General features: G+C 44.7%; 4 protein-coding genes across 5 annotated transcripts; 1 reads left to right on the top strand and 3 right to left on the bottom strand.

The window, feature by feature from the left end:
- Nucleotides 1-3117: 3117 nt before the first annotated feature.
- On the bottom strand, nucleotides 3118-21793 carry LOC136467999 (UDP-glucose:glycoprotein glucosyltransferase-like). The gene is made up of 37 exons (XM_066466853.1): nucleotides 21452-21793; nucleotides 19800-20210; nucleotides 19568-19721; nucleotides 18513-18684; nucleotides 18204-18277; nucleotides 17998-18094; nucleotides 17723-17835; nucleotides 17486-17601; nucleotides 15920-15977; nucleotides 15201-15353; nucleotides 14706-14804; nucleotides 14458-14598; nucleotides 14031-14099; nucleotides 12989-13077; nucleotides 12479-12641; nucleotides 12124-12258; nucleotides 11950-12052; nucleotides 11769-11863; nucleotides 11571-11683; nucleotides 11234-11444; nucleotides 10917-10985; nucleotides 10408-10553; nucleotides 9943-10044; nucleotides 8682-8829; nucleotides 8010-8066; nucleotides 7803-7933; nucleotides 7629-7717; nucleotides 7247-7560; nucleotides 7077-7169; nucleotides 6393-6454; nucleotides 5802-5904; nucleotides 5565-5723; nucleotides 5300-5440; nucleotides 5138-5181; nucleotides 4939-5053; nucleotides 3991-4143; nucleotides 3118-3912 (listed from the first exon to the last, which is right to left on the bottom strand). Exons 1-37 carry the CDS (start codon nucleotides 21628-21630, stop codon nucleotides 3742-3744), a joined length of 4842 nt encoding a protein of 1613 aa, XP_066322950.1. The 5' UTR covers nucleotides 21631-21793; the 3' UTR covers nucleotides 3118-3741.
- A 21419-nt stretch (nucleotides 21794-43212) lies between these two features.
- LOC136467998 (clathrin interactor EPSIN 2-like) lies at nucleotides 43213-49100 on the bottom strand. The gene is made up of 14 exons (XM_066466852.1): nucleotides 48882-49100; nucleotides 48391-48487; nucleotides 48217-48268; nucleotides 47981-48060; nucleotides 47809-47887; nucleotides 47349-47432; nucleotides 47082-47227; nucleotides 46622-46972; nucleotides 46426-46467; nucleotides 46240-46338; nucleotides 45983-46167; nucleotides 45573-45772; nucleotides 44201-45188; nucleotides 43213-44109 (listed from the first exon to the last, which is right to left on the bottom strand). Exons 2-14 carry the CDS (start codon nucleotides 48423-48425, stop codon nucleotides 43574-43576), a joined length of 2877 nt encoding a protein of 958 aa, XP_066322949.1. The 5' UTR covers nucleotides 48426-48487; nucleotides 48882-49100; the 3' UTR covers nucleotides 43213-43573.
- Nucleotides 49101-51771: 2671 nt separating this feature from the next.
- LOC136467997 (protein FAR1-RELATED SEQUENCE 5-like) lies at nucleotides 51772-62412 on the top strand. Its single transcript, XM_066466851.1, has 2 exons — nucleotides 51772-52182; nucleotides 58904-62412. The coding sequence occupies exon 2, from the start codon at nucleotides 58908-58910 to the stop codon at nucleotides 61179-61181; it is 2274 nt and encodes a 757-aa protein (XP_066322948.1). The 5' UTR covers nucleotides 51772-52182; nucleotides 58904-58907; the 3' UTR covers nucleotides 61182-62412.
- On the bottom strand, nucleotides 53533-64172 carry LOC136467996 (E3 ubiquitin-protein ligase WAV3-like). Of its 2 annotated transcripts, none has more exons than XM_066466849.1 (2): nucleotides 63163-64172; nucleotides 53533-55873 (listed from the first exon to the last, which is right to left on the bottom strand). In XM_066466849.1, exons 1-2 carry the CDS (start codon nucleotides 63478-63480, stop codon nucleotides 53972-53974), a joined length of 2220 nt encoding a protein of 739 aa, XP_066322946.1. In that variant the 5' UTR covers nucleotides 63481-64172; the 3' UTR covers nucleotides 53533-53971. The 2 variants fall into 2 exon arrangements, with proteins under 2 accessions (XP_066322946.1, XP_066322945.1); XM_066466848.1 differs by lacking the exon at nucleotides 63163-64172 and adding an exon at nucleotides 57053-57508.
- Between the last annotated feature and the right edge of the window lie 6826 nt (nucleotides 64173-70998).

Raw genomic sequence — 70998 nt, 5'->3', positions numbered from 1 at the left:
TATGCCTTGTTTGTATGTTGTGTGTTTTAGGAATCAAGGAACTTTAGCTTTAGAGCAAGATATGAGTAAAGTTATGTTTTTTTAAAAAAAGGTTAAAGTAGAGTTTCTAAAATTTTAAAAAACGAGTTTTAGCAATACCATGGTTTTTATGGTCTTCAAAATCCAGATGTTTCACACAACCACAGATTTTTTTAAAACAAAAAAGTGCATCCAAACAGAACCTCAGATACAACAAACTTTATGGTTTTAAATACAGAAATGCTATACAACACACATGCGTTTTAGCAAAAAAAAATACATGAATTTTTTTTATATCTATGATGTTAGGACCCACATGTCATAACGAACACATAAACAACCTCCCCCTCACCGGTTTCTCTCTCACCCGACTCCTTCCCTCACCTGACTCTCTCTCTCCCTCTCTCTTTCTCACCGGTGACCACCGGCGCCCGCGTCGGCCATGGTAGTGGCGGCGGCGGCGGCGTATCCGGCTCCAAGTAGGCCTCTCCTCCTCCTCCTCTGCGATTTGTATTTCCATAGAAAAAATTGTTTCTTGTGATGTGTGATCTGTTGTTCTGTGATCTTGTGATTTGTGATTGTCTTGATGTAGAAGAAGGCTGGATGCTGGAGGTAGAAGAAGGCTGAAGGCTGGAGGTAGAAGAAGGGTAGAAGCTGTTGGATAATCCTATGGTGAAAAAAAATCATGTGTTGAAACTGACAGACTATAGTGATTTTAGAGTTCTCTAAACTCTACTCTACATTATTATTTTTCCTAAACTATGGTAGTGCACGTCTATGAGTTCTATAAAACTGCAGATTTCGAGGCCTAAAACATCTTGATAAGTGTTGTATAAAAATAACGATGAGAAATTGTTATGAATAAGTTTGTCAACAAAAGTTGGATTTCAAATGTTATGTAGAAAAGTTATCATGATAAGTATTCTATAAAATATTACTAAAAAATATGTTGGTAAAATTATGATTATAAGTTGTGGTAGCAAGTTATGCCTCATGAAATACTATAAACAAAAGTTCTGTAACTTTCTAACTTTCCTGTAAATAGAGAGTTGTAGAAATATTTTCTTCTAATTGCTAAATTCTAATTCAGTGAACGTTCGTTCGCTGATTAGTGCCACAGGACGAGCATCTGACTTTTCAGTGATCATTTGCTAAAGTTCAGAGTAAGCAGCTGCCCCTTTCAGAGCAGAACGGCCGTAGCAGAGAATGCATCGTCGTTTGATGTCCTCCTACGAGTTGTTAAGTTTGAGATCAGGAAAAGACGAACAGGCTGAAAACATGCTTGTACGTACTACTTGATCCAGTCAGTAATCCAGTTATTCTGAACCTCTGAAGCCACGAATGAGCGTGGGAGAGTGAGACAGACCACGCATGAGCCCTAGCTTCTCACAGTGAAAACAAAAGCGCTGGATTGTTTCTGTGGTTTATAAGTGGTCTAATGTTGTTTTGTTGTGAGAGAAAAACACTGTATGATGATTGATACGATCAAACGAACAGGGTGAAACTCGTAGCGTGAACCTAGGTAAACCATGGTACGTACAGTACAATGCAAGGTGGCATGCGAGATGGAATTTCGGAGCTGAGCCGAGGGGAGGGAACGAAGGAAAGCTGGGGAAAGGGCCATGGCTGCTACTGCTGTACGTCGACCACCGGCGATCACGGATCTTGCGACGACGACGTCTAGAGATCATCGCCACTGCCGATGCTCCAAACTAGACTGGAATGTACGCCAACATCTCCATGGAGTTTGCTGCACAGTGGGGGCAAAGATGCTAGCGCTAGGTAGGTCTTGTTTACTTTTTTTCTCTAAAATTTACTCCTTATATCATAGAATATTTGAGCACATGCGTAAAATATTAAATATAGACTAAAAAATAACTAATTGCACAATTTGTGACTAATTTGCGAGATGAATTTTTTAAGCCTAATTAGTTCATGATTTGACAATATGGTGCTACAGTAACACATGTGCTAATGACGGATTAATTAGACTTAATAAATTCGCCTCGCGAATTACTGATAGATTCTGTAATTTATTTTTTTATTAATATTCGAACACCCCATACAACACCCTTACATAACACATAATATGATACCCAAAACTTTACACTGATTTAAATAAGGTCTTAGTGTAATAGTAGCGTGTTAGCTGCTGGATCCTTGGCCGCGGTGCTCTCTTTTTTTTTTCCTGTTCGTTTAGAGAAATTTTAGAAGAATTTAGATGAATTTAAATGAATTTATTCGAGAAAAATACCATTCTAGATAAAAAAACAGATCGAGTCGAGTTTAAAGTCACGCGAACGGACCTTTTGACGAGAAGTAGCACGGTTGCCGCGAGTCGACGCGTCCTGAGGTCAGCGAGCTAAAGGAAACTAGGCCCATGCTTGTACGCTACTAGTACGTTGGCGCCGTATGCAGTAGCCGTACTGGCATTGGATGGCGTTGTGCGCCACTGTGGCATGAGGTTGGCAAACGTGCAAACAGTGGAACGAAGAGCACAGGTCCCGTGATGAACCGAACTCCTCACTGCAGTCAATCCCAATCCCATATTCTCGTACGCAGAAATGCCTGTGGTTAAGCTTCCGACGAAAGCATATTTGTGACTGCGGCAAAGCTCCACCGTGCTCGCTCGAATAAAAATAAAACGTGCCCTCCGTTCTAATAAGGCATGTTTAAATCCAGTACTTGTCGTATCGGGTCACATGAGGATGTTATATAGGGTATTCGGATATTAATAAAAAAATAAATTACACCACGAGATAAATTTATTAAGCCTAATTAATTTATCATGAGCACATATGTTACTGTAGCACCATGTTATCGAATCATAGATTAATTCGGCTTAAAAGATTCGTCTCGCAAATTAGTCGTAAACTATGCAATTAGTTATTTTTTAGTTTATATTTAATACTCCATACATTTGTCCAAGCATTCTATGGAATAGGAAATAAACTTTTGGGAGGAACTAATCAAGACCTAACTAATGCTGTACAATGCATCAAGTCAAACGGGCTGAAAATTCTAAGGGAGCATGTGCGTGCGTGTGCCGATGAGCAATGGGGACTGGGGAGGCGCTTTGCAGTTCTGTGCTTGAGCCTCTCAAGATATTAACACAGTATAACAGTAGATGCCCTGCCACAATGGCCTGCTGTAAGGTAGAAAATTTTGATGGATACAAATTACATGCGACAGGCATTATTGTCTTATTGAGTGTTTCAAACACCCATTTGATGATACACTACAAAATTCTCGGGCATTTTAGCTGCCAGCTTGCTGTTAGCCTTCGACTGGCAGCCAATAAATTCTACAGCGTCTCAAGGAGATCTTAAATATGTGAATTGTTGCCCATTACAGTGTATGTGTATGCAGCAGAGAGCAGACGAGTTCTTTACCCCAGCAGGCTGACTTGTTAACCTATTCTGACAAGGTTTGCCATACTGGACGCAGCATCCCCACCATTCGATTGGGTTAAAGGTCTTGAAACTATTAGGGTAAACAAAATACCTGAATTGCGTTGCATGTCTGATGGCGAAAAACTTCAGGTGCAAAATCAACGTAGGCCAGGATTCCAGGTGTAGTGTTTTTGACAAATTTGTATGGCATGGTACCTGCGTTAAACTATCCCTCTGCATTCCACTAGCTATATGCCTGTGTCCTGAACTGCTGACTGCCGAGTCACCAAACATTCTGTCAGTAAGATGGATCCAGGGAAACAGCTTGCGATCATAGCTCATCGTTCACATCCTGATCAGTGCCTTCATCTTCGGCCTTTGGTGTCTCAGATGGTGGAGGTGTGGCTCCTGGAGACTCGACATCATCGCCCAAAATTCGTGCAGTGAACTGGCGTGCTTCACTGTCAAGACCAGTCCACTCCGGAACTATTCTTCTAGCACCCTGAAAAGAGGCAGTACAAGTTTAGCAAATCAATACAAACAAAAAACAATAAGAAACTCCCACTGGGACATAATTTACCTGAAGCTTTGGCTCCTTTGTCATTGGATTGTTGCATAAATCAATGGTCTTTGCTCTTGCCTTCGTGGCATTTCCACACCAAGATTCACACCACAGCCATTCTTGTGGAAGAGAGAATATAGGCACGGTATGTTGGGCGTAATTCGGGAGATCCTGAATATTAATGTGTTCCAAGTAAGCATTGCAACACCCATTTATACAGAAACAATTATATAACATGAAACAGTACACACAAATACAGAATCTTGAAATGTCAGCCATGTCCAAAATAACAAATCGCACTTGTGTACTTGCTTTGGATTTGGCAAAAATCCTGACACGCCCCCAAAATTAGGAAGTACTCCCTCCGTCCCTAAATAAGTGTATTCTCGCTCCCCAAGGAGTCAAACGCTTTTAACTTTGACCAATTATATACAATAAAACATTAATATTTATAGTATATAATTAGTATCATTAGATAGATCATTGAATCTATTTTCATAATAAACTTATTTGGAGATATAAATGTTGCTAATAGTTTGACTGGCACGAATACCATAGCGACACTTATTTTGGGACGGAGGGAGTAGCTAATACGCTGGACTCATAACTTTAGTTGCAACCTTGCTTCTAAATTTGACATCAAGTTGATCAAAATAATATCTTTATTCTTTTCATCCTCTTGTTTTTTGTGAGTATATTTGGTAGGTACTAGGATATTGTGATCTGGTACTACCATATGTATCCGGCCAGGTGCCTTGCCCAGTTGCCCCCCAAGTTTCTGTACTCTATATATAACGCTTGAGGCTCAATGCAAGACGTCTACGCATTACAATCAATCCAATCATTCAAGAGCCATATCTTGTCTTACATTTTATCAACAATAAAAACCCAGTTTACACCCAGCAATGATAGGCCCATCCATCTATTTTGTGTAAGGTCAAATAGACGCATTAGCAAGTCATTTACCTGATCAAGATTGGAGAGACTATTGGGGTCCTTGCTGAGTTGTTCATAGACGACACGAAGAGTATCCCCAGAAGCAGTTTGCCGAAATTTGGCCAGATCAACAACATAAAGCGCACTGGAATACCACCAAGCACATCGTTTTAAAACAACACTAGAAATAGTTTAATTACAGCATAATTGGACGGAAAACATCACCTACCTGATATGGTATGGTCTTCCTCGCAGATGATCTTTCCAAAAACCCTTCAGAGGATAAAAGAAAGTGTCAGCAAAAAACTTGAGAAAAATGGTCCACTTTTATATTATTACCACGAACAACTGTGTGTGCAGTAACATGATTTATTATAGATCAGTGACTAACTTGCTTCCAAAATCGATAACCATCCATATCCTTGTTGTTATCACAGAATGGAGTATATGCAAGCGGGCGACCCTTCAGGTTCATGTCATACAATTCTCCCATGTCTGCTCTCACAATTTGATCAGCATCAACGAAAATCACCTATACAGAAAGTATCATGGGAAAAGTTATTAGAAATAAACATGCCCAAATTGCTTTAATGTTCTAAAGAAGAGAGTGATGAAATTGCACGGCTCACAAGCTGATCAGAACAGCAGGGGGTTACCTTCCTCAGTGAAAGTGGAAATATGACGTCCAGAAATAAGATCTTATATGCCCATATAATCCTTTGCTTCTCTTTCTGCTTGTGTAACCATGTTGGCCATTTATATGTGATGAGCTCATACTCGAATCCATATTCCTGAGCCATGTGCGGTATGACATCCTGGCAGCAGAATAGTTAGAAAATAGACATGTCCAACCTTTCTTAATTAATTAATCAACTCAAAGTAAGTTCATGTACCTTGAACTGTGGAGATAGATAATTCTTAATGAACCAAAACTTCACTGGCCTCTGTGTCTTTTTTAGAACACTCAAAATCATTATTTTGAGGAAACGCTCATACCTGCAACAAAAGAACTCGCAGCTAAATTACATGTTCTCATTGCTTTTCAGACATGTTCGTTGGGTAGCGAATATAGTATGTTGCAAACTTCAGATGATATAATTAGGACTAAGCTCTAGGCCTCTGGTTACATTAGAGTATTAAACTTCATGCAAATTGGGTTTTGTTACTGTTCAGTATGGGCGAAAAAACCTAGACCAACCTAGAAATCTAGGTGCATTTATATTAAGAAGAAGAAAATAGGCAGTTAGGCACCCAAATTCGCCTCAGGTGGTTAGGGCATACACATCTACACCCTCGACCACCTGAGCTATGCTCTGTTCCATTCAGAACCTGAATCATACCATGTGTTCCTCAATGATGAGAGCAACTAGACCATGTAAGATATTAGTGAGCAATAGCAAGTGACTGAGAACATGCCATGACTACAAAAAATGATATATATAGGTAAGGAAAATAGATAAAACGTGCTAGAAATGGAGACATACAGATGCCCAGAAGCAACAGAGAATATATTTATGGTCTCCCCTTGTCTTGCATCCTTACGGTCCTGAATAAAGAAATAGAAAACCCGTAAGATATTCCTCTATGCACCAAACGTTGAATATAATAACAAGTAAAAAATTATACATGTGTCCAAGGAACTACTCCGTATTTAGTTACTTCTACGGATAGAATAATTGTTTCCCTACAAATAATATTTATGATAGTTATTTTATAGATCAAGTAAAGCAAGGATATAATTATATGTCACCCATGTTTTCTAAGCAAGCGAAGAGTTGAGCTTTCAAACAAAGTTCAGCTTTCCATGCATTCAAGGTTCTTGTATTCTCAAAAGAAAAACGCAATTGCAGTTCACTAAAACTAAATGAGAATCCGTTTTCTGTATGTTGTATTGTGTACCAATTATTCTGTACCTTTTAAGTTGCCAATGTACTTGTAGGCTCGTGTAGATACGCCCCTGCGGAGTTCCAATGGTAAACTACGCTAGACTACTTGAATAATTCTCGTACATTAAATTCATGGAGTTTTGGAAGTATCCAGAATAGAAAATCTTGAATTTTTTTAAAGATCCAAACTTCAGGAACAATACCTAGTTTCGCTGTTATATGCCCTGTTTACAGTATGCGTAGTAAGATGGAACTTAGATAGCTGAAAATATGATTACTTACGGTGATTTTATCAGCTTTGTTTTTCAATGATGCATCACCACTGATAAGACTAGAAGCCCATTTCAAAAGGTTGTTATTCCAGCCTTTGTTATCCTGCATTAAAAAAATATTTTAAAATAAGTGATGCATAGAATTTCAAAGGTATGACAGTAACTAAACAAAAAACAGACCGTCTTTTCCTGGAAGTGGTAGTCATCAGCAGCATTTAGCAACTCCTCGTGCTCCTTGCCTTTCTTCTTTTGTACTTCAATGTGCATTAGTTTGCCTCTCAAGCTATCAATGGCAATGAGTTTTGGAGGTAGCTCATACAGATCGGCACTACGACCAGGAGCCAGTTGTAGGTACCACACACCAGGTGAGACCTTCATCTGCCAGTAACCCAAGTTGGCCATGACAAGTGTGTCTACCAAGTGTGGTCTTTGTTTAGTACCAAGGATAAACTGCAGACCACGGGGAGGGTTCCGGTCCTTTTCCATGCAATGACCTGAAGAAATGGCATTTGTTTGCTAAGCAATTCAGTGGAATCAAACAATGATTATAAAACGACCATACCTGTCAAGAGGAGAGCTTCAAGTTCAAATACTGCCTGCAAAGTTCTGACATCGCCGAGATTCTCTAAAAGAATGTTGTCTAAATCATGGCTGCACATGGAAAATAAGCACAAGAAACTGATGATACTGCAGCATAAAAATCATTTTCTGATGATTGCTCGATATTTGAACTTACATGGCAATAACTGGTTCAACAAGCCATGGTTCTGGAACATCTATGTTCATTGTAAGTGTTTTTGACAGTGGCATATTTGCAAAGAAAGCTTTAGGTCCGTGTACAGAATGATCTGTACTGCTAAAATCATCCTACATATCAAGTGGTTAAGCATTACTGCAGGTAATTAGTGTTACCATACTGATCATTAGATATATGCAGCCTTACCATCGATGGAAGAACAAATCTGTAGAAGTTTTTTAAAGGAAGATCTGCGAGGGAACTCTGAAATCATCAAGAAATGCTTACATCAAATAGAGAAAAGATTATATAGTCATATTTATGACTACACAAGCTTAGACATAACAATTCTTTATGGCTTAAAAAATTTAACAAATAGTATTTTTTTTCAAGATTTCAAACAAATAAACCTCTGCGTCTACAATATATGAGATGGGTAAAGTTGTACTTAGGACAATGATTTGCTCAAGATGCAGATCAAACAGATGAATGAGATATACCATATACATGCAAACCATGGCATGCAATATTACACCAATGTGTAACTTAGCTCTATTACTGACTTATTCAATAATACCATCCACCTTCACTACTCAGTCAAAAGCAAAGGTTGCAGGTAATGAAACAGCATGTGCAACCATAAAATGTTCAGGCTATCAAACTGCATTTTGCATTACTGAGCTTTCATAACAACTGAGTCAGTTAAGCAACCTAATATTCAATAGCCTCTACTAGCAGGAAGAATGTGCACCTATATAATGATTACTTGGTTCATCCTCAGACTAATAATTCAGTTCTTCAAACTACACAGATGTTGTAGGAAAGGATCTGAATTAACTTGACGTAGAATAATAAACTAAGAAGAATAAGATTACATACAATAGGATTAAGTACAATCCTCATGCTCGGCTGAATCTGTTTCCAGAGTATGTGTAGAAGTGGGGCAAGTTTTTGCCCAATGGGACTAAGTGGATCAATGACAGCATCAATGTGAATACTTGAATTTGCATTATTCAATTGGATAGCACTGCATAACAGAGAAATTAATGCAAAACGTAAGTTTTTTTTTCCTCAAAAGCAATGCAAGTGCTAAGTTACCAAGTAAGATTCAAGAATGGTCCAAACTATATGCAGGTTGAAGCACAAACTCAGTGTATGGGACTTAAAGCTAAGTTGAGAAGGAAAGCCCTGCATTTGTGCCCAATTTGTGGATTATTTTGTAACTCTCATCAGTTTCAATGTCTAAAGCTTCTTACTTATATACTCCCTCTATTCCAAATTGTAAGTCGTTCTAGCTTATCTAGGTACATAGATTACATAGCTTCTACTATGTATCTAGAAAAGACAGCCGACTTACAATTTGGAACGGAGGGAGTAGATAGGAACTGAGCCTAGCTCAGTTGGTCCAGCGCATGGCGACAACCCAAGTTCAAGTCCTTGTCAAGGCGAATTTGGGTGTCCATTTCTTCTTAATTATTAAAATACCACCTAGTTCCTCCTTAGGTTGGTCGATTTTTCTTACTTAGTGGCCTAAGAGGCTTAAGGTCCAACAAGCTATATGCAGTTCAACAAAGTTCACTCCCATTAGTATTTCAAAATACATAGCAGCATTTGCTTGGTTGAAGAAAGTCCCAAAATCAAGCGAGACAGGCTGACAGCATAACAATACTTGCCATGATACCAAGCAAGGGATGTTCCAATTAAATAACGGACCAGAAAACATACCATTTGGTGTTTCTAGAATAATTTCATTAATAATACAGAAGTGTCTAATACTAAAATAGAACCGCAGCCATTAGAAATGGACGTGACCCACAGTCATGTTTGAGGACGATTTTATATTATTAGGCCCATTTCTCTAAATTATAATGATTCAGTTTCTACCAAATTTCTTTACTGATTTTGTTGACCTTCTACTTGTCCAATTCTGTAGAGTTTTAAGGGAACCAGTTAGTTTCCGGCCAGGTCGTATGTTCCTCGGTTCCTCCTGAAAGTTGTTTCCTCAGTGATATGCCAGTTACCGGTATGACCAGCATGTGTCAATGGTCTAGTATGGTGATACCGTGTTACAAATAGCAGTCCTTGATAATAACATATATTGCACAGCATGTTTCTCCTTGGAAAACAAATCTAGAAATACCTATGTTCTGCATGTAAAACCTCAAAATGGGCTCTTTCAGATGTCCTTTCACGAACAGACATCGATGATGAGATCAACATGGCAATGTCGCTGTAGAATTGGCTGCAAAGAAGTACATAGATTAGGATTTATCAAAAACAAAAGGATGTGACATCGTATTTTATTCTTATCATTCAAGATAAGTGTTCCTTCGAGACCAAATTATTTCTGTATAGCAAATATAGGGACCGTATTTAACTGTCACCTATAAAAGATAAAAAAAATGAAGAAAGCAAAAATGGCGAAAAAAATCCAGAAACTTGTGAGGTATCCATACCAAATGGTTGACTACAGAGGAACAGAGAGTGTAGTAAAGTCAGGTATGTAGAACTGATACTATTTAAAAATACACCAAATCAGACTAGTCCATGCATGCAGCTATTAAAGGTTTACAAGGCAATGGACCATAGCATGCCTGATACTTACCTTGTCAGGTCATCAGGGTCAACACCAGCAAACTCAACCTCTTCAGTTATTTCAAATATGTATTTTGTTCTCAAATCATACTCGATAGACTCAAGGAGACCTAAGTCATTGGCTAGAAATGATTCTCCTTCATTCATAATAAAAACCTGAAAGTTATGACATAACGTAAGTACCTAACTTCATGAGCTGCTTTAGAAATCAGTTAATATGAACCTTGTGACTAAATTAATTATTATCTTGAGCACAAAAGTCAAGATAATCAAATATGTATCACTAGTAGACTGAACCAAGACTTTTTTTTTCTTTTTTTTTTTCCCACGAAGACACGAGAACTGAACTGCACCAAGAATTATGAGCCATTAAGCTGATTTAGACAAGAACCATAAAGCTTACCCGTCCATTGGTGATCACAGCATTACTAGCAATACTAATAATAAATAATGGCATATTGCTAGTCACCATGAATTATGGGCCATTAAGCTGATTTAGACAAGAACCATAAAGCTTACCCGTCCATTGGTGATCACAGCATTACTACCAAACACAAGCCCCAGATGCCCAAATAAGAAGTCAGATAACTGCACGAATAAAGAAACAAATGTTACAGTTCTGAGAAAAAATGACAAGAAACCGAGGGAAAATTAGGAAAACACTAGGAAAAAAAGCTGAAACATTAGGCAAACTGTCTGGTGAGTGAGAACAAGTTGGTCTTCCGTAATGGCAATATTAATTTGGTTAATACAGCTAATATATGAATTCACATAGTTACGCTTACTTAAGAGAGAACTTGCAAAGAGAGGGAAAACTCAAACACAGAACTACAGACCTTATCGATCCCTTTGAGAACTGTATCAGCAGAGAAACTTTTGAACCATGCTTTGTAGTCATCAACAGGCAAAGCAGTTTCAGCAGCTAAGGTATAGACCTTTTCCATCATATTTCTAGTCCAATCGTCAGCAACGGATGAGGCAGGCAAAGGTTGGGCTTCATAAAATTTCAAGAGCCCATGCAGGAAGACCAATACCTTTTCTTTATAGCTATCACAAGAAAACTACTAGATTAGATTATAAAAACTAAGTATGAAATGTTAAGACTTAAGAACATAAACAATTGTCTGTAAAGTGCAGCCTTTCCCCTGGGGGGCAAGTGTACGAGGATCAAACCTGAAAGAAGAAATAGTTCTATCGAAGATATCTTTCAGAAGTAAAATAGGTGATGAACCACCAGTGCGGACATAAAGTAGCAGACCAACACGAGCTCTATCAGATCCGTCCATCTGTATGGCAAAAAGCAAGACAATGTCAACAGAAACATCATGAATAGCACATTAAATAGGTACGGAAGACATCTGCTGCATCTACCAGATAACGTATGGCCTCAGAAAGCAATTTTGTTCCAACTTTTGATGAAAGATCAATAGCAAGTAGATGAGTAACAGGTTTTGCATCATCTGTAGCTGCAGACAAATTTAACAGCTATATGTGAACAGCAATAATTTTTACGACGGATGACATAATACAAAAAGAGTTATAAGAAGCATACTTCCAGGAGACTGTAAGTACTTCATGTCATTAAATACAGAGCTGTCCTGATGATACGATGCAAAGAGCGAAACAAATTTCTTCTCTGCACTCTTGCCAGTAATCTGAAGGAAAATAACATCATTATTGGAGTGAAAATAAGTGGACTGCACTTTTGAGAAATGTTTGTACTTACTGATGGGTTGTACCGCTTGTAGCTATTTTCTGACAAAAACTTCTCTAAAACATCTGTATGGGACTGGATATGCCCATAATAAACTTGTTCTTGAATCCTAGGAAGCTCATCATTCATAGCATTCATGGTCGCTTCCTTTGAGGAGTATAAATGATAGAAAAAAAATGGCACATATCAGTAATTTCTTCAAAAGATCTTATGTACTTTCCTTATTGATACCAAGAAAACCAATCAGTTGCTATTTTAAATTTAAACATTCATAAGCCTGATGCTTCTTGATTTTTTAAACTTGAATTTGGATGAGTAATTCTACCTCATTGATTTATTAAACTTGAATTTGGATAAGTAATTATACCTCACTTGCTTCATGGACGAATCCATTCATCAATAGACAACATTGGAGTTTATACAACCCAAGCTTGTGAACAAAACGAGAACTTTCTTCAGCTTCCTGCTTGTACACGTTCTCTTTTTGCAACTTCAGCAGCACATCTTGTGGATGAGATTTAGCGTTTGACCTGAATGTTGCCGAAAACAAGAATGAAAAAATAATAATAACATGCTAGATCAGTAATCTCCAACAACATGCTTCCTCTGTTATGAATTATAGGTCACTTCATCTTTTTCCTAAGTCAAACTTCTCTAACTTTGACTAAGTTTTTATAAAAATATGTTAACATCTACAGGTTCACATAAATGCACTATCAAGACATATTTCATAGAGAATTTAATGAAACTAATTTGATGTTGTAGATGATGGTGCATTTTTCTAAAAACCTTGCAAAGTTATAAAAGTGACTTACAACAAAGCTAAAGTGACCTATACTTAGGAACACAAGCAGTATAGTTCAGTAAACATGCTTACAATAGTGAATCAACAAATGCCCCTTCAACTTGATGAGATTCCACAAGCTCTTCATTGTAGTCATCGTCACCATTCCTTGATTTATGTATCTGTGGAAGATAGCAATAATACAAAGTTTCAGAACAAAAACAGGCAGTGACTAATAACTAATGTGGCGCATAGTTAATCTCTCCAAAACTCGCGCGGGCACGAAAGGCTAACAACATAATGCAAAGAACTGGATTGTTTTTTTATTATGAAAGAACGATAACATGGTTCCACGACCAAAATGACACTATTCTAATTTGAAGTCTACAGCACAAGTTTTCATTTATTGTCAAAATTGCTAAACAAACAGATCTGTATTTTTGCCAAATTTCTAAACTAACCTGGTACTCTCAACCAACAAACACATAGCTAGTTAATTAGCTGTTTAGTTGGATTCATAGATCAACAAAATATCCACCAATAATATTTCAAAACAAATAAATCAAGGAAATAAAATAGGGCGTGATTAGGCATATTAAGGGTTAGCTAGGAAAGTTCAGCTAAAAATGGTGAATTGCCAATAATTTGGGCAAAAAATAGTCCCAAGCTGCCAAACAATCATGGCAGCATTTATGGAACAACTATCAAGTTTTTTTTTATTTTCATTTTTCAGTGAAAAATAAATGAGAAAGGTGCCAGTTCATCAGCAGTGCATGCTGGCACCTCATGTACATGAGAACATTTTTTTGACCCGTCAGTTAAGCTGAAAGAGATGAGTGAATATGCAGTAACTTGTTTAGTCCTTCTATTCAGGGTAAAACTGAATGCCTCACACATGTCATTTAATATTCAGAAGGGAAAAATACTACCGCAAAGATAAGAATCTTATGCTAAAACCAAGCTTACTTCTATGTAAAAATCAATTTTACAGGCAACAAATTCATATAGAATACAGAACTATTGAGCACAGAAACAATCAAAATAACCAACCACGCAAAATCTTATCAGCAGCTAGAAATTATCTTTAAGGACTGGCTCTTTATCTCAATTATAACTGGAAACTTGGTTCACTCACATTGCTGAGAAATTGGAATGCCAACTGTGTTGAGTATGTTTCTTTGATGTACAAGAAAAGCCTTGTTATCTGGACATATAGAGGAAAAGTTAGCAAAGATAGCACATAAGTATCTTTATAATAACACAAAAGTATCTAATCGATTTTATGTTGGTCCAATTTCGTACAATAAAACCTAGTATGTTAGAGGGCATGATTCCTAAAAAATAAAAACGGACATCTTGATGATGACATGGAGGAAATGTGGATGTACACTCTGATCATTATTTCATATACCTAAAACACATTAGTAGGCACGGAAAGAAGGTAAACAATCAACCGCAACATAAGGTGGTTTTATATGATATAATATAGAGCAAGTTACCTGTTTCATTTATCAAAGCAAAGAACTCAAGAAATTGCAGTAAAAAATATTAGAAATGATTACCAAAATGGAAGTGTCTTCTCCATTATTTGTAAGAGTGCCATCACTTTCTTCAATGACATTGATGAATCTTGAAGAATACATTATGATACCAAACCTTATAGGGACACCATCTTGATATAGAGATAGGATCATGTCAATGGTCTGTATAGTTTTAAGAGAAAACCGAAATAGATACTGGATGTCAGTAAACAGTAGTAGTGCAGGCAAACAAAGAGCTGGAACTTAAAAACTGTAAGCAAGAGACTAGCCTCTGCACCGCAGGCTGAAGCAGGATCAAGCACATAAACAGAGTGGAATAGATTTTTACGGATGTACCGCATCTGACCAGGGAAGACCGGCATCAAGAGCTACAAAGGAAAAGGGGGGGGAGACCATCATTGAAATTACACAAGGTAAAACTGGTTGTAGTTGTGTGATACAACATGACCAGGGAATACAGAAAAAGAAAAACCAGTAGCCAAGTAGATTGAGTATATGACCATGCAAACTAAAAGAACTGATATTAGAGTGAAACAATATCATATCAATAATACAAGTCAAATTTATATATGCAAGCCTATCAAGAACAAATATACAGAGAAATCAATTTACACTTCTTGTTAATAGAAAGGTGAAGATATAATACTTAATTCGATACGGGCCTAAAGGCAACATATATTGCAATTCCTTATTTTCTTGGCAAAGCAAAGCAAAATTCAAATGATAATTTCCGCTGAATGACACCAAGAAATTGAGAACAAAACCTCCTGGATGTTGCTTCTCCATCTTCTATACATGTCATCTTCCTCCAAGTTATTAAGGTAATGCACATGAGAAGACCGGAAGTCCACACGGAAAGAATTAGATTCTGCTGGTGGAGGAGCTGACAGGATCTTGTGGGCAGCACTTTGAGGCAACTTGTAAACATTAGACATCATTTAGAAAATAACTCACAGCAAGAAAGTGAAATACATATCAAATACTAGAAAGAATGATAAAATTTCAGAAAAATCAGGAGCAATGCAATCTCATGCTCAGATGACAAAATATGCTACATGCAATTTTTTACCAAAACCATGCATGTTGTATATCAATATGATTTGACTTAAGAGAGTTTATTGTTATTTTTACAGGACTTGATCCTGCACTTCTGTGTTTTTTATCATTAAAAACAAATATGATAGCCAATGGCACCATTTGGAAAAGGACAAATAAACATTTCAAATCCTAACTACAGAACAGAAATGCTGTTTAGCCTTTTACAAATAAAATGTACTTAGTCCTATTAATATTTAAAGGCACCAAGGCAGAGTTCATATGGCAAAAAAGCTATAAGATGACAAAAGGCATATTATTAAAGTTTTAAACATGTAAGCTAAATAGTAGCATCAGAACATAGAGCTCTGGAAGAAGCATTGATGCATTAAAAAAGAAGCTGGAGTGAGACAAAAATGGTCCTCCAAACATATTTCTTGAACTTCACCTTTAACCGGACGAACTGATCAGCAAGGGATAATTCTCCATGGACCATATCCATTAACCTGTCGAATAAACCATAACAAAATGTCTACTTTAGTTATCACATGATTGTACAGTAAAATTTATGTTCATTTTTAGTGAATCAGCCACTGAAGTCTCAAAACTCAAAAGAAGATGAAAACACAACATATCAGCAAATACAGAAACTGTGTGCCTGGTAGAATATCTTATCAGGACAGAGGTACAAGGACGGTGGAAGGGGGTTCGGCACCTGCTGCTTTCTTACGTCTTTGCAAGGCAATTATGGTTCACTTTCCTCCTCTCGGTTGGACTGCATGATCTAGCACCACAGGTGGGAGAAATCTCCTTTGATGATTGGCAGGCAAGGATAAGCAATGAGGTAGATGGTATGGCCAGAAAGGGACTTAGGGGCTTGGTCCATTTGGAACCAGAGGAACCGCTGTGTTTTCGATGGAGCATCGCTCAACTTAGCTAGAGCAATCCTGCTCGCTAAGAAGGAAATGCATCTTTGGGATCTGGCCAGGGCCTGGGGTATTTCTTACCTCGTGGCCAATAAGATGGAGTCCTAGGTGTGTTTTTTTTTTGAAGGAAAAGGCAGGAGCTCTGCCGCTCAATTAAGTAGGAAAAAAGAGGTTTATGTACAACGGCACCCTAGGTGCCAAACACACTGGTCATAGGACCAAAAAGAGAAAGCAGCAGCACAGAAAAATTCATAGCCCTTTGTCTTTGCACTATGTCCTCTTTGGTCAAGGAGGCGACCTGCTCCGCCGGCTTGAACGTGTTTTCGAAGATTCTCCTATTTCTCTCCTTCCAGTTCTAGGTGTTTGTGTGGTAGAGGTTGTTGTCTTTCTAGGAAAAAGTAAAATTGTAAGGTTTTCTTGAGTGGGTGTGGGTAGGTGTGTGTGTTGTAAGGGCTCTTACCCCTTTTTCTTCTTATATAATAATACACAGCTCTGCTGAATGTTCGAGAGATATAGACAAAGACGATGGTGAAGAGTACCTTGACAATGAGCAAAGGGTACAGAGCTAAAGAAATGTGAAAAGCTGGTGGAGAGAAAAGGTGAACAAATTGACAAGAGCTATCATACATACTTTACTAACAAAATCAACAAATCCTCTTGAATGAGTTAACAGAAATTTGGAGAAAATTATAAGGAATTTTTGTTCCATAGTTTCTCAACAACAGTTCTGAGTAATCAGCTGGTTGGGTGTATGTTATTTCCATTTGGTTTGGCTGTGAACTTGTGGGTGGAGGTTTGGGTATGTGGCATTTCCCTTTAAAAGAGACAATATAATATTATTGTCCAATATTCTTCTTACATTATAAGACTGGAATCGTCAGAATTGTGATAATTCATTAGTGGCCGCATAGCCTCTAACGGAAAGCAGCGTGGAATCACTAGCCAGGTGTTTAAGGGTGCACTGACTTGAGTCTATTTTGGTATGCCCAAGGCAAGAAGTAAATAGCTAAGGTGCTCTTGCTAAGCAAAGGTAAAACAAAGAGTAAAAATAAGAAACAACACTATCCAGGAAGTAAGGTAGAACATACAGGTAAAGATCAAGATCCTCAATATTGATCAAAGCACCATTCAAAGCCATCAATGACTTGCCAGGTGGAACCATCCGCTGATTTGCAATAATTTCATCTTTGATGGAATTGTCAAGCTGTACGAGCATGATATTGTTGTAAGTAACAGCCGAATCCACTTCATAATTTGGATGAATGCATTGGAAATAAAGTAGAGAAACAAAGGCATGTTTTAAAGTGAGAAAGATGTAACTGTACCTTCATTCGTGATAGAGAAGAAACTATACTTGGGAAATTTTGATTGATTTCCTGCATTGACTGTAAAGGGTCGGATGCTTGAACGATCCGCTGTGCTGTCTGATGACCCAGATCTGTGGTGTGGAGCATACCATAAATGAAAAAGGTGCTTCAATAATACAAAAATGCACTCACAGTTTTCCCATACAAAAAATGATGCATTGCTGTTGGACAAAACAAAATATGATATAAATCTGAGGAACACCTATAGATGTATGGAAAGTAGGCAACAATACCTTTGAGTTCCCAGACTTCAAGTGTATCAGACACTGTCGAGGACAATAGATAATCTCTGAAGGCCATAATCTCAGCATTTAGCTCTGGCTTGCGTTCCTAGAAATCAATAGAACATAGAAATAATATTAACACTTCTTTATTTATGCATCACAGAGCTTGTGTTCCAGGACTCAATAGAACATAGAAATCTCTGAATTGAACGAACCAAAATCTTGGAAAATATAAACCCTCTGACTTCTTGACTGAGGTCCTCTGTCTTAGGATCTTCTAGAGGAACACCTGGAAAGGAAAGAAATAACAGGGCTTAATCATCAGCCAGAGAAATAATCTTTTCTACTTAAATAAACTATTTCACAGAAAGGAGTAGGCTGTAGGGGTTTTTCCCTTTCTGCTTGCTGCATTTCCACGCAATATATATTTACTTGTTAATTCCATATTGATTTTTCATTTTCAGAAAGAACTAAGCAGAAACCAATGTGCTGTCTGGTGCAAAGAAAACAGCTAGAGGAATTACCCTTCTTTATAGCAGTGTCATCCATAGCTTTGTATTCCATGTTTTTTAGGGCAAGCTCCACCCCATAACCACTCAAGGTGACTACATCTACAGCACCAACTGAACCACAAAAGGTGGATGTAGTCCCACATCCAGATGGTAGGACAGGACGCAGAGCATACCTGACTTTTCCCTATGAACAGCACATAAAGTAAAATTAGGCAAGCAAAACATGAAGTGGGACCAAAGGAAACACACAGTAGATACTCATAGCAAATAGCCAAATAAAATTTGCACGCAAAATCTAGGAGAGATATTCATGATTGACTTTGGAGATCAAACAGTATCACTATTAGAAATGGCAACCTGAAGAAAAATGGGATGGTCATCTACACGCTATGGAACATATGGAAGGAAAGGAACAGGAGAATTTTTAACAACGCCCACGAGTCGGCAATGCAAGTGGCATTAAGGGTAAAAGAGGATATCGAGCAAAGAAAGAGGGCTTTAGCTTGGGGAGGGGGCAATATTGCAGGAGGCATCGTGTAATCCTATTGGGGGCAATGCCCCTCTTGCTCTGTGCATAAACCTCTTTACCCTTCTTAATTGAAAGGCAGAGCTCCTGCCATTACGTTAAAAAAAAAGTGTTGGGCCCTCAACAGATTATCATGATTGTTCATAAACCCATATATGTTTCCTTCTGGTCAATACATGTAGAAAGAGAAAAGATCTTAAGCAAAAACAAGATACCACACTGTCATAAGGGTATGGCATAATTAATAGAAGTATAAACAATAAAATCTTCGCATCAATTACTGCTAATGTGACAAATTAATTAAGTTCCCTTGCCATGTGTGAAAGGTGAAATCTAACGAGGCATAGGCTATCAGTGTTTGCACGTTGAAGAAATGGTAGAAACACCTCTATACCATTATATGTTAAAGGATAGTTCACAAACAAACAATGACCTTGTACTAGACCAAATGGCTCAATTTTTCTTGTGTTTATTATTTCCTCACGAAGTTATGATCTCATATGCCCTGAAGTACACCACAAAACCGGCAAGTGTATGTTACCTGCTTTGATGCTTCTGCTAGTTGAACATGCATCTCTTTGAAGCATTTTGTCCCAACAGCCCCATAAAACATAGCAACCGGAGCAGTAATATTTGTGCGAGGATATATATGGTCAAAGTCAAAGAGTTCAGGCTGTTCAGTGGAATCCATAGCTCTGTTCAACAAATCTTCTGAGTTGTCATCTTACAGCTTGAGAAAAGGGGAAGTTTTAAGAAAAAGGGAAGGCACTTACAGCTTGCCCAATCCCCCAAGCCATTCATGTAGATCGGCTGAACTGAACAATAGAACATTCCCGGTGTCTACCCAGCAGCAAGTTCCTCCAGAAGAGCTTGGATCCACAGCCCCATCAAAAGTTTTTCCAGTGCATTGACCAGAAATTTGCTCTGGTGAATCATCAATAGGAAATGAAGATAATGACTCCTTTGCAAGTTGCCTGTACAGCACTAATCTTGGCGATGCTGATCGAAGGGTAAGAGAAAACTCAAAAATTGAAGAGAGTGGTTCATTGAGTAGTGTGCGGGCATCCTCAACAATCTTCTGGGTACAGCATTTTGCCGTTAAACATTCAGAGCCTTTCTCCAGTTCCTTCCAGTGGTCAATAAAATCCCAAAATAGATCCTTCCATTCTTTCGAAAGCAATTCACTAACAAACGTAGTAAACAAAAGGCTCATTAGGTGTCGCTTGGAACATAACAAGTAAAGTCGACCGACCAACACCAATGCTGAAAATGTCAATTAACAAGTACTACACTACTTTTATGTTTCCTCCAGCCCGCAAAGCAAAATCAGAAGCATACAAGAGTCAACTGCCTTCCTTATTTGGTTTCTCCATTGTAAAAATAATTAAAAAAGCATATGCCATCGTTAGTTATATTTAGATTATATAAATGTGAATATTTTGTAGAGTTTTGGGCCAATCCACTGTTCTCCAGAGCATAAAATAGAATCTGTTGCATACATCAGTGCAAACGGGGTACTCCAATATCTAGGATCTGACCGAGTATCTCAACTCAATGTCAGATAGGCTGCAAGGCTGGATAGCATAATTTGACTACAGAATACTTATTAAATATGAATGAGTTATGGCTGCCAAAATTTTATATTAAATAAACAATCTTAATTTCGTCCAGGTTTAAATCATCTTTCAAGATTTAAACAAAGCATCTGAATATACCCTGTTACCTATATGAATCGTAGTGGTGATTATTGTTTCTACTACTTGGTGTACCCAGTGCAGAGAGCTCCCGCTCTGTGCGGGGTCTGGGGAAGGGTGTCAGTGGCAAGCCTTACCCTCGCCTGTGCAATGCGAGAAGACCGCGACTCGAACCCGGGACCTTCCGATCACAGGCGGTAAGACTCTACCGCTTGCACCAAGCCCGCCTTTCTTATTGCTTCTACTACTATGCTTAAGAAATACTCTCACAACACACATGTAATGTCTACCAGTCTGTAGGATTTAATAGTTTTACAGCACTGAAAATAAAATAAAATAGATCACATAAACCACCAATGTGGCCTTCGTTAAGCTTTCTAATAAAGCCGGGTGGAAGCCTTTGATATAAAAAATAAACCACCAATGTTGTAATCTAGTATGATTCAGTTCTGAAAGGATCACTGAAGCTGACCCCAGGGAAGGTTTTCTACTAAACCATGAGTCTGTTATTGGCGCCCGTCAATCACCACCCATAAGTGTCACATAGTCCAGAAATCAAGGAACCGAGCAGCTGTGAATTCCACTGCCATCAGCTATTCAACTCACTCAATGCTAATCCCTAGTGACTAGTAAACTTACTAAACCCAAAAAAAATGTGAAGTCAGATTGGCATGCCACTATCAAGCATAGTGGCCCAGACTACCAGTGAACAAAGCCAAAAGCAAACTCACCTGGCTTCGAGAAGCAGCGGCGTGCCAGCCCACTTGGCCCGTAGCGCAGCCTGCACGTTTTTCTGGCGGCGGATCTCGGCCCCCTGGCCGCCCGCGACGAGGCAACCCACGAGCAGAACCGAGACCAGCGCCGCCGCGGCAGCCGAGCCCCCAGATCGGACCCCTCGCGCCGGCGCCATGAGAGAGAGGCGCGCGCCGACCCGAAGCGCTTGTAGCTCTTCGATCCGACTGGTGCTACACCGTGGAGGCGGCTAGACCCCGCATCAAGAGGATTTGTGAGGGTTTTCCGTTCGTCGTCGACGAGATGCGGAGCGCGGTCGGGAGGAGACTTCGCCGGAGACCTGTGTGATTTATTAGGGGGAGAATGGTGAACTGGGAGACGGGTTTTGAAGAGCGAGGTGCCGGCCGTTGGATTGGTTCTGAACGGCCGATTATTTTTCTTAGTTATTTCCGCTTTTGTATTTGGATGGAAGTGGGCTTCTTTTTGGAACAGTGCCAAGGTTTTTGCATCCCCTCAACCATCTTTTCTTGTATGTGCAAGGCTGTACCAAAAAGTTTTGTGGCTATACAAGGAAAAAAAAAACACTATACTGACTATCAGAAATAGAAGTATATCTAGATTTGTCTTAAGTTGAGTAAGTAATTTTATCTTTTACCAGCAATATGCCAATATCCACCCAAAATATATATTATCTTGAAATAAAAGGGTTTAAATTAATTTTTTAATAAAACTATGAATCTCACACCTGTGTTATTAATCTATATAACTTTTTTAGATATCAACAGTCAAAATTAAAGAGATTAACTTAGAACAAAGCCAGATGGACTTACATATCTGATCGGGAGTGTTAAAAACTTTTTGTTTTTTGGTTTTCAGTTTTCAAATATTTTTTAGTTGCCACTATGAAAGGTCGTGACGCAAAATCTGACAAGAAAAAATAGAAGAGAGTCTGATGGCTAGACATCGAAAAAGGAAACTTTCGTAAGGAGTTTCGTATGGTCGGTGAAAGCTGGTGGTAGCTAGTTCACCCAAATCAAGGATCTATCTCGTACATCTTTTCACATCCTTGTTCGTTTGAATTTATCAATCACAGTACAGTTAGTTTATCAGCCGTAGAAACCATCAGCCGAATATCCGAATAACCGATGGTCATAAACAGTACTCCCTCTGTTCTAAGGGTCTGTTTGAAACACGGAAAAAAATTCATGTTCCTATGTTTTTATGTGAAATTAAACTGATTCCTCTATGTGATTAGTTTACGAAAAATTTCTCTGTGTGATTTATATGAAATTCTTGCATGCCTTAATCTATAAGTTGTTTTGACTTTTTTTGGATACATAATTTTTCTATGCACTTAGATATATATTTAGATGCATAGCAAAAATTATACATCTCAAGAAACAAAACGATTTACAATTTGAAACGATGAAATAATGGGTATAACAACGGTGGGTCTGTTTGGATTGTAGGTTTTTCAAAGGAATTTTAAAGGATCAGCAATTCTGTATTTTTTTCACAGAACTATGAGGTATCAACCCCACGGACATTATCAGCCTGTTCGGGAGGCCATATCGTATCGTGGATTATTTACTGTTGGCTGGTTTGGTGTGAGAGAAAAACACTGTTCCCAGCTGAAAATTTACGATCGTTTACGAGCAAGCGAACAGGCTGAAAAAAGAACCCAAAAGGGGTTCAAGGACTAACAAGAAGTTAGCCAAGAGTTACCAGAAAAAAAACAAGAGAAAGTACAAAACCAGAAAACAAGATTACAAGCTATCAAGCCACGGCCGCATAGAAGAGTGAAAAACAGGCTTGATTCTATACAGGTGAACTTCAACCTCTGTATTTTGCTGACATCATGTACGGCGTCCTTTGGATTAAAGGTTTTGTGAAGGATTTTTGTAGGAATAATGTTTATAAAGGATTTGTTCTTATCCTATCATTTGGTTTGCAGGAAATATGAATAGTGTTCCATAGAAATTTACTCATTTGCATACTGATTCCAGAGAATTTGTAGCATCCAATCAGAGATCTTGATAAAATTCCTATGCACGATGAACGCTACTAGATAATGGTAGTTCTTGTACATAGAAGAGATGTTTTAGTCATGTCTGATCAGTTAGTGAAAATAAAATAACTGCATTATGCCTAAAAATACTTTAGGACCCCTATGATTTTCCTATGACCTATGCAAACGGCCATTCATCAAAATTTCTGCAGGTTCCAATCCTTTATTTTCCCTCTACAATCCTACAATATTCCTATATTTTTTCTATTTCCATGTTTTTCTTTCCTATGATCCAAAGGAGCTATACCGTTTGGAACAAAAGATTAGAGCTCACCGTTCCTTTGGAAAGGTTTCCTTTGCTTAACAAAACACATGAATTTTTACATCCACTCAGATCCAAAGTTTGTGTGGAAGCTTGAGGCGCTCTCTCGTGCACTGGCTTTGTCTGGGCGTGCCTAAGCATGCTTCTGGAGAGGATTAGGTAGAAGAGAGAAGCATATGGGGAGAGAACGAGTAGACAAAAGGCTAGTTGGGCTCCACTCAGAAATATAGGGCATTTTTGGTTCCCTGCCTTCACCTCGGTCAGGCTCCAAGGGGCTAAGTTGGACATGTTTGGTTGCCTGGACTTGTCTCATAGCCTGGCCCTCATAATGAAAGTACATCTATCCCTTTAGTGGGTTTTAGATGATTGAATGACAACGTGATTAAAGGTCTAACCTATATGCTAAGTGTTGAGCAGGAAATGGGTTATCTCACAAGTACTTGATGAAAGCCAAAATGATGTGTTGTTGTATAAACAATCTAGTTCAAACACAAGATAATAATACAAAAGATATTCATGCAAGGCTTACTCATTGTGGGATTTCTACAAATAATGTGAAAGCAAGCGCATTGATGATTTTGATTAACGAGACATGAGGGATTGCATATGGAATGGTCTCATATTCTAGAGCTTGCTAGATTGAAAGACAATTATAATTGAACTTAATGGATGATTCAACATAAGGTGTGGCTTGACGGCTTGAGATGGCAAAGATAGCAAGGAAAAGGCTTCGAGGTACTAAGCAAAGGTGAAAGGCAAGCGCCCGCTTAGCGATCGAGGAACCTAGCTAGGGTGAAGAAGGAAGTACTTGCATTTAGTAGAGGTACTAATCAAACCGTTATGGTCATATTAAAGTGGAGGATCAAATCTTGGATGAATTGTTGAAGTGACTTGATACATTTGAAGTCAACTCACATTTGTAGTTTGAAATCAAGTCACATGCTCAAGATGACTTTGCTTAAGGAGAAAATCAAAGTTAACATGATTGACACCCTCACTTGTCGAAGATCGGAAGCTATGGCATTTGGTTTGAAAGAAATCAACTCAAGCGACTTATTTACGTTTTCATTTGATCTTGAGTTAATAGGTATGTCGTACTATTAAGATGATGTATCATGTGGATAGATGATTATTCATAAGTGCTCAAGCCAACCCATATGAGGTTTGAGTGAGAGAGACATAAGTGCTAACTCGCTTTGCTGCGGCTGGAAATACCAGACGTGTTGTAGAGTCGAGATGGCGGACTAGAAGGGGGTGAATAGTCCTTTCTAAAATTAATTGTGCCGGCTAACCAAAACAAATATAAAATTAAAACTATCGGTCTAGTCAAGACTACACTTCTCTATCTAAGTTCACTAGCACCTTATAAAGATCCTAATTAAGTAACAAAGGTGCTGGGCTAGTTAGAGCTCACCTAATTAATTCTAGAAGCAAGGTCACACAACCTTATGCAACTAGTACTTTGCCAACCGGGAGAGCTCCTACATAATCTAGTAAGCAAAAGCACAATACTCCTAAACTCACTAGCAATGCTCAATAACAAAGCTACACAAAGCCAAATTAGATAACGTAAATTACTTAGCTACATAAACTAAGCAATGTGACTAACAAGGTTACTCAAACCAAATTAGTCACACAAGGGAGCTACTTCTATACTACATAAGCAAGAAGGTAACTAGCAAGCTACACAAGCCAACTGTAACACCTCTGATGTTACAAGCTCGCTAAGCACTGAGATTATGGCCTGAGAAATAGATCTATAAGTATAGTGAGTTAGTTTAATCAAATGCGATAATAAAAATCCTAACAAGAAAATAAGAAAAGTAGTTTTAATTGTTTGGCACGAAAAGTGATTTCTATAAACTATAATAAAACATAACTTGTATTTAGTACTTAAATAAAAATTAAAGTACAAGAGATGGAAATGCAACATTAACCTTTGGGAAGTAAAGGTTGTTAATTAGTGTTCTTGGAAGCTCAAAATCAAATTGGAAATTAAAATTAGCCCTTTTCGTTGAATCGGCAAAAATTTGAAGTTGTGTTGAAAGTACACTTTTTGGCACTTTATAAAATGCAAAATAGTTAAATAATGTCCTGATGTTTTGGTTCACTTGTTTGGTATAAAGTGTGTGCTATGCCGTGAAATGGTTGTTGGTGAAACTTGGTAAAGTTTTGACCGTTTAAAAATTCAACCAAAAGTGCTAGGGAGTGTTAGTTCTAACTGGAATTTTGAATTCCTTTAAGTTTGAAAAGATGATAGACAATGCTATTTCGACATTTAATTATCCACAAAATTTCCTAAGCACCAATTTCAAGTTTTTGCACCGTCAGTTACGTCAAAATGAGTACTTGAGAACGGTGTAGGTCGGGGCACGGCACTCTTGTAGAAATCGCCTAACTTCAATGAACACGCTGCGAATTCAATCTGGTGCTCGTTCATGAACCAGCATTCAGCATCATTCACAGTCGTTCATTTCACCTACCACAGCCTGCTTGGTCCTTGCGTCCACTGCCGAGGGGAGCACATGGCTCTCCTCCTGCCCGCGTCCTTGCCATGTTGCCTGTGCTGCTGCCTCGTGCGCCATTAAGCCAAGACCGAGATGCTATCCTTGACTCTGCTCTCTCTCTCACTCTCTCGGCCCCTCTCTCTACTTGCCTCTGCCAAGTCAAGTGCATGCCATGGCCATCGCAGCAAGTTGCTGCTCTCGCCTTCCCTGCTACCACTCGGCCTACCCTGCTGGAGCCGTGGTCGCGGCCTCTACACGCCGCCGTGCGTGTGGCCGGCCCGCTGCAAGCACCTACGGCCGCTCCCATCGCCCAGCAACTGCGCGCGGGAGCGTGCCCGAGCCCCGCATTGCCCCGCGCCGATCCACCTCTGTTGCCGAGCTCCCAAGCATCTCCTCCGTCATCCACGCCACTACCGTGCTGGCGCGCCGCGTCTCCCATCCGGCCACGTCTGTGACCTGCTGCTCTAGGTGACCTCCAGCCAGGCCGCGGTTGGCTGCTAACCAGTGCCTAAGCCCCGCGTTGCCCCACGCCGCTCCATCTCTACGGGCGCGCCCCTCAACGCTACCCTTCCGTGCTCCTTCCCTGGCCCCGCCGTAGCAGCAACCGTGGGCGCCTGTGGCCAGGCTTTAGCGGGCCCTCCCTAGTGAGGCTGAGCGCTCCCTCAGGTCCACATGGGCCCTGGTCCGCCCCTGCACCACCTCCTCGCCGCTAGTGTGCCCCCACCGTAGAGCCGCCCGGTCTCGAGCACCGACGCACATGGCTGGGGCTCCACGCTCTAGCTCTGGCCGAGCGCGTCCACCAGTGGGTGCGACCGACAGCGGGCAAGCCGTGATGTCGCCTCCCCACCACCATCGGTGACCTCATGGCTAGATTCGGACCACTGGCCGCCCCCTGCTCATGCTCCGCTTGTGAGGAGGGAGAGAAGGTGAGAAAATGAAATAGAAGCTTTTCCAGGGATCCCTATGTAAATCTGTCACTCATGTAAATAGTGTTGCATAGTGTGTAATGTCCTACGGGTTGATTAAGTAAAAGTTCAGAGGTCTTCATGCAAGATTGCCGCTGCACCTGGGCTCACCCGTGCTGGGCCGACTTGCCGCCATCGCGCCTGGGCCACTCACGTCCACATCGCGTTGGGCCACGCTCACTGCGCCTTGGGCCACGGCCTATGGCCGCACGCGTGCCCTACCCCCGCCTGGGCTGCCTTGCCCGCTAGACCAGGCTGAGCTAGGCCGTTTTGGGCCTAAGGACCCCTTTTTCCTTTTTTTGATGTTTTGTTAATTTTAGTAATCGGCTGAATGCTTGGAAATTGATAATACAATGTAGAAAAATCATAAAAATGATAAAGCAATTTTGTTAATGTCGATGAAATATGGTCGGCAGTCTACCTAGGGGTATGCCCAAGGTAGTAGATTGTCGGCAGACAGATGCGTAAGCCACAAACAAGATGGTGACGCAAGACAAACATGAGGTTTTATCTAGGTTCGACCGCCGTAAAGGCGTAATACCTACGTCCTACGTCTGATTGTATTGTTGTATGTCAATGAGAGATGTTTTTTAGAGGGGTCCCCTGCCTGCCTTATATAGTCCGGGGGGCAGGGTTACAGATCTGGAAACTAATCCTACCCAGTTACAATTGCCATAGGTGGCCGGATAAGGATTCCTATTCTAACCGACCAGGATCTTGCTTGATCTCTAAATCTGCCTTGACTCCTTGCGCAGGATTCTGAACAGGTTGCCCGGGCCGCGCATCGTCTTCTAGTAGACCGGACTCCCTAATCCGGGCCGGTCCAAGCCTAGCCATAAGGGTATAGGGGTTAATACCCCCACAGCTAGTCCCCGAGCACTATGTATTATGCCGTGACACGTTGTTCGATCTCCTTCGACTAATGCGATCCATCTTCATGTCATCTCTAACTGATTAAAACATTGACCAACCGAATGTGCCAGCATTTTGGTCAGAACAAAGAGTAGTAGACCACGATTATAGCCGAAGATTCCGGTTGTTCGAAGAATACATGGTGCTCTTAAAGAAAAAAGAAAAAGATTTCTTTCCTTATCAAGTGTGCCCACTTGTATTTCTGAAAAGAAATGTAAGTGACCCTTGGACAATAGTAATTCTAGCAATCAGTCAAAGCGTAAGGGTTGATAAGATAAACACATTCACCGCAAGGTGAAGTGTGCTCACTTAGTCCCTGAGCCTGGTAGTAGGTGACGTAGGCACGTGGTGCCAAGGTCTAAAAAGAATTTCCACTGAAGTTAAGAATCTAATTGTCGTACAAGCAATACGAGATGCACCGGTAGGTGCATCGTACCGATATAGTCCCCGAGCTTGCTGGAAGGTGAAGTATAAGCCTTGTAGCAAGGTCCAAATAAATGCCTCTCGACTGTATGTAAGTACAAATCATATGTAGCCGAGGAGAGTGGTCTCCGAGCAGTGGTCGGAACAACATCCGAGCACGGTAGTGGTCGAAGTAGTCCCCGAGCACGGTTGTGGTCTAGACAGTCCTCGAGCACGGTAGTGGTCTGGGCAGCCCCCGAGCACGATAGTGGTCTGGACAGTTCCCGAGCACGGTAGTGGTCCTGGCAGTCCTTGAGCATGGTAGTGGTCTGGGAAGTCCCCGAACACGATAGTGGTCTGGGCAATCCCTGAGCATGAGACGTGCGGCGAAGAACCAAATGCCACTTGTATTATTATTTGGTGTATTTATTTATCTTCTTGCTCTGTCCAGTCCAATCTGACACGTCTGGTCAAAAAAGTAGATGGGTATAACACGTCATACTGCCTTCTTGTCCTTTCAAGCAAACAGTCACTTGGCACTTGTAAGGAGGTGTGTTAGTGTGGGCCCTCTCACACTGGTAACAAAGAGGCGCATACACTGATAACGAAGAGGCGCATATATTGGCATAGATCTCGAGGTTGTGAAAACAACCGTCTACGGCGTGTGCGTACGTCTCCCAAGAATCTCGAGCAAATGAAATGGCAGAACTCTTGGTTAAATATAGTATAGAATTGGTAAGTTACTTTTTACTGAACCCCATTACTATTCGCTACCATAGCCTTCTTCTTCCTCTTGCCAACCCTAATACCTCTAAAATCATCACCAATCACTCCTCTACCGTATCCGCTTTTATCAGCAAGGCCGGATTCATGGCGAAAAGTGACGCCCAGAAGAAAGCCGCAGTCATGGCGAAGGAGTGGTGGAAGTCGAGAAGCAATGAGCAGACCATCGAAGACCTCGTCATCATGGGAGTACTCCACAACAAGGAACTCACAGGATGGCACATGCCGAAGGGCGAGGGGTACCCCGATCCACAACCAGGCGAGATTGTGGTTTTCGAAGATTTCTTCAAGCGGGGTTTTGGGGTTCCAGTGCACCCTTTCCTTCAGGGGCTCTGTCTGTATTACGAGATTAGGATTTGCAATCTACATCCCAACTTGATTCTTCTTGTCTCCACCTTCATTCATCTTTGTGAAGTAAATGGTAGCTTCCAGCCCCATTTCGACTTCTTTCGCCATCTTTTCTGTCTACGGAAGAAAGGAAGCAGCGGCTCGAAGATAGCCAGAGGTGTGTACCTCAACCTTCGTGATGGGATGAAGGCCCAGTACCTATACTGCCCTTGGAACACATCGCTTCATGACTAGTACAAGAAGTGGTTCTACATCCGCGAAGCGTCGAACATGATCACACTGTGCAACGTGGGGTTCATTCCGGAGAAGAGGACCGGCTGGTCGGAGAAGCCCGAGCACCTAGAATAGATCCCAGAACTACTTGGGATGATCCCATAGAAGAAACTAGATGGTCCAAGTGTGGTCGAGAACTTCATCAGCCGAAGGGTCTAGCCCTGCTAGAGGAGGGTACATCCCGACTATGAGTACCAAGGTAGCTCAGACCCAACAAGGACAAGGCAAGAGGCGCTTGACAAGATCGAAGTCAGAGCCAGAATTGGAGAGCTATTTAACTTAGCTGATCCAAATTATGTCAGATTGAGCGACATCGAGCACACTTTTAAGCTTGCCCGACCTCCCCCAAAGGTAAATCATCCTGCCTTGCACCCGTAGTTTTATGTTATAAGAGAAACTTACTGTGTTATCTCCTTTGTGTTTCCTAGATTAATGATCAGGATAGAGCAACAATGTTCGTGTCTCCACCCCCTGGTGTAGATTGGCCGCAAGTTGCTGGCCCAATAGCCCAGACCAGCGTCGGGATCAAAGACGTCGACTGGGCCATGCTCGGAGTTGGGGAGGAGGCAGCAGCCAAAGCTACTGGTAAGCGGCCGATGGCCAGCAAGCATCATCAGGCGATCTTTACTCTATCGGACGATGACATAGAGAATGCAGACATCTTTTGACTCGTCCCTCGAAAGAGAAGGAGGCAACTGGAGTCGACGGAGCAAGGTGGCTCCTCCGTGCCGGCGGGACCTGCATCACCGACCACTATAGCGTGGAGGACAAGCGACGAAGGGGTCGAGCACCAAGCCCCAGCGTCAGTGCTGGATGTAGAGGGAGACCAGGTGTCACTCGCATAGCATGTGGAGCAAGCATGGTCGAAGAGACGTGCCTTTGCCACATCATTCCGCGCTTCCAACATGTAAGTATTTGTAACTTTGATGTAAGCTTGCAATTTTTATTGACTATGGTTGCCTTCTGAACTTATCTTGGATGTACTAGGTCGGCGTCCATCGAAAATCCAGATCAACTAACCGGAAGCAGCGTGGCTCTGGCAGCAATTGCAGAGAAGACTATGCAACAGACGTCCATGGAGGTACCCATAGCAGAAAAACCATCAAAGCCTTAGCCCACCAGCAGTCAGACAACAGTCCCCGAGCAGGGGGTCGAGGGAATAGCTGAGCCAAACACAAATGCTCCGAGCACGAACCCCACAGGGGGCAATACCTCAGCACCAAGGGTAACAGGTCAGACCGGGGAGCAGCGGACAGAGGTGAGAGCATAGAGCACGTTTGTCAATGCTACAACCCGTGGGAAGGCCATAGTGATCGCAGAAGCTGCTAACTCCGGACCAGCACCGATACCCGAAGAAGAGGCCGAAGAGGAGGAAGTAGAAGAGGTCCTAGGCCATCCACAGGACAGACGACAATATGTATATGTGTCACACTGGCGGAACAACCAATGGGTTGTTCATGAGGAAATCCCAAAGGTCGAAGAGACCATGAAAGTTGAACTGGCGGCAAAATGACTGGTGATAGAAGTCTAGGTATGCTTTGCTTGACCACCTGATCTTGCCATCTAGTCATACTGTCTTACTTAGCTTTTTGCATGCAGGACTTAATGAAGACCGCAAGGTACCGCAAGAAATGCTTCGACTAGATTGAGGGGATTGCAGCAAGCAATAAAGAACTGGCGGTCGAAGTGGAATGCTTGCGCCATCAACTTGAAGCCGCCAACCATGAGAGGATGGAGCAAGAGGCGTAGAACCAGAACCTAGTCGTCCAGCTCAGTAACAAAGAGCAGGAAAGAACAAGTAAGTAGTTACTTTATCATAATGATTGCATGACAAGTGTTGTTGTGTTGTTGGTAGTAACAGCCATAGTGCAAGCTTAGAAGCCAAAGTAGTCCGTCTCCGAGAGGAGAATAGTCGTGTGGTCGTAGAGTGTGATCGCCTGAAGGAGGACAACAGGAAACTAGCGCATGACCAGTCGCAGCTCCAGGACCACATGACCAAGATGAAAGAGAAACTAAAAAGTAAGTGTTCTAGACCCCTTTGCTCACTTTTGTTGCCCACCTTATCTTGTCGTGGTATGATGTTTTAATGTCTTGTGCGGTTTGCAATTTTAAAAGTCAATGCCAAGAAGCATCTGGAGGCCGTGATAAAAGATCATGATGGCTAGAAGGCGCAGTGCCAAAAGATCACCAAGGATCGGGACACATGGAAAAAACGATGCCATGAAGTGGCAACGAGCATTTTGCCGGTCCTCAACCTTATTGATCCGACGCTTACAGAGGATGTGCCAAGGACGCCACAGCTCGGACTGGTCGATAGATGCCGAAAGGCATGGGGATGGTTCCAAGAGTTCATGAAGGAGGCGGGTGAGTACACAGGCGCACATGTGCTAAGCATGGTGCGTGCTCACTACCCCTTGATCGATCTCAAGCTGTTATATGCAATTTTGATTACCTCACGCAAGCTCCGACATTACTTCAAATACTACAAGATCGCCGTGGTCACAGAGTTCCCTCTGGGGGATATTCTGTGCAATAAAGAGGCCAATGGTCGTATCATCAAGTGGGCCATGGAGCTCGGCACTTACTCCATTGATTTTAGAAGCAGACCAACAGTTAAGTCACAGGCACTTGCTGATTTCATCGCCAAGTGGACCGAGATCCAAGAACCCATTGCCGCCACTTGCCCCAAGCACTGGGTGATGTACTTCGATGGCACCCTTAACATCAATGGTGCTGGTGCGGGCATTCTGTTCATCACGCCAACAAAGGACAAACTTCGATATGTTCTCCGCATACATTTTCTGGTCTCCAACAACGCCACGGAGTATGAAGCATGTCTCCATGGTCTCCGTATAGCCATCGAGCTTGGCGTCAAACGCCTCATGGTATATGGGGATTCCACGCAGGTTATCAACCAACTCAATAAGGATTGGTCCTGTTCCAGTGAAAAAATGGACGCATACTGCGCCAAAATTAGAAAAATTGAAGGGAAATTCTATGGTATCGAGTACCACCACGTGCTACGGGATCAAAACCAGCCAGCCGACCAGCTATCAAAGATAGGATCTTCTCGAGCCACGGCTCCGCTAGGGGTTTTTGTCCAAGACCTCCTGGCACCATCTATAAAAGAAGATAAGAAAGTTGTAGAAGTACCCCTAGCCGAGCAGTTGGTACTCGCGGTACCTTTGTCGGTCGCCGATTGGAGGGAACAGTTCATCAAATACCTCTCCAGCGACAAAACACCCGCCGATAAAATCGAATCCGAACGACTAATTCGCCGAAGTAAGCATTACGTGCTGGTAGACGGTAGCCTGATGAGGAAAAGTGCCAAGGAAGGAATACTGCAAAAGTGCATCATCCAAGACGACGGTGTGAAGCTACTTTCCGAAATTCACTTCGGTTCCTGTGGCAATCACGCGGCTTCAAGAACACTAGTCGGCAAAGCTTTCCGGGCAGGTTTTTACTGGCCCACGGCCATTACCGATGTAGAAGATCTCGTTCGACGATGTGAGGGGTGTCAGTTCTTCGCCAAGAAAATACATGTGCTGGCACAAGAATTACAGACCATTCTAGCTTCCTGGCCATTCGCATGCTGGGGACTGGATATGATCGGGCCTTTCAGCACCAGGAGATTTCCGATATGTGTACGTCGCCATTGATAAGTTCTCCAAGTGGATCGAGTACAAACCACTCGTCGCAGCAACTGCTAAGAAAGCAGTCGAGCTCTTTGAAGACATCGTACATAGATTCGGTCTCCTGAACAGCATCATCACCGACCTCGGGACAACTTTTACTGGCCATCATTTTTGGGACTTCTGCGAAGACAGGTGCATCTTTGTTAAATACGTTTCCGTTGCTCATCCTAGAGCTAACGGTCAGGTCGAGCGGGCTAACGGTATGATCCTCGACGCCCTCAAGAAAAGGCTCTATCAAAGAGAAGAAAAGCATCCGGGCAGATGGCTCAAAGAACTACCAGCTGTGGTCTGGGGACTGCACACTCAAGCTAGTCGCAGTACCGACGTATCTCCATATTTTATGGTCTATGGCTCACAGGCCATACTCCCAGTGGATATTACATTCCGAGCACCTAGAGTGGAAAATTATGAAGAAGAGTAGGCCACAGCTATTCGAACAGAAGACATTGATCGGGCTGAGGAAGAACGTCTGATTACTTGCGTTCGCACAGCCAAGTACCACGAAGGTCTGTGGAGGTATTACAACCGAAACGTCAAAGGTCGTTCGTTCGCGATCGGCGACCTTGTCTTACGTCGAAAACAAAAAACCGAAGGGCTTCACAAGCTGTCTTCGCCCTAGGAGGGCCCTTATGTCGTCAAAGGTGTTACTCGGCTAGGGTCTTATCGCTTATGTGACTTAGATGGAATCGATGTTTCCAACTCCTGGCACATAGAGCACCTTATACGCTTCTACCCCTGAAATAACACATATATGTATTCTTTAATTTCATATTAATAAAGTTCTGGTCTCCATAATTTTCCTCCATTTTTTCATCTATTATAAGTTTCACTTATCGCCATCGGGCTATACGCCACGACATGGCGATCTCCAACACGTTAGCCAAGCACGCCCAATTCGCCGAACACGTTAACTCCTGATCACCGAACATGATTCCTCCAATACGCCGAACACGTTGACTCCAAAAATCGCCAAAAACGATTACTCCAAAGATCGTCGAACACGATTCCTCCTATTTGCCGAACACGTTGACTCCAAAAATCACCAAAAACGATTACTCCCGATCGCCGAACACGATTCCTCCAATTCGTCGAACACGTTGACTCCAAAAATCGCCAAAAACGATTACTCCCGATCGCCGAACACGATTCCTCCAATTCGCTGAACACGTTGACTCCAAAAATCACCAAAAACGATTACTCCAAAAATCACCGAACACGATTTCTCCAATTCGCCGAACACGTTAACTCCCAATCACCGAACACGATTTTTCCAAAAATCGCCTACTATGTTTCCTCCGGGTCACATAGGTTTTTCTACTAAAACAACGATGATCTTGCGTTCCAAATTTCGCAACATAGCCCGCCGATCGTCAAGCAGCACACTTTTTTCCTTCTGTTTTCTATGGAGAAGACCCAGTCTCTGACTACATCCTACACGTGCTTAGGGGCTCCGCCCTCTGCGTTACGGTTGGTCGGCTGTAGTTCCTTGGCCATGCCTGTTCGTCCTACACATGTCAGGGCCTCTGCGCTCGACGTTATGGACTATGGGCTAGTCAAGGCCTAGATTTCAAGCATGAACTAACTGCTCAGACGCCGCTTTAGCCATTTCTCTCGCCAAGTTACTCAAGTTGGCTACTGGGCAGCACGTTTTTTTGCACTGGTAACTCTGAAGGACGCCAAGGCTCTAACACCCCACCAAACGTACTATGAGCTCGGTGCTCTGCGTGTTGGGCGGTAGGCCACGGTCTTATGATAACGCTTGCTTTTCCAACATACGCATGGGCTCCGCGTAACGCTTTACGGATTACGGCCTAGCTAAGGCATCAAGTTTAGTAAAAACTAACTGATCAAACACTGCTTAAATTATGCATAACTGCATCAAGTTGATAATACAACGATTCTTCATCGCTAGATAAATCAAGTATTATAGGCAGTAATATCCGGGCAGTTTGCTAAGCTTCGCCAATAGTTTCTGTTTCGCCAAAAAGGTCTATATCGCCGACAAGCATTTTTGCTACCTCTTCAACATCATCCTCCAGCTGCTGGGTTTGCGCGTCGCTCAGCCCATCGGTGAACCCACTACATATCGACTGGATGTCGACAGACGGATAATGGGACCGAACCACTGCAAGGGCATGAGTAGCGGCGGTCAAAACGGCGTCGCGGTTGAAGTTTTTAAAGTTCTCCCATGCTGCCTTGCATCTCTAGATGATGGTGTCTGGCCCTTGCTGCCTACTGTCAGGATGGGGCACCGGTTCAACGTCGATGCAGTTGAGTACTGGTTTTATTGCGATGGTTATAGTGTTAAAGTTGTCCTTCTAGACTTTGGTTTCTTGCACCAGCACATCGAACTGCGCCTTGGTTTTATGTCGATAATCTACAAGAATTACAATGGTTCGTCAAGACAAGAAAGTATTACGACATCACTTCTGATCAGGGGGTACCTACCTTTCAATTCTTTGGCCAGTTTATCTACTCGCTCCGATTCTCTCGCTTTCTCTTGTCGGACTTGCTCGATGGTCTGGTGAAGCTGGTTGAGTTCTGCATCTTGCTCTGCAAGCACAATGGTAAAAAAACGACCAAAATCTGCAAAGTGCATTATGTGAAAAAGAATACTGGATTTTAGCTTGGATACATCCTCCAACTGCTGGCACTTCCGGTCGAGCTGCTCGGTTTTACTATCGAGTTCTCTGTTTTTCTTGCCCAACTGCTCGGACATATTTTTAAGTTCCTCAGATACAGTCGCTAGCTGCTCGGATGTCTTCTTTAGCTACTCGGACGCAACCGTTAGTTGCTCAGATAGAACCCCCTTCTGATGTTCAAGGTCCTGCGAGTTCGACTCCGCAAGGTCCCACTCGCGCTGGGCCCTCTGAATATTTTTCTCCAAAAGACTTAACGCCTCCCAGAGTATCTTATTTTCCTCGATGAGGGGCTCCATCCTCTTCATCAGTTGGTGCCGTTGGTTGACTGTCCGAGCTATCCCCTGTGGATTAACAATGCAAGAGATAAACCTTGATCTTCGACAACATATATCGGTGTTATAGGCGCGGTACTCACCTCGATTTGAGCCATAACTCCAGCAACGGTGGATTTCAATCTCTTTATTTCCCTGGTGGTGTTTTCTTCCTCGATGACTACCACCTCTTCCCCGCGTTTTTAGAGGATCCGAACGGACTGGGGTTTAGGTGTGGCACGCTCGATCTCCATGACCTTGTCCTCCTCTACCGTCGCTTGAGGCACCACTGGGGGGCTCTGTGGTCAGACTGCTACTCCGACCACTCCTGGCATCCCTATGGGTGACGACGTTTGCTCCTCGGCCATTGAGGAAGTTGCATCCTTAGCCTCCGGTGCATCAACAACAGCTGCAGTTTCTGCTTCCAAGGTATCAACTCTTTCGGTCGTAGCCTCGGTGGCGGTCGCCAATGGGCCTATCGTGTGTGCCAACGATTCACCATCGCCAGGATTGCTGGCAGCGGCGGCTGGCCCGTCCTTTGTTCGTCGAGCACTCGAGGACTCCTAGATGGTAGCAGTCGTCATTTTTTCTTCCGAGGACACGGGCCTCGGCGTCGCACTACGTAGTAACGGCTTCTCAGTAACCAAGAGAAATCAAGGAACAATATTATTACTACAAGGCAAATATACTTACGGTTTGGTCTTCCGATTGATTTTCTTGAATCGGCGATGCCTGCCTGACCCCCTAGGCGCGGCTACTTGGTCGGCTTTAAGGGAGGACTCCTGCGCCTCTATAGCGGGCCGCCGCTCTTCTTGGTGCCCGGGGGCCCCCCTACTGTGCGTTGTTCTGCGGTTATCCCCTCTTGTTGCTCGGGGACTTCGGTAGTTTGCATCACCGGGACTTCCGCCGTTGCTCGACCATAACTTTCCTATGCTTGCTGCTTGGGAGCGTCAGCATCCACCGGTGCCTCCGTTGTGCTCGGTGGAAGCGCTGACTGGTCCTCGTCATTGTCTGACCACTCCAGCATAGTCGTTCGTCGTGGCCGAACTGTTCAGTCCTCTCCAAGAGAGATGCCGCCTGGTTTGTGTGCATGAGAGCTTGCGGTTTTTCTCCTTTTTTGGACCGTCTCATCTACTGACGGTCTTTTCCCATGGACCTTCTCTAACACTGGGGATGGACTATCCGACGAGGAGCTCGGCTCATCCTCTTCGGGCTGCGGCGGCCGCCGAATGTCTACTCCTTTAGGCCAATCGGCTCTCGGCACATTTGAAAAGTATATTACCCTATCCTGTGAATGGATCTTTTCATAAGTAAGTCAGTCCTATGCTCGACAATTGATGCCTGGTTGATGCGAAGTGAAAGGGTTACCTGAGGAGGTGGATTGCCGTAGTTGAAAGCCTTCGTTCCTTTTGGCCAGCTGAATAAGACATTAGAAGTAAATAGATCCATGGCATGATCTATTACTTCTTTCTTCGTCAGGCGGTCCGTGCTTTCACGGGTACCGTCGTTATCACCTTTAAAGTCAAACGCCAGGTGGGCCCTCTCTTTGTAGGGCTAGACGCGCCGCACTATGAAGCTAGCCGCCACCAGTTCACCCCTAAGCTCCATGCCCTTAATCAAGTCCAGAAGTTCCATTACCTACTCCATGTCAGCATTGTTGGGTCTCTCTGACTAGTTACTATGATTAACCGGGATGTGGTGGACGTCGCATCGAATCATTGGGTGACTTTGTTTGATATAGAACCATCTGGCATTCCAACCTTTAAGGGAGGTATTTAGTGGTACACTGATATATTCGCTAGCCATCCCATCCCTGAGTTGCAGGTACACACCGCCGACCACCTTGGAACCACTGCCCCCCTTCTTCTTCAGACAGAACAGGTGCCTGAAGAGGTTGAAGTGCGGAAGAACATCGAGAAATGCCTCGCAGAAATGGATAAAGATAAACACATGCAGAATGGTGTTGGGATGCAGATTACAGAGGCTAATCGCCCAAAACTCCATAAGATCCCTCAAAAAGGGGTGGACAGGAAACCCTAATCCTCGCCAGAAATAATCTTCAAATACTACAGCCTCATCAGTATGTGGTGTCGGGAAGGGCTCACCACTAGCCGGTTGCCATCCAACAGTGAGGCGGTCTGGGAGAACGCCCACCGCCACCATCCTATCGAGATCCGCCACCGACATCTTCGACGGCACCCACTCCTCATCGCGGCTGGCTCTGGTGGCCACTTTCTTCGGCTTTGCGGCTCCTTTTTTCGGCGCCATTTTCTCCGGATTGGAACTGGGTTGGAGGCGAGTGCTCTCGATGGTGCGGAATGTGGAGCATAGGGTTTGCGAAGGAAGGAAGAAAGGCAAATTGAGTGAGGTACGAGGCGAAGTGTGTGGCGGCGCGGTTATAAAGCACTTTCCCCACTTTCCATTCAATCTGAGGGTTTTTGGGAAATCGTTCCCGCGATCAGCGCTACTTCGACTCCTCAAAAATGGTTTAATGGGCCGCAACTTGGGCTATTACGTAACAGTAGCCCACGCCCCTCATTTATCGCCGCCACCTATTCTCCAATTTCTCCACAATTTAATGAGGCTCAATAACCGATATTGCACAGCCATTACTCTGATTTTTTCAAAAAGGCTTGTTTATCCGATATCTACACCAGAAACACGGGGACTGGCTATTTGCTCGGACGACTTACTAATTTCTGAGCCTGGCACCATGTGACTATGTCATCTACTGTCAGGCTCAGGGACTAAGTGGGCACACTTCACCTTGCGGTGAATGTGTTCGTTTTTTATCTCGAGGCTACGCTTGGGGACTGGCTACCTGCTCGGTTGTTTCACTATTTTCTGAGCCTGGCACCACATGACTACGTCACCTACTGACAGGCTCGGGGACTAAGTGGGCACACTTCACCTTGCGGTGAATGTGTTTGTTTCTTCTAAAAGACTCCGAGCTTCTAAGAGATAAAACCAGGTATCTTTACCCTCGATGTCGGACTCTAAGTGGGCACACTTCATTTTACCATGCAGGAATTTTCAATTTTGGACTTGAGCTCCTTACACCCTTATGACAAGTCGTGCTCGGAACACACTGCTCGGTGATGCTGCACGCTGCTCGGCAGCTGCTCTCAACTGCTCGGTGACTGGTTATGGTGGTCGGACCATAATTTGGACAGCTCAGTTTTGGTTCACACCTGCTTGGAAAAGCTCAAGACGGCGTTGCACAACGGGTACAAGGTACTCGGGGACTAGCTGTGGGGGTACGACCCTGGATACCCATGGCAGGCCACATAGGCTACGCCTCCAGAGGCGGCCCAGCCCACGAGAAGGAGCCTTGCGGGGCACGATACTGCTCGGTGACTCCTGCAAGGCACGGGGAGGATATCCTGAAGATGTTACGAGATCTGATAGGATACGTACGATCCCATGTTTCTTGTAATCTGTTATTACTCTTCGGTTATCTCTCAGATCTAACCGACTTATAACCTTACCCCTCGGACTATATAAGGCGGGTAGGGATCCCCTATGAAATGACGGCAAATCATACGATAGCTAATACAAACCAACAGACCACAGGAGTAAGGTATTACGTCATACTGACGGTCTGAACCTGTATAACTCGTGTGTCTTTGTTGCCTTCTTGTTCTTGATTACACGCTCCTCTACCGATCAATCTACCATCGCGGGATACCCCTCGGTGGACTACTGACGATATTCTGTCGACATTTGTAGATGGAAATGCTCGTGTGTACCCTCTAGCAAAGAGATCCAATGGGCCTGACTCGATCGTAGCTTCTGCCTGGGGCTCGGGGGCTTCCTCGAGCCTTGGGCTCCTGATCTACGGCACGACCAAGCCTAGTCCTTTGCTCCTACCCGGCTCACGACGTTAGCCAAGGCCTAGGCATAAGAAGACAGGCCCTGAGCTATCGATGCTTGGGGGCTCCTTGGCATCGCTCCCTAGGCATGGCCCTGCTAACTGCTCCTTCGACAGGGTCATGTCCGGGGCGTGACACAAGAAGACAAAGCTTCCCACGACCTCCCGAGGGCTTGCGGGCTTCCGGGCCCACGCGTCAGCCCCTAGAGCCGACCTCCTCCGCCACCAAGAAGGCTCCAGAAGGTCTCAACCAGGGGAGACCGGTCCAAGCTGACACCGCCTTACACGCAGAGTGTCAGAACAGAGCAGCCAGACGATGCCCAAGGCTTCTTCGGCTCCAAGACACCACGACGGTCCACGGCACACCGCTGCAAGACCCTCCTAGACCATAGACTAAACCCCCAAACCACTATATACCTGATCTATCTCGTTATATAAGGGATAAGGTCGGACCTAAAGGGGGAGGATCCCATTTCGATCACCAAACACTCCATTCCATCGGCCTCCGCTAGGCATAGAGGGCAAGGCAACCCGGAGAGGGGCACTGAGAGCCTCTCCTCCACCACATCACGTCGTCTTCATCCTCTCTGACGAGGGGGAAGGTTCCACCGACGGCGAGGCAACCTTAGGATTAGCACCGAGCTAACCTCCCTACCAAATCTTCTTTCTTTACACTCTGTTGTAACCCTCCGATTTTGGGTGCTCTTGAGTATAAGGATCATCAGCTGTTGGACGTAGTGACTGAATTGACCCGAACCAAGATAAACCGTTGCGTCTCCTCTATATGATTCTTGTGTTCCTGAGTCCACTTGAGCCATCAGAGACCCGTACTCTGACATCGACTCGAACAACATGCTTGTCGTGGTTTCGACCATGTGACACCAGGCTCAAGAAGCAGACCAAGGCTGACAAGCAGCTGCAGCAGCAAAGTGCCACAGAGTTCGCCGTGCCTAATGCCAAGGAGTTTACCGTGCCAAATGCCAAGTCTCTCGAGGACATTCTTGCCTGATAAGGTGACTGATCCATGTCCCTGTCGTCGCCGATCGAGCAAGAGCACTTCCACATGTCGCCCGCGCCCACTTCTCCTATGCCGGCCACGGTGGTCCCGCTTGGGTGCCTATCCCTCCTCCAACACGGACTGAGGCTGAGGCAGATTTTGACTCGGCTGCAGCCGCTGGACGGCGGAGGGTGCCTTCGGTTGCCGTCGGGTGCCACGAGTCCCTTCCTCTTGTGCGCACCGCCCATCCTTGCCACCGGCCGCATGCCCCACCGGCCGGAATCGGGCGCGTCGGCCATTTCCCATGCTGAGAAATGACGCTTACCACGTGTTCGACGAATTGTCTTAAAGGTGGTGAAGTTACCTAAAAAAAAAAGAGGTGATTCTATCCCAGCAAACCAATCAATCAAACACACTAGTTGCTAACCAGACTTAGATAGTATAGGCAATCAAACAAGTCCATCCTAGCTCGCTGAAGATAATCTTAAGCTATCATTCGCCTGTTCTTTTTATCCGTTCAGGCGATGTTTCAGGCCATCAACAGTGCGTTCCCTGGTGCCAAAAGTCGTACGTGACTTCCTGCTATCAGCGTTTGTGGCATGTCGCTGGTCGTGACGTGACGCCAGCTCATAGTGCCGTGGAGTACCGTAGCTGTACCACATACTCGTTGTCTTTGAGACAGACGCTGTGATTTGTTTAATTGTTGTTGTGTCGTAAAATATCAAATCTTTGTCATTGTCTAACTATAGAAATATCTGTCAATTGTCTTTATGCTAACATTAATAAAATTTTGTCGTTGTAAATTGTTAATTGCATTTATGCCAACACCGATAAAATTTTGTCGAGCTTGTGGTTTTGTCTAACGGATTTTTTATTCTCATATTCGAAAATTACAGATTATGCCTATAGAAATTGCAATAAACAAAAGCTATAATTTTAACATAAAAGATATGCAATAACCATTGTCTGAAAAGATTCTAAAATTCAGGCACCTGAATTTTAGCAAGTCTCTTCCTAGTCAGGCTAAAACGAAGTTAGGTAAACAAACACATCCATACTCCGTATGTACGCGTGCAATGGTGGACAGGCCCGTTCTATGGGCCAATGGTCCCCCTTTAAGAGAGTCATAGACAAAATGTGCAACTTACAGATTTATCATTAAGCATTAATAATGACTCTTTATTAATCTTCATATAACCATGTCTTGTATTTCCCACGTTATGGATTCATGTGTTCCAAACACCTCTTTATAGCTATTTCGTGTGTTTTTCCTTTCCTCGGTTTTACTACTACATACCCATCATATTCCTACATTTTTTTTCTTTTCTCTGTTTTGCATTCCTTTGTTCCAAACAATCTCTAAATGAACATTGTAGCCTTCTCCCAGTAAAAGATTATGGAAGCATTGATGTGCCTCCAAGATTGGTTTCGCGAAGAGACTTAGTATAGATAATCAAACATGCAGTTCATACATGTCTAGTTTCCTAGTGTATTCATTCTAGCTTGTCCTCTTCCAAAAATGTAAGCTGTTCATCCCAATCTTCAGCAGCCAAATTGATTACTTTTGACTGGTGGTTGTTCCTTCAGAGTGATGACTGTCCGTCCAGCTAGCTCCAAGCCATTGTAGTTAGTTCCTTCATAGTGATCGATATACAAGAATAATTACGTGAACAAAGCATGTCAAATTTCACATGCAAACTAACGTCAATGCAAAAACGTGAGAATTCAACCAAATGGTACAGCCATTTATTATCCATCCAGCAAGAATGCTGAAACAAATAAGGAAGCAGCCTATAGCAAAGTATACAACAACATGGGAGCTCTGATATATCAAGGCTTTGCATCCAACACAACAGTTGTAGCACCGCCCTTGTTCACATGTTTGCTATTTGCTATTTAGTAGGTACAGTATCCAACATGGATTGTAAAAGAATAGTGACGAAAATTATACCCTTCTCACCCGCCCCCAAAAGAAACAAGAAATCATACACAAAGCAAAACCAGGTGAGCAAAATACACATGCCTCCTAAACTGTTTCTCAACACCTCGCCCCGTAATCTGTGGTGTGGGAGACTGTATAGCCCCTCACCTGTATCCTCCATATGGCTGCTGACCACCGTATGCTGCGCCCATCTGATTGTAGCCAGCACCGGGTATTCCTCCAGGAGCCATCCCCATAGGAGGACGCATCGGCATCCCCTGGTTCATCCCCATCCCCATGTTCATTCCTCCCATCTGTTGTTGGTTCATCCCCATCCCCATCCCCATTCCCATCGGCTGTTGGTTCATCCCCATCCTCATCTGTTGTTGATTCATTCCCATTCCCATGCCCATGCCCATGCCCATGCCCATTGGCCGGTTCATTCCCATTCCACCACCATAACCAGCACCGGCACCAGGACCCATACCCATGCCCCTGCCAGCACCCATTGGGTTGGGAGGAGGTGCCATTGCACCTGCACCTGCACCAGCCCGACCAATGCCGGAACCAGCTCCCATGGCTTTGCCCATGGTGACTGTAGACACAACAGATGCTTGGTTGATTTTCTTTTCCTGCCTTTTCTCCTTGCGATTAATTGAATCAAAGTCAACTCCAATATCAGCATGAGGATTCGCTTTTGCTGTAAAAAACAAACACAATGAGGTCAGCCAACACAAAGGTAAGCTGTTGGCATTGCGGGAAAAAAAAAGAAACCATGACAGGCCACTTACGTCCAGAAATGTCCAGATTGACTAGACCTCGGCTCAAAGTATCAGACCACAGTTTAGATTTGGGCTCAAACTTCTTCACTGGCTCAGTCTGATTAACTTGCAAAGCAGAAATGATTGTTTCTGGGGGAGCTGATGAACTTGACTGCAACGAGAAGCTGCCACCAGTAGGCACTGAATTTGGCACACTAACGGGTTGGGATGCCCCCCGAGAGATCAAGGTGGGCTGGAGAGCTGGTGTGCTAGTTTGTGAGAGGAAGTTTGGCTGAGATGGTTGTTGATTTGCCGGAGCAGCGAACTGAGAAGTCTGTGGAGGAATGTAGGACGGTGCTCCATTCGGTGTAGGAACCCCAGACAAGCTGTCAATACCAGACCCTGAAGCTGGTTGCATAAAGAAGTCTGATTGGCCTGATGGCAGATTGGGTGCTACAGATTGAGGCACCTGCGAAGGAGGAAATGCTGGCGCGGCAGTCTGGGTAAACTGAGACAGGTTGGCAGCACCAGGATGAGGTGCTTGTGAATAAGCAAACGCAGGGGCAGCCTCAGGTGCCTGAGAAGGAGCAAATGATGTGGGAGCTGACTGAGAAGGAGCAAATAATGTGGGAGCAGCCTGAGAAGGAGCAAATGCTGTGGGAGCAGCATGCAATGGGCCAGCAACTGGCTGAGGTGCCTGAGAGGGGAAATTAGTAGGAACTGGCTGCTGGAGAACCACAGACGGGTTTGCTGGTGCTACCTCTGAAGGGAAGGAGGCTGTGTTTGCAAACATATCTTGCTGCTCAGGTGCAGCGTTTGATGCAAAAGTGAGATCACCAAGAGTGTCTCCAAAACCAAGGCTTGCGGCTGAAGCAGGCTGGAAAGGGTTCACATCCGCACCAGGTCCAGTGGACTGGAAAGAACCAGCTGGTGCAGCATGTGTCTGAGGTAGTGCTGGACTTTCATCAAGAACTGCCTTGAAAGGTGTAGGATCCCCAAAAGGATTTGAGGCATCAATCTGTTGCAAAATTAAAAGTCAATAAAAAGAATTCTTAGATTAGCTATTATGACTAGATAGATTATAAGAAAACACTAACAAACAATATAACCAAACGAAGTTACTTGATGTTTGATTTAAAACATGCCTACTGACAGAAATTCTGCTGTTACTACTCCTTGTGCTTCATTTAAGTGTAGTTTTAATAGAAAGCTATATTATGTTAACAAGGCATTTCCCTTACAGCATTTAGCTTATCTAATACATCAAACTCCACAAAGTTGTGAAAACCTCTTGCAATGTTTTAGAACAGTTGCAAGCCAGTTTAAGAACCCATGCATTGTAAAATAGCATCACAAACCCAACAAGAACAAATATATGAATGACAGTAAGTTATGCATATACCTCGCCAAATCCAGTGGAAGCAGGAGGCATGCCCACAAAACTATTTGTCTCAAAACCTGAATTTGCCGGTGCTTCAACATTTGATGTGGTCATTGGTTGAGGCACAGACACCAAAGCCAACGAACTAATAGGATCTGATCCAAACAAATCCGTCTCCAAGCTATTCGCTACCGGTGCAGGGTTTACAGGAGGGGAAGAATCTGAAAAGGGATATAGATCACCAAACATAATATCAGCACATATTTACCAAACAAAGATGTTGATACTAGCAACATGCCAGGTTAGGTACCATTCCCCTGTACATTGATCTCGTATATGAAAAAACACCAAATATCCCTTCCATACTGATGTTTTCATTACTTCCATTTACACAAGTGGTGTATTTATCGCTGAAACAGAACAAACTATACCTGGTACAGATCCACGTGGATCAAACTCATCAAATCCATTAGGCTCAGCATGAGCAGTTGGTGGTGCAGGTACATCTTCAACAGTAGTCTCATGAACCCCATTCACCTGTCCTGCAGGAACAGTTGTTGCAGGAACTGAAGGAGAGGACACCCTTGGTACAGCAGCAGGAACACTTCCTCCAATTCTGAGATTTGAGAGTTTCAGTAAGGGACCATTGCTCAGCCAGAAAATTAAGCATCCAAAATAGAATACTGACCTGTCATCGTGAAGATTGTCCTGGCCATCTCTTGTAACATCTTCATAGTTCGGTGGTGGTGAAGCTATTTGCTGGTTAGAAAGCTTCCGCTCTATAGGTCTGTCATCGCAGGTAACAGAACTTAGAAGGATTACTCCAACAAATAAGCTAAGAAGTTAATGTACATGACCACTCTCCATTATTTACCTATTATCCTGAGTAGGGGCATCAGCATTGCTGCCACGGCCACTGCAAGGGAAGAAGGGTGTTAAGATCCACTAAGAGCCCTAAAATCCGAAGGATGGTATATTACTAATTTAAGAAACTAACTATTCCGTACATTAGTTGCTGACAACAACTATGGACAATAAGTAATAATTTCAAGTTGAAACAGAAAACAGACCGGGATGAATAAGCTTCGTCATCCCCATATGAATCCCTTTCCCTGCCATAGCTCCTGCGACCTGCTCCTTCAGCATATTCATGGTTGCTATGACTTCCTTTGTATTCATCTTCTCTATAATCTCTGCCATAGCGTTCATTAGAATCTCTGGAATAACGATCTCCTTCCCTATTGGGCATATCTCCAGGTCCACCATATCTGTCATCGTCCCTGTATCCATAGTCTCTCTCCCTCCCATTTCCATTTCTGTTGTCATATCTACTGCCATAGCTGCCTTCATAGCGGTCATTATCATAACCACCACCATATCCACCTGGGCTCCTGCCACCAGGGGCAAACGCACTCCTGTACCTAAAGATGATCAGATAAAAGTAATCAGTTCAACAACAGGAACTTAAGCGCCTGCAAGACAGTATGCACTAATCAATATGAAGCAAGCATGGCATAAAGCTATACTTACTTGTCCCTGGTAGCGAGTGCTTTCTGTCTAACTTCCTGTATCCTTTCTTTATCATTAACTAAACTGACAAGGCTCTGGGATTTCCTTCGTACATTGCTACCTTGATCTCTCCCAGAAGAATCAATGTACTGGAAGTCAGCTAGTGCCTGGAATTTCAAGCATAATGTTAGCGCACCAAACAAGCAAGATACAAGAATCCCCAATGCGAGAACCAAACTTCAAGATGGTATTAAAAATATAATGCAGGAAAATGGCGGTTAGCATTACTGATATCTGATAAGCATGCTCTCTTATGTCATCAATAACTCGTTCAGTACCATGCGCCACCAGGTAATCCAAGACAATCAATCCCTAAAGCACGGGAGAGAGAAAAATCAGTTTTAGGTCTTCAAAATATTAATGTAATAACATACTCCCTCTGTCCATAAAAGAATGCAACTACGGGTTGGGTGCCAACAAAAGTGGTTCACGTTTGACCAAATTTCTAGTGAATACTATTCACATTTACAACTCCAAAATAATTTATTATGAAAATACATTTCGTAATTAATCTAATGATGTTTATTTGATATTATAAATATTGATACTTTTTTATCTATAATTGATCGAACTTAAGCTACTGAACCATGACACTGTGCTAGAATTGCATTCTTTTCTGGACTAAGGGAGTATTTCCCAAAAAAATAAACAATGTTTGAATATTCGTGGTGCCAGGACAATTTCTTACCTTGTAAACGTGACGCCAATTTTTACCAGTGTCACTGACCCTCTTCCACACAATGTTCATGATCATCTGGTACTCATGACTGCAAACGGACATGCAAACCACATTAGCACCAGCAAAACAGGTTTCTGTTCAACAACTAGCCAATCAGAAAACAGGGGGAGAAATATCATACTAGTTATGCGTTGCTTGAGCAATGTCTGCCAGGAGAGATCCATGTGGGCCCCACGGCTCGTTGCTTGTGGCATCAAGGATCTGTACATAAATTAGAGCAAGAACGGAGATACCACGTCAAAACAATTCCTTTTTGTAACAACTGGCAAGGGAAAGTAATAATAAGAGAAAACAAACAAAAGCCCCCCAAGAACATGCTTGTGGATGAAAGGGCGGGAGAGCGCACAGATCCCTCACCTTTTGTTCTATTCCAGGCACCTTGAGGACCTTCTTGTTCACCTCTCTTTTTCTGCAAAAGCAAGACAGTGAAAACAAATTCCTATATCAATTCATGCCGCCAGAGCTAGCAAACAAACGCGGCTCGAAATCACACGCAGTAAACGACAGGAATACAGCAGGCAATTCACGTACAAGTCCCGGACCGTCTGATCGAACACTTTCTTCATGGCTCCCCTTTTGAAATCTAGCTCGTTATACGCCCAGCTCTATGTCCTCCTCGGCAGGACACCTGCAACAGTCAATTCATTCACCCCGTAAGATCCAACAGCGATCGAGATCCCATCGCAAGCATTCCCGCTTGCACTCCCGTTTCGGCCTCGGGTCGAAGCTCAGAGCACGAATCCGGGCGCTCCGAAAGCATGCTGAAACCCAGCAATTTGGACGGCCTGGCAGCAGAAAATTCGAAACAGCTCCAGCAGCCAAAAAGGGGTGGAGGAGCTAGATCTACGAGGGGCGCGCCGTCGACAACCTTGCGGCCGCGACCGTGCCACGCGCAACAGATCTAGCAGCCACCGACACCGCCGCGTCCACGGAGGAGATCCGGCGCCCGGGCCATTCTCGGCCCAACCGGAGGAGGAGACACGGCAGCGACGGAAAAAGCGTCAGGCCAGGCAGAAGCGCACCTGAGGAGGCGGGCGGGGCGGCGGAGCAGATCGGCCCGGCCCGGCGCGCCGCGGCGACGCGCGGGGGATGGGGGCGGGGACGGGAGTCCACGGGGATTCCACTCGGCAGGAGGCGGGCGACGAATGGGGGAGGGTGGCGGTGGTCGCGCCCGCTTCCCTTGGCTTTCCTGCCCTTTTCTTCCTCCTCCCTCCTCCCTCCTCCCTCCTCCCTCCCTCTCTGTCTTCCTGAGCTGTCGCCCGCTCGCCGCGACGCGCTGCGGTGCGGTGCGAATGGGTTGTTGTGCCGTGCGCTGGGTTGGCGAGCAGAGAAGGCAAAGGAGACTTCATGGTTCACCACGGCTATAAACTATTTTGTCCTTCACGTCACTTCTGTCAAATTTGACTCTAACGATATCAAACTATGGGTATGAAAAGTCAAAATACTCCAAGTCTAAATATGCAATTAATTTTTTAAACATCTTAACGAGCTCAAATAAAAAAATTCAAAACTAGAAAGTTGTAGACCTCAACAATATCTTTAATTTTTGTATAAAAATTATCTTCATTTAATTCCGTACAAAAAAATATATATATATGATTTGATATGATTAATATGTCTTAGAAAAATTATATTTTCGGTACGGAATTAATTGAAGATAATTTTTATATAAATATTGTAGATCTCGACGAGATCTATACCTTTCTAGTTTTGAGTTTTTTAATTTGAGATGGTTAAGATGCTAAAAAAATAATTACATATTTAGACCTGAGGGTATTTTTGACTTTTTACACCCACAGTTTGACACCGTTTGAGCCAAATCTAACGGAAGTGACGCAAAGGGCAAAAAAAAAAAGTTTAGAGCAATGACACATATAAGAACTTAACTTTTTTTAATAATTTATAGGTAATTATCAACTTTTACAATGACACGTGTAAATGCCTAGAGGGAAAGAGGAGGAGGCGGAGGTGCGTGACGAATATTTTGTGCGTGCGTGTTTTCTTTTTCTTTTTCACGCTTTGGTGTGGTGCGCGATTGCGCGAACGAACAATGATTGAATCAGACGGTTAGCAGGGAAATAGAATAATTAATCAACGGTGATTAGCTAACGACGGGACGGGGAAATGTTTCTCTTTTTTTTGTATACATTCTCGCGTTGATTAAAATTTTGTGTGGTATTATTTAAAACGAGCTGGAGCTTTTTTTATATATAGGAAAACGAGCTGGAGCTGGGAAGGGGAAAGCACAGGTACCGTCACCGATGACTCTGTTTGAAAATTCAATTGGGGAGGTTTACTTCAATCTGGTAATTGTGACGCGATTACTGGCTGGCTGGGTGGCTAGTAGGTGGGCCAGGCTGGAAGGACGGGAGGCCCTCCTTTTACGACGGCGTCAATCGTCAAACCCTCCTCGTTTCTTCTAGAGCTTAGCAAACTCGCAATCGCAAGACTAGTGCATCCTTTTCTTTTCTTTTGTTTTCATTTTCTTGGGTAGTAAGAACTGCAGCAGATTTTTGGACTCGGAATTTCTTGCCAGGAAATCAGTGCCATGCTTACACCACACCACGTGTGCTGCTAGGCTCGCACTAGTTCGTTCGCCTAACCCCATGTGAGGTGTGAGCTCCCCAATTTCATTCTCTTTTTTCTGGCTTTTTTTTTATATCAGAATGGGCATTAGCGCATCTGATTACCCGCGCAGATCCAATGCGGAAAGCAACATCCTTTGCTCCCCTCGATGAAAAGAAATGGGAACCGGAGCAAACATGGCTGCCGGTGCCAGATGACAACCGACAGGCGACCATCTTCTCCTCATGGCCCGTGCCTGGCTGCCATCATCAGGCACTGCTAGACTGCTGGTACACGGAGTACACCCTCATTGATCTCAGTGACCACCACAGGTCTGTTTGGTGACACTGGCAGACACCCCAGATGCCACCCAAAAATGCGCCCAAAACCGGGGATTGAGAGATGAAATCTGGCTGCCGATCTGGGGTTGGACCTCGAATGATTATAAACACAAATAAACTCCCCCGAAAAGGCCTGGAACTGAGCACTTCAGCTTTCTTTCTTGGTACCATCAGCTGTGCACCGACGCAGACACCATGATTAATAAAGCTTATTAGTTAAAGAAGCAGAGGGAGGTAGACTAGATCCAGCTCGTTTTATTAGGGCACCCGAGTCAGTTGCTAGCTCTAAGCCAATCTCTCTAATAGTGTTAGCTTTTAGTAATAACTTATAGTATGATTAGATCCATATAACACTCTCACATGTTTCTGGAATGTGTATAAGCCTAGCTCTTGAATTAAGAGTTACTTTTCTCTTTCATCTATTAAAATATGAAAGAAATGCTTAGAGCTAGCTTATGGACCAATCATTGCATGTGCCCTTAGTGGTGATGATGGAAACTCTAGCTATAAAGGCCATGTTCACTTCTTTTATAATTCGTCTTTTTTATAATAGTATTTTTCTCTCACAACAAATCAGCCGGAACAAACAGTGTTTCAGTTTGTTTTTTCAGCGAAGCAAACAGGACCAAAGCACAGGAGAGTATCAACGTACGAGTTCACTGGAAGCTCCCGGTGGATACCAAATTGTTAGGAGGAGGAGGGACCGGTGGTATCCGGAAGGAAATACGTACCGGTGGTATCCGGAAGGAAATACGTACAAGTCAGCGTAGAATATCCGGGTGTCAGGGCTTGCGTATGTATGCGCCAGCGCACGTACGAATCGCTTTCGGAGTCGGGCGGTAGGAGGAACAGGTCAGTCCGGAGCTCCTGACCCGACCGTTGCAGTTGAAGCGTCCGCGTCGCGTACTCGCGTCAGCCCACACGCCAATTCACCAACCGCTTGTTCAACTTCAAGCGTCGCCGTCCACCGATCCAACGGGGCCTCCTTTTTCATTCTAAACGGGCCATACCGGGTGGGGTCATCCTCACCTGGCCTGTAACTGTAACGGGCCACGCATTGCGAAATAGGAAAAAGGAAGGAAAGAGGAGCCCATCGCACGAGATGTCTTCTCTCGCCGGGGCGCTCTAGCCTGCTACCCGCCGTCACGGAAAAACGCAACCGGCCCAGCCCAAGCAGCCGCTGAGTCGCCACTTCTCCTTCTCGTTTCCTCTGGGACTCCGGCCGGTTCCCCATCGCCGCGTTCCGCGGTGCGCCGCTGCCGACCGGGGCGGGGCGGGGCGGGGCGTCGGCGGCGAGCGCAGGCTTACCCTCCTCGGCAGCTTGCGTGAATCCCCGACATGGCGTCAGGATCTCTGCATATTCCGCGTCATAGCGAAACCGACCGGGCCTCACGACGACCCCGCCTCTTACAATCAGGTTAGATGATCACTGCAATTTCTCGGCATGGCGTCAGGATCTCTACATATTCCGCGTCCTTTGATCTCGCCGAGCTGATTTAAGTTTAGGGACCGTTTTTATCTTCCGATGAGGTTAGTTGACACTCTCTCTCTCTGTGAATTTAGCACCATTGTAAAACATCAAATTGTTTGAGTTAGGACCATTGTAAAACATCAAATTGTAGCTCTGGGAACTCACGGAGGGCATCCAGCTCTCTGACCAACCCGACAGAACAATCTGGCGCTGGACACCGAGTGGCTCTTACACGACCAAGTCTGCATACAACATGTTGCACACAGGCGCCATAAAATTCCGTGGGCACAGACTCATTTGGAAGACCTGGGCGCCGCTCAGAGTAAAGATCTTCCTATGGCTGGCCTTCCGACGCAGACACTGGACTGGGGATCGTCGTTTGCGCCATGGACTGGACGCAAGGGAGCAATGCTATCTCTGTGACCAAGCTCGGGAAACGATTGACCATATCGTCGCATCATGTCCATATACCAGGGAGGTCTGGACAATCATCCTCCATGCCTTCGGTCGACTGCTCCCGCCGGCAACTCAATCCATCATGTCCTGGTGGCGACGGCTGCGCACAGACTGGAATGGTGTGCAACGTTCCGGTATTGACTCCCTCTTTGCGCTAGTATCATGGGAAGTATGGAAAGAACGGAATGCGCGCTGCTTCAGAGCGGCAGCTGTCGCACCTATCGACCTCTTTTCGGCCATCAGAGCAGAAGCGGGTCGCTGGGCAAAAGCCGGAGCTTCAGGATTTCACAGCTTGGCGATGCCAGGAGCAAGTTAGAACGCGGCGACAAACCGTGTCCGCAGATAGTTCTTAACGCCTATGTAACCCCCCTTTAAATTTCTGTTGTCGGGCCGGCGTAGGCCATTTGTAATTTAAACTCTCTTCCTTCTTAATACAAATGATACGCAATGCTCTTGCGTATTCGAGAAAAAAAAAATTTAGAACGGAGGTAGTAGTATTTTATTCCCATGTACCGTGTTGTTGCTCTGGACAGACATTCACTGTCAAACGAGGATCAACAAAAAATTGTAAGGAGTGTTCATTGTAAGCGAAGCATTTCCAAGATGCAGGCAGTAATCTATCAAGTAGCAGTGCCTCCAAAAAATTCCTTGCAAGATGGAACACAACAGCCCCGTTCGATTCACTGGAAAAAAGCCGAAACACTATTCCAACTGATTTGCTGTGAGAGAAAAACACGATTCCGGCTGAAAAAACAAATTGAAAAAGACGGATTATAAGAGAAGCGTACAGAGCAACATGATCATTGATCAAGTAACCAGATTTCTAGGCACAAGGAAAAATACCCAGCAGGATCATTAATTCCATTTCCAGGAAGAGGCAACAAACCTTTTCCATTTCCAGGTTGAAGAAACAAACCTTGCAAGGATCGGGATCAGGATTAGGTATCCATCCCTCCTCAAAGAGTCCACAAATGTATACCCTTCCCTTATGTACGTCACCACACAAAGGCGCTAGTACAATACTAGAGTATACAAGTCACCACCAACGGTAAAAAAAAATAACCCACCCTCCTGCCCATTTCTCCCAGGACGTATACCATCCCCTACCCCCAATTATAAAATACCTTACCTCTCTCACCATTTACCTCCACCACCCCAAATCAAATTTACACCGTTACATCCCCTTATACCCACACAAACTATACCCTGGTCCCGTCCTCCCGACACAAAACTAAGAATTTAGAGGACGCTAATCCTTCTTGGCAATGCCGATGTGCAGTTACCTTGGCTGCGGGCGTGCTGGGAATGATTTCGCGTGCCTCATCTGTGGAGTTGGTCGAGGGGTCGATGAGCGGCTCATTGTCTGCGAGCGCAGCAGCATGTCCACCATGGATGAAGTCTGGTAGGCCTGGATTAGGCTCTTGCTGTCCATCGAGTCCCCGCGTGCGGTTGCCCTCTGCCATGAGTGGGAGCTCAAGCCTGAGAGGACGTATGCCCGACCAGATGCCTCGTACCTTTGCCGATTGGCCATCCGATCTTGCATCTCCTTCAGCTCAGCATCCAATGCTTGGCACAGACGGTCACCGGACTGTCCTGATGCCGATCCCATGATCATTCTCCGGCAGTCTTCGAGTAGAGAAACAGCGTTGGTCAGGTCACCGCGCTCTGCAGAAAACCTTGCTTCGGCCATCACCTCGGCTGCATGAAGACGGTTCTTCTGGCAGTCCACCTCGATTGACACGCTTTGTACCGAGACGAATGCTGGCCTGGAGATCTTCACTTGCACATCAGCCATATTCACTGTCTCCTTCATGAGTGGATCTTTGTAGACGCAGCCAACCTTGAGAAGTGTTGTTTCCCCATAGCCTGGTGGAACGTTTACAGACACAAGAAAATCCCTTTCCTCTTCAGCATACAGGTCCCCGACATCTATGGAGCCATTCCTCTTATCATCTGAAACTCTGCTAGAATAGCTGCCTGATTTGATGGAGCCAAAGTGCACGTCAGGGTGGAGGCTCTCCACCTTAACATGCAGACCTTGTGCAACTACACTCAAAAGCCCACCAATGCACTGCGCAAATGCATCTTGAATAGCAGCCTCTGTCTCAATGAATGAAAAGGTCCCACCAGAAGTTTGTGAGATGGAGTGCAGGGAGACGGAGTCATGGTCAGCACCAAATCCAAAGACATGAACAGGTATCTGCTGGTTACCATTAGTGGATGGCAAGAGCGCACAATACTCTGGTGCTCCTTTGTGTACACCAGCAGTTGGTGAGACTGTATAGGTATCTTGACCGTCTGATAAAAGGATGATGCTGCAGACTGGATTCTTGGCCTGGCGTTCTTCGATCACCTTGGAGCCTTTCCTGAGGCCCTCTGCAATATTGGTCCCTCCATTTGACGTCAGTGAATTAACAGCCAGCAAGCTTTGCTGACGACCAGACTCAGTCATCCTACGAAGCGGGAAGAGCCTACGTGCAGATGATGAGAAGGCGATGACAGAAAGCCGATCAGAGGATCCAAGGTTCTGAATGACAAATCCCATAGCCCTCTTCAACAATGCAAGTTTGGTACCCGCCATACTTCCACTGACATCAAGAACTGTGATGAGATCAACAGGGGCACGAGTTGTACTTAGTCCGTTGCCATCTCCGAGATTGCTGGATGACTGCAGATGCTGAGCAAGGGGTGCCTTAAGGTGAATTAGAACAGTGAAGTTTCTTTCTGATGTATTTTCAGGTACTTCAGTGAACTCTGGATATGTTTTTATCTCTACTGTTCTCAAACAGCCCTGCTGAGTGTCATTAACCTCTTCACACAACAAATCCAAGGGTTCATCATCGTTGAAAGTACTAGGGTCTGTGTCAGGCAGCAATGTGGCCAGATGATGAAGCCGGCCAGAAGAGCGCGCACGGGGAAGTGGTCGCAATATGTTCATATGGCCTCCATTTTGGTACCCATTAACTGGATTGATCCTTACATTTCCTTGGGGTAATTCAGCAGGCAGGGGACCTCGGAATGGGAGCTCCTTCCATTTGATACGGCAGACTGGGCAGCTGCTGCTTCCGTGCTTAACATTTGCCGAAATACAATGGAAGTGGAAGGTGTGTGAGCACTCTGCTGTGAAGAGAGCATGGCCCTGACCAGGCTTCATTGTAGTCAAGCATATGGCACATGTTTTCTGGAAAAAGAAGCGGTGAAAAGTATAAGAATAAGAAATAGACATCTAATCTAAGAATGGTAAAAGCATGTAAAGAAGAAATAGACATCAAACCTACCACACATCTTTCATAGATAAATTTACAGTGAGGAAGTCGATAAATTGTTTGATAATTTGGTCCTAAAGAAGTACTCTATATTTGAAGTGCTGTCATGGCTGATCCCAAACGGTGGTCATATGCTGTAGTTTCAGACTTGCAGACAGAAAGCAGCCGTTCTGAAATTATATTGAAGTAACATGGTTTTTGAAGAAAAACTGCCTCTACAATCAGTCATGTAGCCATAAGCAGCCCATGGTCAAACTAATCTTAATATTATCCATCGAATTAGATGCCTTAATCTGAATTAGTTATTGCTGACTAGTTAATACACCTCAGTCCAGAAGAAAAAGAAGAATAAAGGGGCGATGAGGCAAGCAGTTTGGAAACCAAACTAGCAGCGTGTCCGAAACAAGTAGCTGCAGACGTTGCAATTAATAATAAGGGCCAATTGCATTTCTGCCCTTTTTTTCAACTCTAACTGCATGTTTGCCCCTGTTTTTTGAATCTGAAGCTTCCACTGATTCCTATTCCGTGAAGAAGACTTAACGGTGTTAAGTGAGAGCTAAAAAGACAAATGCCCTTGATATGAATGATCCAATAATCAATGACTTTTTATGTACCAACTTATTGTGGATGTATTTTGGACAAATGACATCACATATTTTGTACAGACAGGAATATCATCATTGTCATCTCCGTCAACTATTCCATCATCAGGCTCAATCCGTTGTTTGTTTTTTTGAATGGGGCCCACAGCTTTATTAAAAGGGTGTACCCAGTGCAGAGAGCTCCCGCTCTGTGCGGGGTCTGGGAAAGGGTGTTAGTGGAATGCCTTACCCTCGCCTGTGCAATGCGAGGAGACCGCGATTCGAACCCGGAACCTTCCGGTCAAAGGCGGTAAGACTCTACCGCTTGCACCAGACCCGCCCTTCGTCCAACAGCTTTATTAGTAATTAAAAAACAAAGAAAAAAATGGAGAACGCTCATTCAGATTCAGGCCGCACTCCGGCTTATCCATTCAGATGCCCAGTCCATCACGGCTTCAGGCTTCACCAATCACCGAGCACCCAAGGAGGTACACTGTGGCATAAGCAAGGGACCTGAGCGGATGGCGCGACACCGTGAGCGGAGACCAGCAGCGTGGGCGCGGCAGCGGGATGAGCTCCGCACCTGGTAGGCGCGTCGCCGGTCCTCCAAGCCGCCTGCGCCGCCGTGCCGCCAGCCAGTCGTGCCACGCCGGGCGCGGCAGCGGGATGAGCTCCGCGCCTGGTAGGCGCGTCGCCGGTACTCCAAGCCGCCTGCGCCGCCGTGCCGCCAGCCAGTCGTGCCACGCTGCCGCCCGTGCGCAGACGGCCCGCAGCCGCCACGCCCCCGCCCGCGCGCAGCCGGCCTGCCGCGCAGCTTGGAGCGCGCCCCGCCACCGACCCTAGCGACCGCACTTCTCTCATCACGTGATGAGACAAGGGGAAAAGAGGAGGCTCGTGTGTTTTAGACAAGGGATGGGCATCATAGTCTTTTCCCTTTCCTTTTTTTTCCAAACAATTTTTTTGACCCATTATTAAATAGCAAGTCACGGAGTTGGGAAGCAAGGGCAGACGGCAACTTCAGGTTCAAAAAATGAGGGTAAATATGCAAACTTAAACAAACAGGGGTAAACGTGCAGTTAGAATAAAAAACAAGGGCAGTAATGCAATTGTCCCTGATAAGTATTGCAGGTTTGCAACTGGGCCATGGTCGGAATACTTTCTTTTGCAATTCTGTCATCAGGGCGCCCCAAGGCGAGGGAACCAGCTCCTCTAACGTACTGAACTGCTACGTCCTGGGACGTAGCGACGTCCGATGCCTTCCATTTCTGATCCAGCGGCGGAATCCGATTCTAATCTAGCACCAGGAAACAAGCAGGAGGCCACACACACCCCTCAGCCCATGTACACGATGCGGCCCAACTCGAAGGAACGCTCCAGTCTCAAGCAGTCGCCTCCGCCGCAGCGCCCTGAAGATGGCCGCTGGCAAGCTGCTGTTGCTCGCGGCCTCCCCGGCGTGCTGCTCACGGCCTCCCCGGCGCTGGAGCAGGCAAGCAGATCCTTGGGAAATTTCTCAACTCCATCTCCCTCATCCTCCGCAAAGGAACGGAGTGCTCCAGCCACTCGCCGTCGCCGTAGTGGCCGTGAAGATGGCCGCCGGTCGGCTGCGCTGCTGCTGATGGCCTCCCTTGGCACTGGAGTAGGCAAGCAGGTCTCGGGGAAGGGAACTTCCCGGGGAAGGTGCTCTCCTCCACCGCCCTCATCCTCCGCCTTCCTATCGGCTCGTCCCCGCGCTGTTCCTGGGGCGTACCTGCGCCTGATGCTGTTTGTTCCTGATCAAGCGGTAGGAAGCAAATAGGCAAAGAACAAGCACATACGCAGGTCCATAAGCCTGTTTGTGGCCCATTCCTGTAGCACGAGTGACCAAGAAAAAGGCGCGAGCCGAGGAAAATGGCGGGCAGAGGGCCATGCTGCCGGAAAAAAGGGCGCGCGGTTGCGAGAGGGCTGCACAGACGGACCTGTCAAGGAGTGATCGCCGCCAGATTACTCTATCGACGAACAAGACGATTCCCTGGGTCATTCAAGCACCGAAGGGACGAGTTGCTCTGCTCTTGTTTTCTGTTCCATGGAGATGGAAGAAGAGGCCAACATAAAAGAAGCTAACCAAGTGAATCATGATCCTAATAAGTGAGTAACACAACCCCTCTGTATTCTATTACTTGTTATTTTACGTCAAATGAATTTTGTTATTTGAATCCCATGTACAACTACTCTCAGATCTGGAATTAGTAGTAGGATTTTCTCCGAAATTGCTACTCTCAGATCTAAATTTTTCATGTACAGCTACTCTCATATCTGTTATTTGACGTCAAATGAATTTTCTCTGAATCATGATCCTAACAAGTGAATCATGTTTTTTTGTTCTAGAAAAATGCTGCCTGGTTTGGTACCTCACGTTGGCATGGAATTTGGAAATTCAAATGAAGCTTGGGCATTTTGGCTTAGCTACGGCGGACAGCAAGGCTTTGATGTCAGGAAAAGGTATACAAACAAAAGACCATCCGATGGCAAGATTACATCATGCAAATTTGTTTGTGCAAAGGAGGGTCATCGATTGCCGGACAAAAGAGATCATCTAACAAGATGCCCTCGAGCTGAAACTAGAACTGACTGCCAAGTCCACATGAATCTGAAAATGGATCGAGAAAATGGAAATCTGAAAGTGTCTGAGCTGGTTTTGGAACACAATCATGCACTACACCTGCCAGAAACCTTACACTTAATGGTGTCACAAAGGAAAATTTCAGAGTTACAAGCTTTTGAAATTGAAACAGCGGATGATGCGGGAATTGGACCAAAAGCTGCACATGAGTTGGCTAGTCGTCAAGTTGGTGGTCCAGTCAATCTTAGCTACACCCTTCGTGATCACAAGAATTATTTGCGGACCAAGCGCCAACGAGAGATAGCATACGGCCAAGCAGGTAGCATGCTCAAGTATTTTCATGACAAAATTGTTGAGAACCCATCATTCCAATATGCACTGCAAATGGATTGTGAAGAACAGATAACAAATATATTCTGGGCTGATGCTAAAATGATCATGGACTATGCACATTTTGGTGATGTCGTTAGTTTTGACACTACTTTTGGAACAAACAAGGAGAGTAGGCCTTTTGGTGTATTTGTTGGATTCAATCATTTTAGAGAAACGGTTGTTTTTGGGGCTGCTCTCATGTATGATGAAACATTTGAATCTTTCAAGTGGCTATTTGAGACCTTTCTAAAATCTCATAATGGACAGCAACCTAAAACATTCTATACAGATCAAGATGCTGCAATGGGGAAGGCAGTTTCTCAAGTGTTTACAGAAACATGGCATGGATTATGCACCTTTCATATCATGCAAAATGCAGTCAAACATCTACATGAAGAGAATAATGAAGAGGAGAACAAAGAGAATAGAAAGGAGAAGAGTCAAGAGAAGAAAAAAGAGAAGAAAAGGAAGAAGAAAAAAGAGGAGAAAAAGGAGGAGAATGAGGAAACAAGTGTTCTGTCAGATTTTAGTGCATGCATGTTTGAGTACGAAGACATTGCAGAATTTGAACAAAAATTTAAACTCATGAGGCAAAAGGTGAGCAAGCAAACTTGGTTAGACAGTATTTACAAGTTGAAAGAAAAATGGGCTGAATGTTATATGAAGAATGTCTTCACATTAGGAATGAGAAGTACACAACTTAGTGAGAGTCTAAACAATGACTTGAAAATCCATTTCAAATCAGATTTTGATATCATCCGGTTCTTTAAACATTTTGAAAGGGTGGTGCAAGGGAAAAGAAATAATGAACTAAATTCAGAATTTGATTCAAGGAAAAAAATGCCTAAAATATGTATGATGAAGCCGCCACCTATGTTGGTGCAGGCTAGCAAGCTGTACACGCCTATTATATTTGAAGCTTTTCAAGGTGAATATGAAAGATCCTTGGCAGCTTGCACCAAAGCACTGGATGGTACTAATGAATATCTAGTAGGGGATTTTACATATGAGGAGGAATATAAAGTTGTCGGTGATCCTTTGAAGGAAACAGTTGCATGCAGCTGCAGGCAATTTGATAGAATTGGGATATTGTGTAGCCATGCTCTTAAGGTTCTTGATTTGATGAATATCAAATCACTGCCACCACAATACGTGTTAAAGCGTTGGACACGGGAAGCACGGACTATAACTGTACAAGACAACCAAGGGAGAAACATAATTGAAAATCCTAAGATGGATGCTATGCTTCGGTTGAAATATATGTCCCACAAATTTCTCAATTTGGCACACCAAGCAGCTAACTCTCCTGAGTGCACAATGTTAGTGGACAGCACACTTGACATCCTTGGTAAGCAAATTGCAGAAAAGGTCAATACAAGTACAAGCACTTATCAGATCAATACAAGTACAAGCACTGTTGAGGATTCAAGTACAGCACATTTGACATCGTTGATTAATGCTAGCCTAAAGAAAAGGGATGTCCAAACAAAAAGTTCAAAACGAAAAAGAACCTGGCTCGATAAGAAGCACAGGGCTAGAAAAAGGAGAGAAAACAAAGCTACATCTCAGTTTGGCGAAGCAGGTAATAATGATGTTGTACAAGAACAAGAGGCAGTTAGTGGTGGAGCACAAGCACAAGCACAAGGTGCATTCTGTCCTTTTTTTTTCTGAAGCTTCCAATTCAGGTGGTACACAAGCACAGGCACAAGTTAGCTTCACTCAAATGTTGATGGTAATATGCTCATAATATAGCTACTTTACAAATCTTGAGATAATATTTTCTTTTTAAAAGAACTTACTTCTTCATTTAACTTACAGGGACCAATGACCAATGACCTTCTGTCTAGGTTCTGGTGATGTTGTTATAAAGAGCTGTTAGTATTTTGAAGTATGAGAATTGTATGTAACATTGGGGATGCTCCCAGGTGGATATAAATGTTTAGGTTTCTTTTGCCACAAATCTGGTGCTAGATGATATGCTCCCAGGTGGGCAAACTTGGCTTTTTTTTTTGCTACTTGGCAATTATCATGAATGCAAAAACTCTAGTTCTGTACATATAACTTAGCTTTCTTTTGCTATGTTGCAAATGAGCATTGTAGTAGAACTGGTACATATTCTGCCTTTCAGAGTTCTCAGATAAAAAAATCACAACACCGAAGTATCAAATTCATAATAATTATACTCTAAAATTGGCAAGCATTATTCAATCATCACAAACAATTGAGCCCCAATCTCAACTCACATCAGTTACACAATGACAATTCAACACTGCTACTTGTCTACTACTAGTCTGAACTTTAGAGTTCGGCTTCTCATGGTGCTGTTGCTGCTAGTCTAAACTCTGAACATTGGAGTTCGGCTTCTCAAGGTGCGGACAGCGCGGGGACGAGCCGATATGAAGGCGGAGGATGAGGGCGGTGGAGGAGAGCACCTTCCCCGAGACCTGCTTGCCTACTCCAGTGCCAAGGGAGGCCATCAGCAGCAGCGCAGCCGACCGGCGGCCATCTTCACGGCCACTACGGCGACGGCGAGTGGCTGGAGCACTCCGTTCCTTTGCGGAGGATGAGGGAGATGGAGTTGAGAAATTTCCCAAGGATCTGCTTGCCTGCTCCAGCGCCGGGGAGGCCGTGAGCAGCACGCCGGGGAGGCCGCGAGCAACAGCAGCTTGCCAGCGGCCATCTTTAGGGCGCTGCGGCGGAGGCGACTGCTTGAGACTGGAGCGTTCCTTCGAGTTGGGCCGCATCGTGTACATGGGCTGAGGGGTGTGTGTGGCCTCCTGCTTGTTTCCTGGTGCTAGATTAGAATCGGATTCCCGCCGCTGGATCAGAAATGGAAGGCATCGGACGTCGCTACGTCCCAGGACGTAGTAGTTCAGTATGTTAGAGGAGCTGGTTCCCAAGGCGAGCCGGTGGTGGGCTCTCGGGAATCCGTAGAGTCCCTGTGCTGCAAGATGCAAGTTTGGAGGAAGAACGCACAAGGGATCTGAGAACAGTGCCGGGGCTGTTCTGAAAAGGATGCTATGCCTCCACAAAAAGAAGTGAAGCTAGAGGGCAGGCTATGGAGGAGAAAAGGGAAGAGGAAAAAAAGTGAATGATGAATGGGAGAGGGCCAGAGGGGTATGGTGGTGGTGGTGGTGGACTATGGCTATGTCCTCAATCCTATGGACTATGGAATGTGAGAGAGGAGAGCAGGATGAAGGGGAGGAGGACCCCCTGGTTAAAGAAAGACAAACTCCCCCCACTTTCTTCATGATGATATTCCTCCATTATTGCGACCTCCTCCTGCATCCCCTTTTTCTACTAGTGTTGCCCCCTTTTGCGTGTGCGGATGCGTGATGAAAGCTACTGGTAGCACTGTTGCATGCATCATTTGGAGCAAAGGAAAAGAACATCACAGCACAGGTGTACAACTGCTGCAGCCTGAATGAACACTTGCTGCTGCAGCTCCTGCTGCTGTGAATATTTTTTTCCATTATTTGGAGCTGACTTGCTAGGCTACTACTGCAATTGAAGATTTGAAGGGGACCAAAAGAAATTAGCAGAGCAAGCAGAGTGATCTTTTGGAGTTTTATTACATGGGTGGATCATGACAATAAGTTGCAACCTTTAGCGGATCGATGGATGGAGACGGAGACGGGAGGACGGACGGTACCTTGAAGGATTTGCTGCCGGATTTGGAGAGGCGGAGCCCGGCGGACGTCGGGGTCGGTGTGGTGGGCATGAGCGCGCCGGCGCCGGCGTCGCCACCGTTCACCTTGCCGTTGGCGCTGCTCTGCTCCGCCGAAGCAGCCGTGGGGGTGGTGTCGGTGCTCGTGGCGGCGGACGACGAGGAGGCGACCGGCGACACGAGCGCCGCCGTGGAGGAGGCAGTGTTGGGCGAGCTGGCGTCGTCGCCTTCCAGCGTCCGGGGCACGTAGACGCAGAGGTTGAGCCCCAGCGACATCTTGGCCTTCCGCCATCTGCTCTCCATTATGCTCGCGCAGTTGGAGCTCGCCTTCAAGCTTCGCTGCTGGTGCTGCTAGCTTGCTGAGATGAGCCTGAGCTGACTGTGAGTTGAGCTACTTTTTTTTTTTTTTTACAACAGTTGAGCTACTTCTTGTTGTAAGAAGAGAGAAAGAAGGAAGAAGGTGGTGGGTGGGTGCTGGTTGGGTATTTGGTGGGGAGGTCAGAGGCAGATTTGGCGGCGCTTTTGCCCGGTTTGGTGGCTGGCAGGAGGAGGAAGAGCCGCCGCCGCGGAGGCCATGGCCATGCGAAGCACAGCACCCTGAGATCAAAGCCTCGTAGCAGCTTGGGAAATCAAGAAAGGGGAGGTTAAAGAGGAAAGAGAAAGAGAAAGAGGCGTATGGTATGGATGGATGGCTATTTGACCTTAGCAGCCAAGCCAGTGCGATGAGAAGAGAGAAAGGGGGAAGGAGACGACGGAGGGAGCAGCCTTTTAACAAAGAGGAAAAGCAGCAACACCACCAAAGCAAGCAGGAGCACAGGCCCCCTATGGGGGAGAAGGAAAAGGTTGGGGAAGAGCTGAATGATGGCGAGGAGCCGAGGAGTGAACAGAAGCACAACACAAAGAGGCGACGAGAAGAGGAGAGAGGTACTCTCTCCGTTCACAGGCCTCAGCTCTGGGCTCTGGGACTGGGAGTGGTGACCACAGACCACTCGGTCGCATGTGCTCCTGTGCGTATGTATAAACAAGGCGGTGGTGGCGCCTACTGAATTGTCCAGCTCGGCTCCTCCTCAAAGTATTTGCCCCGTATTTTCATGCCCATGCTTTCTGCTTCGTGCGCCACGCCGAGCTGGACTTCTCGTCGGCTTCGGCGGCAGCCTCTGTGGCTCTGTCCCTGCCCCTGCATTGCACCGCAGTTCGTCAGAAGAGGACCGGTAATTTTCTGACGTGCTTTGTTGCCTTCTTTTTATTCACCCAATGATGCGTGAAAGAGAAACAAAAACAAGAAGAAAAGAAAAGAAGATTAAAAAGAAGGCCCGCCGGGTCAAATTCGTCTCCTCCTTTCTCCTGTAGGAGTATATATGCATAATTCCTTTCCCGGCGGCGCCTCTCTGTCACGGGTTTGTTCGCGTCGCCGTTGATGGGCACAGCCATTTACCATCGCCACTACCGAGTTGCTGCCGTGCGTGTGTGTGCCACTAGTTTTATAGTAAGTATTTTTTTTTAGAATTACACAGGATATACACACTTCATCAATCGCAAAATAATTATACATCTTGTTTCTCAAAAGTCATGCATTTTAAAATTTAATCACATAGTATATAAAAATATAATATCTATATTATGATGCATCATAAATAGATTAATTGTGGAATTTATTTTAGTAATGAATTTATATTGATCATATTTTCTATAAATATTGTTAACTGTACAAACTTCTGGAAAAGTAAAAGATGTGGTTGTTTTTGGACCAAGAGAGGTATATGTTGTGGACAGAGCTTCCTTCCTCCACGAGTGTTATATACTGTATCTATTACTATCTTTATTGAGAGAATTCCTTATTTGACACTGAAAAAATGAGTCATTCCTTTCTTGGCTCTGAAATTTTCTTTGTTCCCTATTTGACACTTACTTCAACTTCCATCCCTAATTTGACACTACCGTCAAATTCGTTAGCTAACGGTGTTAACTGGCTGTTAAAAAGACGTTTTTGCTCCTAGACGCATGCAGAGGCGCGGTTGCATGCATGCATCGCTGGCTGGCTGGTCTTTTTTTGCAGCTGGGCGCATTCATCAGAGGTGGGTGTAAGTTTTTTTTTCCTCTCAAATTTGCTTCGCCGGTTTTTTTTCTAGGGGCAAAAACATCTTTTTAACAGCCAGTTAACACCGTTAGCTAACGGATTTGACGGTAGTGTCAAATTAGGGATGAAAGTTGAAGTGAGTGTCAAATAGGGAACGAAGAAAATTTCAGGGCCACGAAAGGAACGACTCATTTCCCCAGTGTCAAATAAGAAATTCTCTCATCTTTATTTCTGGTCCCTTTGGCCTGTTCGGCTGGCAGAATTTTGGCTGAAACTGACTGAAAAATACTGTTTTTGCTGAATTGTTGTGAGAGAAAAACACTGTTCTGACTAAAAAAAGAAGCCGAACAAGTCGAATATAGGATAAGCCGAACGGGGCCTATTTCTCTCCCACGTGTGTCACATGTTCAATCCTTCATCTCTGTGTGTTTTGCTGTCGTGTCATCGTGTGGTTTGAAAAAACAACATGCTCTGATTTCAGTTTCATCCAGGGAAGAAGAGAGGAAGGGAAGGGAAAGAGCGAAGCCCTTTCGGGAGCTGAACCTAAGACTGTCTCCAACGAGGAGATGCAAACCCAAAATGGGTTACGCACAGTTGCTTTGCCTCCCGAAAGCAGGCTCCAACGGCTGACCCTGACGGATGACCGATTTTGCGAGCAGACGGAAGCGATACGCAAAAATGCCCTCTCTCCTCGGTACGCAATCCGCGCACGCCTCCGCGACGCCGAGGTGGCCTGCTCCCACACCGGCCGCACCGCCGGCCCCGCTCGTCTCTGACGCCCGAAGTGGTGGGCCCGTGGCGAGGCGCGGCCGGCTCGCGCGAGGCGAGACCGCGGAGGAGCGCGATCGGCGCGACCGCGCCGAGGAGCCGCCGACGCTCCGAGCAGGCGGACGCGCGGGCCAGATCCAGCTCCCAGTGCTCCGGTCGCCGTCGGGGGCCGCGCGTGCCGTCATCCTCAGGCCGCCGTCGGGACCGCGCGGGGTAGTCCTCGGGGACGCCGCCGTGCGCCTGTGCCAGGGAAGGCCACCGTGGGGAGGTCGTGCTGGGGCGGAGGAGGTCCAGTGGGGTGGGGAAGAGGAGGCACGAGGCCGGCTTGGGAGGAGGCACGCAGACCAGAGGTCGTCGCGGGGAGGAAAGGACGCCGCGCCGGTGCTTGCCGCTGGCGAGGGGCTCCACCGGCGAGGGAGCCCAGCAGGGGAGGGGCGTGGGCGGGGAGGAGTGCCGAGGAGAGAGGCTGCACGTCGGGAGAACCGCTGGGCGCTGCCGTGAGGCTCGCCGCGCCGGGGGAAGCCATATCTGGGGTCGGGCGCTGTCGGGGAGGGCCGCCGGGGAAGGAGAGGGAGGGCTCGCCGCGCCGGTGAGGATTTTTTGCGTGGGCCGTTGGAGAAGGCACGGTGTGGGTGCGGGATTCTTTCCCTGTACGCGACCTAAATTCTGGAATAGGTATCCGGTTTGGGTGAGCTCGGTTGGAGATAGTCTAACCTGCCCAAAAATAGGAACCCAGGTAAGCTAAGCAGCCAGTGGCGTTCAGTGGTGGTGGGCGTAGCGTAAGCCGTAACCAAAAGGGCGTGGGTGACTGAACCGTGCGAGAACCAAAGAAGGAGACAATGGTGACTGGGCTGGGACGACTCGAGAGAGAGGTGCTTGAAAACAATGGCGGTGGTAGAAAAGAAACCCCTCCCGTGACTCTGTGTAAAGGAGAGAACGAGAGCAAACGCATGCAGGGCAGTGAGTAGTAGTGTCATCCTGCCGGTGCCGGCCGTCCGGCTACCTTTGCTGCCTGCCATGTGGCCTGTTCACTTGTGTCGTGAGTCGTACTATTTCAGTGTAACAAATCAGTGAATACTATTTTCCACCGTGACTTTTCAGTAAAGCTAAGCACCGGTGAGGTCAACTGTAACTCTGGTTGCTCCGAATTCGAACTGCTCAGTTACTACTATAATAGAAGTTTCAAAAGCACCCTAGGGACGGCTTAGGGTTAGCCGGGGAAGGTGTAATCAGTGTGACCTACTGACCTGAACTCATGTGTTTTCTAAAATTCTTATCACATCAAATACTTAGATACATACATGGAGTATTAAATATAGACTAATTACGAAGCTAATTGCACAACTTACGACTAATTTATGAGACAAATCTTTTAAGTCTAATTAGTCTATGATTTGACAACGTGGTGCAATAGTAAACATGTGCTAATGATAGATTAATTAGGCTTAAAAATCGTCTCGCAAATTAGCCTCCATCTATATAATTGGTTTTGTAATTAATCTATATTTAATGCTCCTTGTTAGTATCTAAACATTCGATGTGACATAAATTTTAGGAGCGACTAAAGAACCAAACACCCTTCTAGTAATAAAATAAAATCTGTATTGAAGCAGTGTACTGTACGTGGTGGTATCATTCCATTCGTGCATGCCTCGTTCTCTCTTTATAAAAAGGCATGTGTTTTGAGTAGATTTATAGAAAAAAATATATTATCAATATTTATACCTTCTATTATATTTGTTTAAAATATAACTATATATTTAATTTTTCTAAATCTGACTAGATTAATATTGTCGATATTCGTACCTCCTAATATATTTATTATAAAAATATATTATCATGCCGATCCAATGATATTTATTATATATTTATAAAATATTTTATGTTTGTGGTTAGACATTCAAATGTTTGACTTTTCAAAAAAAATGAAATGTACGTACATTTGCTTTGGAAGAGAGAGAGTGTGCACGACAAAGAATATATGATTTCGTCAAGATACTAAGGAGATGTTTGCTTCCACGCCACAGAGAGCCACGCCGCACTTTCTGGCGGCCATAGAAAGTTAGATAGTTGTTTGGTTCTTGACTCAACGAAGGCTACCACAAGCATCAGCAGTTTAAAAAGTCAAGCGGCCTGTTCGCTTGTTGGTTTCAGTCAGCCCAAATCAGTTAGCCAACAGTGTTTTTCTCTCACAATAAATCAGCACCAGCCAACCCAAACCAGCCCAGAAACTAACCAGCGAACGTACCGAAGATTCACGCCACAAACTGTGGCGGCCATTTTTAGCGCCTCAACCGCGGCGTCGCCGTAGACGAGGCTTATGCTAAGGCGTGCTAGCCTCAGCAACATGGACACTTTTTTTTTGTTTATATTGATCTTTTGTGTGGAAGAAGAATGGAAAATTGGAGACGATAGAACGTTTGTTGATTCACGCATCCATCCTCCAGTCCATCCCGTGACAAAAGCACAGTGCGTGTCTGTGACTGTGAGGCGGTAGGACCAGACGGGAGAGGGAATAAATCATAGGATGGGCGCACCGCGCAGTGAGCAGAGCTGCAGGTGCCTTGCCTCCCCGGACGGCGCGGCGGTGAGAAGCGGACAAGCCCCTAGAGTCAAAACCGACGCCCCCGCCCCCGCCCCCGCCCCGTGTTGTCAATTCCTGCCCCTGCTCCACCCACCACTCCAGCCACACTCTCGCCTCCTCTCTCTCGTGTGCTGTGCAGTGCAGTGCGGTGCGGTGTGCATGTCACGCACCGCTGCCTCCAGTCCAGTGCTCCACCACACAGTGACAGGGCCGCAGGCCGCAGCGAATGGTCCAGTCCGCCCGTCCAGCAGGCGAGTCCCCGTCGCTGCGTGGGCAGCGGGCAGCCGGGCACCACCACCAGCAGCAGCAGCAGCCCGCCGTCTCCTCGCTAGCTACCTCACCCTCTCGCTGCCGCCGCCCGCGTAGCCGTGACCGCGCGTCTCAATCGCCGGCGCCGTGCCCTCCAAGCAACGAGCCAGAGCCCAGCGCCCAGCGCCCAGCACCCAGCGGCACGGGCCACGTGCCGAGGCGAGCATGCCAGACGGCACGGCACGGGACGGGCGGCCCGCATGCGCATGCGCTTGTGTGGAGGACTGGGACTACTCGCGCGACACGGGCAAGCTAGTGTGGTGACCGCATGCAGCGCTGCAGGTCTGCAACGCAACGCCGGTTGGTTGGCTGGCCGGCCGTTGGCCGTTGCAATAATACGCGGCCGTCCCGACACCCGTGGGCTGCTGGCCGCGGTGAAAAAACAAGACGGGCGTGTTTTTAACACGGAGGGTGAAAGCTGAATGGAGACGACACCATATGTTTTCAGAGTGATTCTTTTTTTTGTACAGCGATTCCAAGGAGCAGCTGATAGACGAGTGCTGGGTGAGTCGGACTGGAACGGAACGGAACGGAAGCGGCCACCGGCAGGAAGTGGTGGGAAGCGGCCGAACCGGATGGGTAGACGTACGGAGTCACGGAGAGAGCCGCCGCAACGCAACAACCCAACACCCAACAGTGTGCAGTAGAGACGTGTATGTATTAATAGAGAGGAGCTAACTACTATATGGGTGGGCTAAGAGAAGACTATAAAGAACCTTACAACCAGAGCTGACTATATTATTAGCTTTGCTATGACAGAATCAAGACGAGATACTCTCTCGTCTCTTCCATACTACTCTCTCCATAGTAAATTGTATAAGCCGTTTTAATTTTAATTCAATTTCATCTAAAAATAACATTCACTTGTGCAATATATCAGATAAACATCTATAGTTTTTTTTTTTTGAGGATCAAAGACTTCTAGCTAATTTTTAGCTGGCTAACTTTTAGTCAGTTAATTTTTTAGCTATAGTTGACAGTTAGCCTTACGTGGTCCAAACAAAGTCTTAATGCTCTACCCGATAACATTTATTAAATTGATGATGGAGCTCTCCAAGGAGTGCCAAAAAAAACTTCCAAAACCACTTTGGGAAGTAGTCTTACCGGTAAAAGTTACCAATATACTAAGGTCCTGTTTAGAACCCATAATTTAAGCTGACTAAACTTAAGACAATATATTTTAGATCAATTATTTAGAGTCTCAAAAGTTAAAATGATGTAAAATTTAGTAGTAGGACTGGTCACTTGCAATTTGGGATGGGGTGAGTAAAAGCTACCAATAGAGCACGCAGTTGGAAGCAGTAGAACAGCCCGAATTTTTTTTATTTTTCAACCTTTTAAAAAAAAATATTCACAAATAGACCGTTGGTGGTTTTATTTTCGTTTATAGACCCTGACCTCGGCGTCATGGCTTTTGGCGCCGAGGAAACACGTCTCGGCGCCATGGACAATGGCGCCGAGGTCTTGGCGAGGCATCGAACGCGTCGGTGACCTGGCGTCGACGTGGACAAGGCCTCGGCACCATAGATCTTGACGCCGAGCTATTACCTTATAGATCTCGGTGTTTGAAATGAAATAAATATAATTGTTCTGAGAAATATGCAACAACACTATTGTGGTTCAGCTGGTTAAGAACCCCAACGCTGAATCTTATTTTCTTATAAAATTAACTCGATTTTCAACCCTTTTGATATATTATAAAATTAACTTGATTTTCAACCCTTTTGATATATCGTATCGAACTGCCCCCAGCAAAAACCAAAATTCTTACTGAACAAATTATTTATGGAAAAAGTCTACTTAACCCCCACCTATCATACTTGGTCTACTTCACCCATCAACTATGAAACCGTCTATTTTACCCTCTGAACTATCTAAAACCGTCTGTTTTACCCCCTGGAGCGGTTTTTAGCGGCGGTTTTGCTACAGTAACAGCGGGTTTGTTACAGTGACGTTGGGTTTGCTACAGTACCTGTGGTTTTGAATTTCCTTTTCTTTTATTTATTTTCGGTGAATTTTTGAAAAATCATAGAAAAATCATAAAATAAAAAATCTAATTTTATTGGACTCCACATGAGTAGAT

Source organism: Miscanthus floridulus, chromosome 7 (genome assembly GCF_019320115.1).
Source record: "Miscanthus floridulus cultivar M001 chromosome 7, ASM1932011v1, whole genome shotgun sequence".
Taxonomy (NCBI): Eukaryota; Viridiplantae; Streptophyta; class Magnoliopsida; order Poales; family Poaceae; genus Miscanthus; species Miscanthus floridulus.
This window is presented reverse-complemented; position numbering and strand designations above follow the sequence as displayed.

Coding starts and splice junctions, on each gene's coding strand:
- LOC136467998 (XM_066466852.1), bottom strand. CDS start 48,425: ATGAAGAAAGTGTTCGATCAGACGGTCCGGGACTT. Junction 48,269..48,390: donor GATCAGACGGTCCGGGACTT/GTACGTGAATTG, acceptor TTGCTTTTGCAG/AAAAAGAGAGGTGAACAAGA. Junction 45,773..45,982: donor TCCACGTGGATCTGTACCAG/GTATAGTTTGTT, acceptor ATCCCTTTTCAG/ATTCTTCCCCTCCTGTAAAC.
- LOC136467999 (XM_066466853.1), bottom strand. CDS start 21,630: ATGGCGCCGGCGCGAGGGGTCCGATCTGGGGGCTCGGCTGCCGCGGCG. Junction 19,722..19,799: donor CTTGGGGGATTGGGCAAGCT/GTAAGTGCCTTC, acceptor TTTGTTGAACAG/AGCTATGGATTCCACTGAAC. Junction 7,561..7,628: donor TGAAGCTCTCCTCTTGACAG/GTATGGTCGTTT, acceptor CCATTTCTTCAG/GTCATTGCATGGAAAAGGAC.
- LOC136467997 (XM_066466851.1), top strand. CDS start 58,908: ATGCTGCCTGGTTTGGTACCTCACGTTGGCATGGAATTTGGAAATTCA.
- LOC136467996 (XM_066466848.1), bottom strand. CDS start 57,508: ATGGGTCAAAAAAATTGTTTGGAAAAAAAAGGAAAGGGAAAAGACTAT. Junction 55,874..57,052: donor GTGTCGCGCCATCCGCTCAG/GTCCCTTGCTTA, acceptor TTCTTTTTCCAG/AAAACATGTGCCATATGCTT.